Consider the following 57,779-nt stretch of genomic DNA (forward strand, 5'->3'; position numbering starts at 1 on the left):
GCTATTCTGGGTTTCTTATTCTTCCAGATGAATTTCATAATTGCTTGCTCTATTTCTGTAAGGTAAGTCATTGGGATTTTAATTGGAATTGCATTGAATTTGTATAGCACTTTAGGTAGTATGACCATTTTGACAATATTAATTCTTCCTATCCAAGAACATGGAAGATCTTTCCATCTTCTAAGGTGTTCTTTAATTTCTTTCTTTAGTGTTGTATAGTTCTCATTGTAGAGGGCTTTCACCTCTTTTGTGAGATTGATTCCCAAGTATTTTATTTTTTTCGAGGCTATTGTGAATGGGGTAGTTTTCCTAATTTCTCTTTCTGAAGATTCATCACTTATGTATAAAAATGCATTGGATTTATGAGCATTGATCTTGTAACCTGCTACTTTACTAAATTCACTTATGAGTTCTAAGAGTTTTCTGGTGGAATTTCCAGGTTCCTCTCAATATATAATCATGTCATCAGCGAACAGGGATAGTTTGAGTTCTTCTTTTCCAATTCATATCCCTTTAATTTCTTTGGTTTGTCTAATTGCTCTGGCCAGAGTCTCAAGAACGATGTCAAATAGAAGTGGTGAAAGAGGGCATCCCTGCCTTGTTCCAGTTTTTAGGGGGAATGCTTTCAGTTTTTCACCATTTAGAATGATATTAGCCATGGGCTTAGCATAAATGGCCTTTACAATGTTAAGGAATGTTCCCACAATCCCTATTTTTTCTAGTGTTTTGAGTGTGAAGGGGTGCTGTATTTTATCAAATGCTTTTTCTGCATCTATTGAAATAATCATGTGATTCTTGACTTTGTCTATTGATATGGTGAATTACATTTATTGATTTCCTGATGTTGAACCAACCTTGCATCCCTGGGATGAAACCCACTTGATCATGGTGCACTATCTTTTGAATATGTTTTTGTATGCGATTTGCTAAAATTTTGTTGAGAATTTTTGCGTCGATGTTCATTAAGGATATTGGTCTGAAATTTTCTTTCCTTGATGAGTCTCTGTCTGGTTTAGGTATCAGTGTGATATTGGCTTCATAGAATGAGTTTGGGAGGGTTCCCTCCTCTTCTATTTTATGGTTTAGGCATCAGTGTGATATTGGCTTCATAGAATGAGTTTGGGAGGGTACCCTCCTCTTCTATTTTATGGAATACTTTGAGAAGTATTGGAATGAGCTCTTCTTTAAAGGTTTTGTAGAACTCGGCTGAGAACCCATCTGGTCCTGGACTTTTCTTTGTTGGTAGGCTTTTGATGACTTCTTCTATTTCAGTACTTGAAATTGGTCTATTTAAATTGTGTATGTCCTCCTCATTCAGTTTAGGCAATTCAAATGTCTCTAGAAACCTGTTGATGTCCTCGAAATTTTCTATTTTGTTGGAATGTAGATTTTCAAAATAGCTTCTAATTATGTTTTGTATTTCAATCCTGTCTGTTGTGATATTTCCTTGTTCATTCCGAATTTTAGTGATTTGGGTTTTCTCTCGTCTTCTCCTTGTTAGTATGGCTAAAGGTTTATCAATTTTGTTTATTTTTTCGAAGAACCAACTATTTATTTTGTCAATTTTTTGTATTGTTTCTTTTGTTTCAATTTCATTGATTTCAGCTCTGAGTTTAACTATTTCCTGTCTTCTACTACTTTTGGTGCTGGTCTGTTCTTCTTTTTGTAGGGCTTTGAGCTGTAGTGTTAGGTCGTTTATTTGTTGAGTTTTACTTCTTTTATTAAATGCGCGCCATGAAATAAATTTCCCTCTAAGTACTGCTTTCATAGTGTCCCAGAGATTTTGATATGATGTTTCTTTGTTCTCATTTACCTCTAAGAATTTTTTAATTTCCTTCCTAATATCTTCTGTTATCCATTCATCATATAATAGCATATTGTTTAATCTCTAGATGTTGGAATAGTTTGTGTTTTATTCTTTCATTTATTTCTAACTTCAATCCATTATGATCTGATAGAATACATGCTAGTGTCTCTATCTTCTTGTATTTGCTAACATTAGCTTTGTGGCATAATATATGGTCTATTTTAGAGAAGGATCCATGTGCTGCTGAGAAGAAAGTGTATTCGCTCTTGGTTGGATGGTATATTCTATAAATGTCCATAAGTCTAAATTATTGATTGTGTTATTGAGATCTATGGTTTCTTTGTTCAATTTTTGTCTGGAAGATCTGTCCAGTGGTGAGAGAGGCGTGTTAAAATCACCTAGTATTATTGTGTTATGGTCTATTTGGTTTCTGAAATTGAGAAGGATTTGTTTGACATACATGGATGAGCCACTGTTTGGGGCATAGATGTTTATGATTGTTATATCTTGCTGATTTATGCTTCCCTTAAGCAGTATGAAATGACCTTTATCCCTTCTGACTAACTTTGGCTTGAAGTCCACATTGTCTGAAATGAGGATGGATACTCCAGCTTTTTTGCTGAGTCCATGTGCATGGTATGTTTTTCCCCATCCTTTCACCTTTAGTCTATGGGTATCTTTTTCTATGAGGCGAGTCTCTTGTAGGCAACATATTGTTGGATCTTTCTTTTTAATCCAATCTGCCAGTCTATGTCTTTTGATTGATGAATTCAGGCCATTAACGTTCAGGGTTATTATTGAGATTTGTTTGGTTTTCCGGTCATTTGGTTCATTTTTTAAATTTTATTTATTTATTTGTTTGACACAACTTGGTTCCTCCTTTATTTGACAATTCCTTTAGGATAATTCCTCCCTTTGCTGATTTGCTTCTTTGTTTTTCATCTCTTCCTCATGGAATATTTTGTTGAGAATGTTCTGTAATGCTGGCTTTCTTTTTGTAAATTCTTTTAGCTTTTGTTTATCATGGAAGGATTTTATTTCATCGTCAAATTTGAAGGTAAGTTTTGCTGGGTATAAGATTCTTGGTTGGCATCCATTTTCTTTCAGAGCTTGAAAAATGTTGTCCCAGGCCCTTCTAGCTTTTAGGGTCTGGATTGAAAAATCTGCTGATATCCGTATTGGTTTCCCCCTGAACGTAATTTGGTTCTTTTCTCTCACAGCCTTTAAAATTCTGTCTTTATTTTGTATGTTAGGCATTTTCATTATAATGTGCCTTGGTGTGGGTCTGTTGTAATTTTGTGTATTTGGAGTCCTATAAGCCTCTTGAACTTGATTTTCCATTTCATTCTTCAGATTTGGGAAATTTTCTGATAGTATTTCATTGAATAGATTGTTCCTTCCTTTGGTTTGTTTCTCTAACCCTTCCTCAATCTCAATAATTCTTAAATTTGGCCTTTTCATGATATCCCATAGTTCTTGTAGATTCTGTTCATGATTTCTTACCATCTTCTCTGTTTGGTCAACTTTTTTTCAAGGTTAAATATTTTGTCTTCAATGTCTGAGCTTCTGTCTTCCAGGTGTTCTATCCTACTGGATATGCTTTCTAAGGAGTTCTTAATTTGGTTTATTGTTTCCTTCATTTCAAGGATTTCTGTTTGGTTTTTTTTCATTATCTCTAACTCTTTATTGAAATGATCTTTTGCTTCCTGTATTTGCTCTTTTAACTGTCTATTGGTGTGATCATTCAATGCCTGCATTTGCTCTTTCATCTCATCATTCAGTGCGTGCATTTGCTCTTTCATCTCATCGTTTGCTTCCCTGATCATTTTAATTATGTACATTCTGAACTCCTTTTCTGTCATTTCTTCTGCCATGCTGTCATTGGGTTTTATTGATGTAATATCTAGATTTGTTTGCAGCATTTTCTTTCCTTGTTTTCTCATATTGTTCAGGTATCAGTGGACCGCTGAGATATTGTAGGTTTCCTCTATTGACTTACAATGTCCCTGAAGATTTCTATATATATCCCCTCTTAGCCTTCAGTAGGCTGAAGTCTTAGAGGAAGTTGATAATGCGGTGCTCCACAAGGAAGCTGCCTCTCTAGGAGTGGTGGCCTTCAGGTGGGGTATATTCCCTGCTAGTGGGCAGAGGTGCCTCCACTTGTTGACCAATGGTCATCCAAAGGGGAACTAGACTGTGGGCTGAGGCAAGGCCTGTTTGGGCCTGAGTCTCTGGTTTTACCGTCCTTGTGGGGAAACCTCACCCGGCAGGGAAGACTCACCTGGTGGGGAGGTCTCGTTGGTCAGTTCCCTCCTAGAGGTTCCCCTCAATTTACATCCCCGCCTGGGCTGGGCTGCCTTCCTCTGCAAAGTTCCCAGGGGCCCGGCCCTACCTCCTGGGCCTGGGAGCCTCACCCTTTGCAGATGAATCTCCTTAGGCTGCCCCTCCTCAGAGAATCTGCCCGCAGTCCTGGAACCTTCGCTGCTCCCCTAAGCATGTCTCTGTGCGGCTCTTCCACCAAGAAGCCTCCTAGATCCTGGGACCCTGCTCTGCACCTAATCGCCTGGCTATGTGGCCCCTCTTCTGAGCAGCCGCCTGGGGCCCCGTACAATCGCTCTGAGTCCCAGAGACCCGCCACACGCCTCTTCCTCCAGACAGCCACCCAGTATTCCGGTGCGGTCACTAGGAGTCCAAGCAACTCACTGCGTGCCTCCACCTCCCACCGACCACCCGTAGCCCGGGGCAATCAATCACTCCGAGTCAAAATGACCCTCCCTGTTCCTCCTCCTCCTCCAGGTAACACCCCCGGGTGTTCAGGAGTGGTCGCTCTGAGTGGCTCTGAATCCACGTGACCCACTGCACGCGTCCTCTGGGCAGCCGCCCGGAGCTCTAGTGTGGCCACCCGAGACCAGGCGACCCACCGCGCTCCTCCTCCAGGCAGCCCCCCTGTGTTCAGGAGCGGTCGCTTTAAGTCCAAACAACTCACCACTCGCCTTCTCCTCTGAGCAGCCGCCTGGAGCTCTAATGCAGTCACTGCGAGTCCAAACGCCCTGCCGCACTCCTCCTCCTCCTCCTCCTACTCCTCCGGGCAGGCCCCGGTGTTCAGAAGTGGTCTGAGTCCAAACAGCTCGCCACGCAGCTTCTCCTCTGGTAACCGCTTGCAGCTCCGCTATAGCCACTCCGAATCCAAGCGGCCATGCTCCTCCTCCTCCTCCTCAGGGCAGGCCCCGTGCTCTGAGTCCACACAGCTCTCCTCGCTGCTCCCCTGGGCAGCCACCAGAGCCCCAGTGGTTGCTCCAAGTCCCAGTGCTGCGCTGAGCGGCCTTCTCTACGATGCTCCCAGTTGTCCGAGTTCACTGCTCCAGCGGGGGGAGGGGCGTCTCACCGGCAGCTCTACTTCACAAAGTTCCCTGCGTTCCGGGACCACCGTCCCATCTGGGACGCCTCCCCAATGGGAGAGATTCACCTGGCTGCTTTGAGTTGGTCCCAGGTCTCTCAATATCTCCTCTTTTGAATCCTGAGTCCTGGAGCAACATGAAATGCAGCCACCCTCTAGGCCGCCATCTTGAAACCTCCAATCCAGTTTATAAATGGGCACACAAATTAAACATACTTCTCAAAAAGAAGAAATACAAATGGTCAGCAAAAATACATGAAGAAATGTTCATCATCATTAGCAATTAGGGAAATGCAAATCAAAACTATACTGAGATTTCATCTCACACCAGTCAGGATAGCAGTCAAGAATACAAATAATAAATGCTGGAGAGGATGCAGAGAAAAAGGAACACTTTTACACTGTTGATATGACTGTAAATTAAGTACGACTACTATGGAAATCAGTAATGGAGGCTCCAAAAGACTAGGCATGGAGCCATCATATCACTCCTTGGTATTTATCCAGAAAAATTAAAGCCATCATCCTACAATGATACATGCATACCCATGTTTGTAATAGCACTATTCTCAATAGCCAAACTGTGGAACCAGCCTAGGTGGTCATCAAGGGATATAAGGGATAAAGAAAATGTGGTATATGTAAACAATGGAATTTTATTCAGTCATTTAAAAAAAAAAAGGTAATTATGTCATTTGTAGGAAAAATGGATTGAACTAGAGACCATCATGTTAAGTGAAATAAACTCAGAAGGTTAAGGTAGATAGGGGTGGCTCTCCTTAAAAATCAAAGGGAAATCAGAGAAAAAGGACCAAGAAATGGGATGCTGGGAGGAGGGAGAGAAGAAGTGCTGGGGAGTGATATTGGCCAAGTTATATTGTTATATCGTATATATGTATGAATATGTAAAAAAAATATTGTTATATTGTATATATGCATGAATATGTAAAAAAATGAGTTATTTTCTATGGGGCTTTTCAGATATTTGAGAAAGAAACTAAAATGATTCATTTTGTTTATAAAGTATCAGGTTTTCAGACTAGTGATCATGTAGATAGTTATTTCTTCACATGACTAAAAGCAAACTCTAAGCTGAAAATGAAGCCAAAACACTAGGATTCAGTCGACAATTGTAAAGCCTAGATTCTCATAGTTTTGTTAATACACTCCAGACACCCCCCACCCCCCAACCCCCCGGGGGTGCTGGGGATCAAACCCAGGGCCTCTCTCCTGTCAGGCAAGGTGCTCTGTCACTCACCTACATCCCCAGCCCACACTCCTGGACTGTAAAGTCACTTAAAGAAAAAACACCACTGGGAGACCTGAGTGTCCCCAGAACCACTCTTCGGCCACAAGTAGATCTCAGGATCTTATGATCTAATACTGCTGAGTATAAACAGAATGTGCTGCAAACAGTGACCACAATGCACCAGCACTGGGATGGCTTCATCTAGGACCTTTGCCGTACTCGCAGATTTATGAATCTGAGAGCCAGGGAGGGAAGCTGGGCCTCAGGTCCCGAGTCCTGCCTAACACCACCTAGGGCAACACACGCTTGATTGTTGGGAAAGGTGACCCTGTCAAACCACCTGGGTCCTTTACACACCCTCCTGAATCTCCCGAGAGACCAGGTTTACAGAGACTGGCTTAGGGGTGTGGCTAGGACCTTGGCACCAGCTCTTGGGTGGAGAGTCTGGCCCTGAGATTCACAAGCGCGGCTCCCGAGGGCTGCTCCTGCTCCTGCAGGCATCTCCCAGCTCCCCAGCGGTGGCATCCACTTTAAGTGTTCTCTCTCTCTCCGGCCATCCCTCAGACAGGCCCTCCCACTGCCTCACCTTTGCCCTCTAATTGCCCTGATCTCATCCCGGCTCCATAGCTGTGTTTAAAGTCCACCTCTGGGGAACACAGATTGAGTGTGCCCGATAATCCCGTTCCTGTCCTGCCTCACATCCGGCCCCGGGGGCTGAGTACCTGGGACTTCCTGGGACACCGGCTGGGGTCTGAGGACAGGGCTCCGTACCTACCTGTCTGCAAGATGAAGCTAGCCACCAGCTTCTTGGTGTTGTGGCTCGGCCTGGGAGGGGGCCTGGCTCAGAGCGACCCCAGCCCCAAAGCAGAGGAGTCCTACTCTGACTGGGGCCTGCGGCACCTCCGGGGCAGCTTCGAATCCGTCAACAGCTACTTTGATTCCTTCCTGGAGCTGCTGGGAGGGAAGAACGGAGTCTGTCAATACAGGTGCCGATACGGTGAGTGGGCGGTTTCGCTTCTGGTAAAAACCTGTCAGGGGGATCCATCAGCAGCCCCCACGGGCCACAATCTGTCACACACTCTGTCTCATGTAACCTACCTCTTAGGTGGTGCGGCCAGGTTGAGCAAACAAAAATACTGGACACCCAGAGAAATCCGAAATTCAAATAAACAACTAACTTGTTAGGACAAGTATGTCCAATGAAATATTTGGGATCTACTTATCCTGAGAAATTATCCGTGGTTTATGGGGAACTCGCATTTCACTGAGCTTCCTGTGTTTTATCAGTGAAGCTTTCCCAGGGTCGGTTTGACTTGGCTTGTTGGGAGGCAGAGGAAAGGTCGCAGGGAGTGGGGAGAAAAGAGCTGAGGGTCTCTGAGGGGTTCTTAGGGAAGAAAATCCAAGCTGCACCTTGGGTGGAAATTCTGCCAGGGAGTGATTCCTGTTCCGTGACTCTGAAAGCCTGGGAAAGATTCTGCCTTCCCCTACTGCTGTTCACCCCTTCCTCTGGGCTCTGCCAGCTGGGGATGGGCATCAATTTGCTCAACTCTCCGGAAGCAGGGGTCCCTGCACTGCTGCCCCAGTCAGCCATGGTAGCAGGGGTTGGGGACAGCCTGCTGCTCCTCAGTCCATACACCAGAGGCAGAATCGTGAGCCAGTGGGAGCACCTACCCCTTTCTCATCTGAGTTGCAAAGAGGGTGAATGAAAAGCCAGGGTGCATATCAAGCTTCCCAAGAGAAGCCCCTGGGGCCGGTTCCCCCTTCACTCTGTTCAGAAGTCAGTTAAGGGAAACAGAATGCAGAGCCCTGGGTCTCACCCAGGTGACATGGTATGATTTCCCTAGTGGATGAAAATGTTTTTAAACATGGTGTGGGGGATTGAACCCAGGCCTTTCGCTTGCTAAACACAGCTCTACCACTGAGCTGTACTCTCAGCCTGAGAATGCTTTCGGAGTGTACAGTCTCATTAGTTTGATGGTTTCATTTATCCAGTGTTCCCTCATGGGATTCGAGTTGAAAATGGCAAGCCAATAATTTAGCCTAGCAGCAAAACACACTTGAGAAATATTCTCTCCAAACATTCAACGGATAAAACTCGGCTTTCCAGAAACAAACAAAAAGCTACACACTTGGATTCACCACTAGCAGGAGAGATAGCTTCTGTACACACTTAAAAGAGACTGAGAGATAATGGTTAGCCATAGCTTCAGAACCCAGAGTTCTGTAGTAGAGACGTTTTAACCATATAGGGACACAACTGAAAAATGAACACTGCATTTCAGTGAAAACTTCACAGGCTAGCAGCCTGGTCTGCACATGCACCCACCTGGACCCTGAGTCACAAACTCATCCAAGGTGGGTTGAAGAAATGCAGAAGCCAGGTGGCAGGTTTGTTTAGACCAGCCCAGTTTGTATTGATGAGCAGGAAAGGGTTAACTCACTTCAGGGGTTTGAATCAACACAGGTGTTTTCACTAATATCTGTGCTAGCAAAGAGCTAACAGCATCCCCACCTCCCTTTAGGATATCTAGAACCAAACCCTCTTCTTCTCTAGCAAAATGGTATCAAAGATTTTATCACATTTTGGTTGCAGAGTCTGTAGCCTGCCTAGGCCCAGGTCAGCAGCAAGTGGTGGGGGATGGGAACAGTCAACAGAGAGAGAACAGGAAGGCAAATAACTGCGCTCTCTCTGTGCAAAACAGAACCCGCTCAAGGAGGGGCCTGAAAGCCACTTAGGAAAACAGGGGTGTAAGCCTTGTTACCTTTGGAACCCGGGGGGAGCCGAGAACCGGGAGATTGCCCAAACAGGACAAAACATCTCCTCAAGCTGATTGTGAATCAAGCAATCTATCAAACAGAAATCACTGTGTCCCAGTTCCCTTCTGGTTTGCTTTGTGACATACCCCGTGCACAAGGCTTCTCACTTTGAAGCAGTAATTCTCAAGCTCTTGGTTGCCTCCACACGTCCCACACCTCAGCCCCTGGCTTATTTAAACAGTTGCTGGCTCCACCCGCTCACATTTCTGATGGGTGGGTGTGGTCAGATAATTCGCGTTTCTAAGGATTTGCAGATGGTCCTGATGCCACAGGTCCTGGGTCCACACTGCAAAAAAATCTGCTTTCATAACCAAGTTCACCAGAAGGAGCATTTTAGCAACAGTGTACCACAAAAAAAAAAAAAAAAAAAAAAAAAGGTTACATTCGATAGGTGCTTATTTTGTGAAGCATAGGTTCTCTACCAGGCTTCACATTAGAATCAGCGGGGGAGGGTTTTTTTTTTTTCAATCAAAACATTATTACATTTTTTTATTTAATAAACATATAAGTCACACAAATTAAGTACAACAGGAAGAGGCCCTCCCAAATTAATGGCTTCTGGAAAATATATTTTCTTTCATGGAATACAAAATGTTTAAGGGAAAAGTAAATGCCAATTAAAATTCTGACTCGTGTCACCTAAAAACAGGGTCTTAGTAGAAACCTTTTTCTAGTGGGAGAAGATGTGTTAGATACTAAGACCACGTGATTTTAAGTTTTACATGGTAGGGTGGTGAGCACCCATGTCCAGTTAGGGCTGGAGTTTTAGAATGTGTATTAATTTCAAAGGAAGATTCTGTTCCAAATTACTGAAAATTTTCAGTGTTGGTACGGTTTTCCTCCAACTCTTATCATTCATTTGGCTGACCTAGCACATCTGCTCCTCACAGCCTCGCATCAGACTCAGATTCCAGATAATCCACTTGCCTACTTCTAATATGCCTCAGTCCACCAACATTTCCAGACACATTTCTGTTCCTTCCTCCCTGATTCAAGTTACTCTATCTTGTCATTCACCATTCTTTCCCTGAATATTCCCCCCTTTCTCTCCTGCAATTAAAGGTGAAAATGGCTAAGTTAACTAAAATTTCATCCCTGGCTGGCACAAAACCTGACACAGGTGTTCCTGTTCAGCAGGGATCTGCAGCACCACGCGCAGCAGCCAGCCTCCTGTCTCTCCTAGGGCCTGGAGTGCTCTGGTGGATCTTCTACCAGCTTAATTTGTGGTCTAGATCGTGGAGTGCTTCTTTTCCTTTCCACTGGATAACTCATGTTCTTACACGACCCGAGTCCAAGGACAGCTGTGTCACAGAAGCTGAGAGCTGTGATGTCACTCTTAGGCAACTTCCTGACAGTGGGGGCTGAGGACTGAGCTGAGGCTGAGAACAAACACTCTTCGGACATCTCTTGTAGATATTTTCAGAGGTCCTAGTCCAGCGAAGCCTGGCTCCGATCCTCGGGGCTCAAGGTGAGGCTGAACATCATGGCAGGAGAGTGTGGCAGTGGGAAGCAGCTCACATTACAATCAGGAAGTAGAGAGCAGCTGGGGAGTTTTTTAAAGTCCTGACACCAACCATTTAAATCAGAACTTCTGTGGGCTGAACCCAGACATCAGCATTTTAACTGGTGGTTAGTTGCCCAGGTGACTACCGAGTACAGACAAGGTAAAGGAGCACTACCCCAAGATGTCACTCTCAGACAATTTCAGCCCCTACTTTAAATCATTCTGGCTGGCAGAGGTGGGTTTGTATCCTGGCAGCCCGGTTGCAGCTTGTCCAGACAGCTTTCCACACTTCATATAGTTAAAGCAATTCATTTTTCATGTCAACACAAAAATTGTGCTTAAAGGATTGGGCTATAAATATGATGAGATTCAGTAACTACACAGCTGGTATTAAGGGAGCTATTGCCAGGAGACAAAATCTCCTTGAGAATCATTTTTGGAAATACACATTTCTTTTCTCATACCAGAGATTCTGATTCTGTGGGTCTGTGGTATGACCCTGTAGCCCCTCTTTTTTGGGGGGTGTTGGTGTTTGGGATGGAACCCAGCACCTCACACAGGCTAGGCATGTAGTCTACCACTGAGCTACCCCTAACCTCATGGAGCTGCACTTGTAACAGTGGTCCTTGAATCAAACTTTGAGAAATCCTAATAATAAACAATCTATAAGTTTGAAATTTGGGGGCAAAATCCCATTGCTTGTTACCTTGGGTGAGTTGCCTGACTCTGTTAACCTCAGTTGCTCATATGTATTAAAAGAACATTGAGAGTATCACCTATCTCACATGGTTATTGTGAGAATTAAAGGCAATATGTAAGGAATTAGTGGTATGTATGGAGAATGGTAGGTATCCAAAACATTTTATAAATGTCACCACAAAGACAATAGCGAACAGGTTCACTGCAGTCAGGTTCTTCCCCAAGTCCCAGTGGCTGGACAGCATCCTCTCAGCTTCTGGAAGAGGTATCTAAGTGTTCTCTGCTCTACAAAGTTCTCTGGAGAAGGGTCTTTGGAGTAGAGTCTCTGTGCCTTGTAAATACTGTCTGCACTGTCCCACTTTTGAAAAAGAACCTTGAGATGAATTCTTCTTGGATTTAGTTCTAAGGGGAAAAAAAATCTTTAAAGTATCTTAAAGTATCAATCTTTAAAAAAAATTTAGTTGACAAATAATAATAGTGTCTACTTATGAAATACAATATGATGTTTCCAATTTCCATTCTATTTGATCTATTTCTATTTCTTTTAGCTTGTAATCAAGCTAATTAACATAACCCATCACCTCTCCAACTTATTTTTTATGGTGAGAGTATTAGCAATCTGTTCTTTTCACAATTTTGAGATATGCAGTACATTGTCATTAGCCATGGTCATCCAGCAGTATCATAGATCACTAAAAGATCCCTCCTGTGTAACGGGAACTTGTACTCTTTTATCAACATCTCCTTTTTTCTCCATTCCTCCCCCTCTCCCCATTCCTGCAACCTCTGGTCATCTCCTTTCTACTCTGCTTCTTGAGATCAATTTTTTTTTAGGTTTCATATATAAGTAAGATCATATAGTATTTATCTTTCTAGCTTATTCAATGTAATGTCCTCCAGTTTAATATATGTTGTAAATAATGACAGGATTTCCTTGTATAAAGCCGAATAATATTTATTATGCATATGCACCATTTTTTTTTATCCCGGCATCTGTTGATGGACACTTTGTTTGCTTTCACATCTTGGCTATAGTGAATAAAGCTGTAGTGAGCATGATAATTTCAATTCCTTTGGATATATACTAGTAGTATATGATAGTTCTACTTTTAGTTTTCTGAGGAAACTCCATGCTGTTTTCCAAAATGGCTGCACTAATTTACATTCTCACTGATGGTGTATATACTCATCAACACTTGTTATCAATTGTCTTTTCTATAATAGCCATTTTAGCTACTGCATTGTGATTGTAATTTGTATTTCCCTGATGACTGGAGAGGCTGAGAATCTTTTCATGTACTCGTTGGCCATCCTTTTGAGAAATGTCTGTTCAGATCTTTTCCCATTCTCAAGTCAGGTTATTTGTTTTCCCATTCTTGTGTTGTTTGGATTCCTTTATATATTTTGGATATTAGCCCCTTATCAGATGTATGGCTTGCAAATATTTTCTCCCAATTTACAGATTGTCTCTCCATTCTGTTAATTGTTCCCTTTGCTGTCCAGAAGCTTTTTGGTTTGTTGTAAATCCGTCTTTTTGTTTTGTCTTGCTTTTTTCAGAGACAGTTTTATATGTCTGAAACCTTAGAGCAAATTTTTATGAAATTCAAGTTCGTATATTTTAGGAGGAGTGAATTCACAGCCTCTAAAAGATTCTCCAGGGGATTCATAGCCTGGATAAAGAATATTGCCACTGGTTTGGAAGCACATACATTGCCCCAGGCTAGGATGACCAACCTCCCAGTTTGCTGAGGATGGAGGTAGACGAAAGCTCCTGGGATGTGGGGCTTTCAGTACTAAGCAGGGACGGTTCCAGGCAAACCAGGACAAGTGGGTCACCCCACCGCATGCAGTGGCTTAATCCATTTTAGCAACTGAAACAGTCCACGTGTCTGCTCTGACCCATCACTGGCTCAGGTATTTAAGCGCTTCTGGAGGCAGGCGGCGCATGAGGTGCGCATGCGTTTCATATAAAGAAACCTGCGTCCTCGCCAGCACCTCTGGGGGAACCAGCTGGGTGGGGAGAATGGATCCACCCTCCTGGAAGGTCACGGTCCCTACCCTTGACCTAGGACATAAAGCCCTACAAGTTTTTACTGTTCATTTCAGTGATGAAACTGGAGAAAGGCTGGCCCAGGAGGTAGTGTGCGCAGCTAGGAGGAGGGCCCGGGTTTCATGGCTAACTCTGCTCCCCTCTCTCCCTCCTAGTTGTCTTTCAAGTCTTTTATGGTGTTTCACTTAATTCAGAAGGTTTTCAACTTTATGAGATCAAATCTGTTAGTCTCTTTCTTTACGGCCTCTGAATTTTATGTCTTGATTACAAAACCATCCTCACTTCAAGATCATAACAACACTGCAATTTTTTTCTGCGCCATAGCTGATACATAAGAGATGAGTGTGGCTGCGTTCCAATACAATTGCTTTATGGGCACTAAAGTTTGAATTTCATATAATTTTCACATGTCATAAAATATTATCCTTGTTTTGACTTTACCCCCCCAACCATTTAAAAATATAAAAACCACTTTGAGTTGGCAGGTTACCCAAAATAGCCACCATTTGCCAGCCCCAAAAGTAGAACTGCAAGTTGCCAGCCTGCTGCTCCTGCAAACAGTCCAAGTCAGAAAATAAAAGCAGTTTGTGGACATAGCACATTATTGATGCCTAGACTTAAAGCACCAAGCTGTAAACAACTCAAACTATAATTTGAGGATCTGGTATATTATTTCTGCCTAGACTCAAAACATCACTTCTTTTTTTTACCCTACAAGCATCTCTCTTAAGCAGAATTTCTATAGTTAATGTAAAATATTAAATATAATAAAAATAACCTTCACCACCTGCAGGTCAGATAGGAATTTCATTCCATTATCTTTCAAACTGTGATATCAGAGTTTTATCTGTGAGTTCTCAGGTGCAGAAAGGCAGAGGGTAACCCAGGAAGCCGCAGGAGTCTGCTGCAAATGCCCTTTACCAGCAAAGCTATTAAATAAAAAAGATGTCACATCATCAAATTTAGAAGTTTGTTTCTCTGTTTAAATTTTTCTTCCTGCCAAGTGTGGCAGTATACTTCTGAATTCCCAGGTACCTGGGAGGCTGAGGCAGGAGGATCACTTAAGCCCAGGAGTTAGGGGCCAGCCTGAACAATATAGCGAAACCCTGTCTTAAAAACAAAAGAAAAAACTTAGAATTTTCTTCCTGATATCTATAAACATAGTATATGTAGACTATTTATAAAATAATAATCTGAAGAAAAATTTAAAAATTAAAATCACTGTAGTCTCACTTCCAAGAAATAATCACATTAATTGTATGGTAATGGTGTGATTGTTTTCATGTGTGCAATTTGATTATGAATGTTGCTTAATACACTCTACCTGTGACACACACACACACACACACACACACACAGCAGGTTAATAGCAAAACGACAGTTCTCAACTTTAAAAAGTACCACTGGGATGGCTGGAGGGCTGGCAGACTCCATCATTAAATTCATTACCAATAACAAGAAATGCTGGGTGGAAATTAAACATCAAAAAAAAAAAAAAAAAAAAAAAAAAAAAAAAAAAAAAAAAAAAAAAAAAAAACCACACTCAAACTAGTATGAAATAAAGGGAAATCTTCAAGTTCCCCAAACAAAGAGGAAAAGAAAAGCCGAGCTGGTGAGCAGCTAGGCAGCTGCAGCACCCCTCAGGTTTTTCATTGGGGAACACGGGAGACTCCACGAGATTGTATTGCTCAGTGGAAATGGAACCTTCACCCATGGGAACGGAAGAGCCGGCAGGAAGCTGAGCAACTGAGGCACAGCCTAGCCTGCTGAAAAGCTCCGCCCTGCTCCAAGCAACGCCTTCCACCCCCTTAGGGCCGCAGGTAGAATAAAAAGCACCAATAAAAAGTCACTCCCCCAAGCATATGGGGGCACGTGAGGAGTCTGAATCCATACGGAATGGAAAAGTGTCCTGGTGTGAGCATGCCCAGCCAAGCAATGAACATAAATACAGGCGTCACAACTACCTTGGACATCCTGGAGCCACAGAAGCCTTTGAGGAATACTCCCTAGGTGACCCAGGGCACAGCAGTTCCCTGGAAAACCAAGCCGACTGAAAATGAACTCTCACTAAAATATTACACCCATGCGAACAAATAATCCACCATGAGACAGAGAATCTATAGACACTAAAAATGAGAATTAGCTACCCAAGGATTGGAGATGACGACATAACAAGAATATTTGAAATTATTAAATAAGAGGAGTAGAAATTAGATTTTAACAATTCAATGAAAATGAGTACACATATTTAAAAGAACCAAATAGAACTCTAAGAAAAGAAAGTTATAACTTTTAAAAGAAAAATCTCAGTGGATGGACCAACTAGCAGGATCAGCCAACTTAAAACTAGTAAAATGGAAAAAGGATTTCATGAAGATTGCCAGTACACAGAGAAAAAATGAAAGTACACATATGAAAAAGATGAAAATTATGAAACGGAGATTAAGACACATGAAGGACAGGATAAAAAAAGATTGAACATTCTGAAAGAGGAAAAACTAAGTACAAAGAGGAAAAGAAATATTTATATTTATGCAGTGACTGCAAATTTTCCAGAATTAAAAGAAAATCAAGTCCTCAGATTGTTCCAAGCAGGATAAGGAGAAATACTCCACATCTAGGTTCACTGTAATGAAATTATGAGGACGTAGAAAACTTGCAATCATTGTGCATTGCTGGTAAGAATAAAAAACAGTACTGCTATTATGGAAAACAGTCTAGTGGCTCCTAAAAAGTTAAACATAGAATTACCTCACAAGTCAGGAATTCTGTTCTGTAGATATGTACCTCCAACGAATTGAAAACCAAGATTTAAACAAAACTTTTGCACAGTTTTTCATAGTAGCACTGTTCACAATGACCAAGAGGCAGAAACAATCCAAATGTCCTTTAATGAATAAATAAACTGTGGTAAATGCTATGAAATGGAATATTAGTCAACCGTACTAATACATACTACAATACAGATGAACTCTGAAAATATTATGGTAAGTGAAAGAAGGCAGTCACAGAGTATACACTGTACCATTTCATTTATTTGAAATATCAAGATAGATAAATCTGCAGGGCACGGTGGCACATGCCTGTAATCCCTGTGGCTCAGGAGGCTGAGGCAGGAGGATCGAGAGTTCAAAGCCAGTCTCAGCAATTTAGCAAATCCCTTAGCAACTGAGCAATAATCCAACTGTAAAATAAAATAATTTAAAAAAATAGGGCTGGGGAATGTGATTCAGTGGTTACCCCCACCCCGACCCTGACCCCTGTTCAAACCCTGATACCAAAAAAAAAAAAAAAAAATCCGCAGAGACAGACAGCAGATTAGTGGTTTCCAGGGGTTGGGGGCAGAAACAAATGAGGCTTGTTATGAAGTGCATATGTGTCCCTGACAAATTCATATGTTGAAACTTTAATCCCCAGTGGGGTTTTATTTTGAGGCACAGCCTTTGGAAGTTAAGACCCCCAAGATGGGGTTAGTGTCCTTAGAAGAGAGAGAGACCCTGGCTCTCTCTTTACTACATGAGGATACAACAAGAGGACCACGGCCATCCTCAAACCAGGAAGAGGCTCCATCAGACACAGAGTCCGCTGGCACTGACCTTGAAATTCCCAGCCTCCAGAATTTTGAGGAATAAATTTCTGTTGTTTAGGCCATCCGGTTTAAACTTTTATTTTTTATGTCATTTTTATTATAGCAGCCCGAATCGACTGAGATGGGGAATAACTGCTTCATGGTACAATGTCTCCTTTGGGAATGCTGGAAATGTTTGGAATTAGAGGAAACGGTTGTACAACATTGTGAATGTATTGAATTGTATTCCTTAAAATGATATTTTTATTCTATGTGAATTTCAGCTCAATAAAAATAGATTTCATCAAGAAAGTTTAAAAAAAAACCATAGAGAATAGGAGAAAATATTTGCAAACCATATATCTGAAAAGCACTTGTTTCCAGTGTTCATAAAGAACTCTGAGAATTCAACAGTTTAAAAAAAATAGAATAATTATAGATTGGGTAGAGGATTTGAATAAACATTTTTCCAAAGAAGATATATTAATGGTCAACATAATCATTAGGGAGAAGCAAATCATAACTACCATGAAATACCACTTCACACCCACTAGGGTGGCTATTATCAAAAAGACAGATAATAAATGGGTGTTAGCATGTGAACAAATTGAAACCCACATATGTGGCTGATGGAAATGTGGAATGTAGTCACTGTGAAAAACAGTCTGTTAGTAACTCAGAATGTTAAACAGTGACCATATGACCCAGCAATCCCACACCTGTAGAAAAAAAGAAGTGTATGTCCCCTAAAAACTGTACCTAAATATTTGTAGCAGTATTTTTTTATGTTTTTTCCCTACACTTTTATTGGTGCATTATAGTTGTACATAATGATGGGATCTGTTGTTACATATTTGTACATGCACACAATATAACAGTGTAACTTGGCCTATATCACATCCCAATACTGTAATTTCTTTGAATTTTGAAAGCAATCAGTTATAAAGGTTGATGTTGAAAGTATACCAGATGACATAAGGGAAAGGTCAAGCTTCCTGAACTGGGGTTATTCCTGTCTTTTCTAAAGATAACTAAAAATATTTTGGTACATCAAAATTCTATCCAGCAAACATTTGTGAACGACTTTCTATACCCCAAGCTTTGTAGCAGTATTGATCATTATAGCCCAAAGTGAAAACAACCTGATGAATGAATAAACAAAATATGGTCTCTTTATATACTGGAATATTTTTTGGCAATAAAAAGAAATGAAGTACTGATACTATCATGTGGATGAACCCTGAAAACATTATGCTAAGGGAAAGAAGCTAGAGACGAAAGGCCACGTACTGTGTGGTCTAGTCTATGCGAGATGGCCAGATTATTTATTGAGGCACAAAGTTCATTTAGTGATTGCCCAGGGCTAGAGCAGTGGGATGAAGAGAAATTGCTAATGGATACCGGGTTTCTTTTTTGAGGTGATAAACATGTTCTAATAGGTTGTGGTAACCCTCGCACAACACTGAATATACCCAAACCATTGAATTATACACGTTAAATGAATGAATGTATGATATGTGAATTATATTTCAATCAAGCCATCATAGAAAAAATGTAATAAAAAAGTCCAAATCATAATGACCACTGCAATAGTTATGTGTTATTGAGTAACAAATTACCCACAACCTAGCAGCTTAAAATAGCAAATGTGATATCACACAGTTTCTGAGGGTCGGGTAATTGCAGTGACTTTACTGGGTAGCTGTGGCTGAGTTTCTCCTAAGGTCGTAGCCAGTGTTGCCAGAGACACCGCCATCTCTGAGGATTTGACTGGGGCTGAGAATCTCCTTTCAATTCACATACTAGTGGCAGGAGGTTTGAGTTCTTTGCCACATGGCCTTTCCATATGGCTGTTCATGACTCATCGTCCCCCAGAGTGGATGATGACAGAGAGAGAGAGAGAGAGAGAGAGAGAGGGAGGGAGGGAGGGAGGGAGAGAGAGAGAGAGAGAGAGAGAGAGAGGAACTACCTGAGCCTAGGACAGAAGCCACAGTCTTTTATAACCTATCTTAGAAGCAACATACCTCCAACTCTGCCATACTCTCTTGGTCACACAGACCAATTCTGTGACAAGACACAGGTATGAACACCAGAACATGGGGATCGTTGGGTTGTCTTGGTCCATAATCTTACACCACATGTTGTACCACGGCAACAAATACCCCAGCATACCGTGGCAGGAACTGCTTGTTGCTCCTAATATCCATTCTTCCCTTTTCTGTAGTGATAAGATCCTCCTCTCACTTTTCTGCCAGGTTCCTGGCTGTTCACATTGAATAAAGACTTCATTTCTTAGCCCACCTGCCAACTAGGAGATGACACTGGATGAAGCTCTAGCCAAAGGGAAGGAAGAGGAAGTGATGTATGTAATGTTCTAGTGTCTTTACTAAAGAGAAGAACTGGACCCTTGTAACTCCTTCCATCCTGTTGCTGGTCATATGGATAGGGGAGGAGGGGGGCAAGGCACCATTTTGGACCAGAGAGCCAGGGCTACATACTAAGTCTGGTAGACCAGAAATCTAGATGCATCTTGGGTTCCAGAAAAGTGCAAACTTCCCATCTTAGCCTTATGAGCCTTACTCCTGGATGAGTAAGGCCCTAAATAATACAAGTATATAGGAGATAAAATAGATATGTGGAGAAAATCGTAATACTCTATTGAAGGACTAAAGGATGAACTAAGTAAATACAGGGCAGGACTATGCCCACGTTTAGGAAGACTGAATAGCCTAAAAAGTCTGTTGTCTCCAAATTAATCTATAAATTCAATGGATTTTTTTAATCAAAATCTTGACACTTATTTCTTATATAACTTATTAAGTTGACTTCAAACTTCATATACTAGAGTGAAGGTCCAAGAATAATGCAATTTTGAGGACTATTAAGGAGGGAGGACTTTAAAGCACAGACATATTATTTAAAATTAAAATAGGAAGGTGGATGCAAGGGGCTTCAACTGTACCCAGACCCGCACCCAAACTGTAATTGAAACAAATTCGGCAAATGTTAATGTGCATTATGTTTGTAATACTGAGCAAATGAGTGTTTATTTCTCTGATTTTTATTCAGTTTTGAAACATTTCATAAATATGTTTATGAATAATTAAAAATAAAATCCCTGGTGGGAGAAGATTAAAGAAAACCAACCAACCTGCCCTGTGCCTCACTCTGAGGTTGGTTCTTGTGGTGTTTCCTCAGTCTTGTGCTTAATCTTGCATCTCCTAAAAAGAGGCAGAGACGCGGAAGTAGAATGTGGGCTTTGGAGACAGGAAATCTAAATTTATACCTATTTCCCCTCCCTACTACATGACCTTAGATAGCTAGGCAACGTCTTACTCTTCCTTTTCCTTATTGGAATAATGGGATAAAATGCCCACTGCAGATGGTTGTCCTGAGGTCACCTCAGGTCAAGGTTATCTTTCCCTGTGATGATCACCACTGACACAAGCGACAAAGCTTCTCTGTACACATTTACAAGATCATAGAACAACTCAAAGCCATGTAGGGGAAGCCAAGAAAGAGCTTTCAGATTGTTTCTGCTTAGTCCAATGATTCGGATGCCTAAAATATCGCACCAGGTGTTTTCTTTGCTCTTTGATTAGTAATGTTTTGTATATATCTATGAAATTTTGCTAAACTTCCTTCTAGTTAGTGTTGTTTGTTTGTTTGTTTTGTTTGTTTGTTTGGGACTGAGGATTGAACCCAGAGGTGCTTAACCACTGAGTCACATCCCCAGCCCATTTTTATACTTTATTTAGAGACAGGGTCTTGCTGAGTTGCTGAGGGCCTCTCTAAGCAGCTGAGGCTGATTTTGAACTCACGATCCTTTTGCCTCAGCCTCCAGAGCTTCTGGGATTATAAGCATGTGTCACCCTGCCTAGTCTCAAGTCAGTCTTAAATGCCTTTGCAATACTGTTAAAATTCTGATTCTGGGGATATATCTCAGTTGGCAGAGTGCTTGCCTTACAAGCACAAGGCCCTGGGTTCAATCCCCAGTACCGAAAAAAAAAAAAAAAAAAAAAAAAGATTCTGATTCCATGAGTGTGTGACAAATTGGTGTTCCACTCACTATGGCTTTTTTTTTTCTTTTTATTTATTTGTTTTTAGTTGTAGAGGGACACAATATCTTTATTTTCTTTATTTATTTTTATGCAGTGCTGAGAATCCAACCCAGTGCCTCACACACACTAGACAAACGCTCTGTCACTGAACCACGATCCCAGCCCCATGGCCTACGGGTTTACAGCAGCCTGAGGAATATAAAGCCATGAGTTTAGCTTGCTTTTGCCATAAGCCTTTCAAGGTCATGCACAGGAGACACATTAGAACTAAAAATTGTTATTAAATAAGTGCTCATAAAATTCTTTGAGATTAGGAGAAAATTTGTCTGAAGGTTATTGTTCTTTTATGACATCATCCTTGTCACCACCTATTTAATGTGAATATCTGGTGAGGAATGATGATTTTTAAAGGGAAAATAGAATATGCTTTTAGAAAATCTTTGCCTGAGGAATGTTCCCGAATGCTTGATTTCTAAATATTTCTTCCTGCTTCTTTCCTCTCTTCCCTCTGCTAGGAAAGGCACCAATGCCCAGACCTGGCTACAAACCCCAGGAGCCCAACGGCTGCAGCTCCTATTTCCTGGGTCTCAAGGTACCAGAAAGTGTATGTACTGCGAGCATTACATTCTTGGTTAATTGGTTTTAACTAAGAGTAATCCAAGAGTTATCACTGGTGGAAGTGATCATTTATGAAGTCTTACTGAGCAACATAATTAGGTATTTTAAATTAGATCTGGGGGAAGGGAGAAAATTCTCATAGAAGATATCTGATTTCCTTTTCTCAGAGATCGATGTCCCTCAGGTAAGCCCCTGGTAGTGGATTAGAACTTTGAAGTCACCACTGCAAACATCTGCCAACACTTGGGGTATCAAAACATCATTTAAAATAAGTCTGACAAGTTTCACTTATTTAAATTAATGAGCCGTTTCAGTGACGTGCTGGTACTGCCACTGAAAGCTGGTTATTTTAATTATATCAGTCTGACTTTTGCAAACCACAAATTTCACTTTGATAGTGTCAACTCAGCTATGTTTGGAGGATTGACATCAAAGATATTCGCAGTCACACCCCCAGCTGCTTGCTAAATGTTTATTAGCACATCGCTGATTCTTTCACGAACTGTCGGACTCCCTACATTTCCTTTAAGATTTGGGAGCCCTTTTACCCTTTTACCTTCTTCACTGTAAAACAGAAACTTCATGTAAAATGTAGCTGGAGGGATTTCCTTGTAAACTATGATTTTGAATAGTGTCTCACTTGATTTTTCTACTGATTCAAAGATTTTACTTTGCAATTTTTTTTTTTTTTTTTTTTTTTTTTTTTTTTTTGGTATTGGGGATTGAACTCAGGGGCATTTAACCACTGAGCCACATCCCCAGACCTTTTTTGTATTTAGACAGGGTCTCACTGAGTTGCTTAGGACTTCAATAAGTTGCTGAGGCTGGCTTTGAACTTGTGATCCTCCTGCCTCAGCCTCCTGAGCCACTGGGATTACAGGTGTGCACCACTGTGCTTGGCTACTTTGCAGTAATTTTCTAAGCAGCATAATGTTTATTCTTTTAACTAAAATGCCGCTCACATGTGGGACATTTCATGCAAATTATAAGAGGATTCCTTTCCCTCAAGATGATTTTCATCTATATGTCAGAAGTGTGTCTTAATATACTTATTTTGTTACAAAAAGAATTTTGACTGCCATTGGCTAGATTTCCTTTCTTTCTTTATAATACCTTTATTTTATTTATTTATTTATTTATTTATTTATTTATTTATGGTGCTAGGCAAGTGCTCTACCACTAAGCCACAAACCCAGCCCGTATTTTCTTTTTTAAAAAATATCTTTATTTAATTTATTTTTATGTGGTGCTGAGGATCAAATCCAGTGACTCATGCATGTCACCCCAGCGCCCCAGATTTTCTTAATAAACGTATAAATCCATATGTCTTGGGGAGGGTATCCTCTTAGAGATGTGTACCCTGTATCCTGTACAACCTGGGTGCTCAGTCTTGTCTACAATCCTTAGAAAGTTATGGACACCAATGTTCTTAGAAATTTTCTTTGAAAATTCTTTCAAATATAAATTTATATTAGAGAAACCATGCATTTTTGGCTATCAATCTAATAGGTAGAAAATGGGTCACAATTATTTATAGAACTGATGACTAAAAAACAAGCAGTCCGACTCCTGGGTATTTATCCTAATGAATTAGTCTCTGAACTATAGTGACACACGCATTCCCATGTTTACAGCAGCACAATGCATAATAGCCAAACTGTGGAACCAGCCCAGGTGTCAACGGATGAACAGATAAAAGAGTTTTATTCAGCCATAAAGAAAAATGAAAATGTCATTAACAGGAAAATGTATGGAATTAGAGATCGTTATGTTAAACAAAATAAGCCAAACTCAGAAGGTCAAGGGTCCTATGTTTTCTGTCATGTGTGGAAGCTAGAGAGGAAAAGGGAAAGAAAGGTGGGGAGTGGGGCATTCATGAAAATCAAAGGGAGATCAGTAGAGGAAAGGGACCAGGGAATGGGAGGTGGGGAGGGAGCGGGAAGTGCTAGGGAGTGACATCCGCCCAACTGATACTGTTACATTGTGCTCAGTAGGAATGTGAAACAACGACCCCAACATTATGTACAACTATAATGCACCAATTTTAAAAGTAGCAAAAAACTCAAGTGATATGCACTCTGTTATTTAGAACTAGTTCAAGAATTTCCAATTAACTCAAATTGAATGATGGTTACTATACTCATCTAATCCCAGCTGCCTCTATCTTATGTATTTTTAGTTCGGGGGACGGGGACAGCAAAATCTTTTACCTTAGGTATCAGATAATGAGAATTTTTCCAGAATTATAGCATCCAGGTCTTTGCCTCATCTCTCTTAATGTGACATTTTTTTAAATGAAATTTTAAAAAATATTTTTTAGATGTTGATGGACCTTTATTTTATCCATTTATTTATATGAGGTACTGAGAATTGAACCCAGTGCCTAACATATGATAGGTAAGTGATCTACCACTGAGCCACAACCCCAGACCCTAAAAGGACAATTTTTTTTTTCTATGCTGGGGATCTGTGCTTGCAAGGAATGCTCTCTGCCAACTGAGCTATATCCCCAGCCCTAAAAGGGCATTTTTAATAATTAAAGTCCTTATGCTGTTTAGATATGGAAAATGGAATAAAAAAATCAAATAAGAGAACATTTGGGCTGGTGTTGTGACTCAGTGGTACAGCACTTGCCTAGCACATGTGAGGTGCTGGGTTTGATTCTCAGCACTGTATAAAAAAATCAATAAAATAAAGGTATTGTAACCATCTAAACCTAAAAATATTTTTAAAAATTTTTAAATAAGAGAACATTTAAAGACACCTAAAGGAAAGGATCTGTCATCACTGGATATTCACTCCTCACCCATACTCTGGAGCCAGATTTGCCCAGCCCCATCCAACTCTAAGTTATCAGGAAAACTGCAAAAGATTCTAAGATGCTCTACTTACATCCAGACCCACTCTTTCCAATCTTTTATATACAACACAGTGATTACTCTTCTTGGGTTACTGTTGTAATCATGGCTCTTCCTTGCTCAAGATTCCTTACCAAATCTAACTAGTTACTTTGGAAGTCAAGGCCATTTATCAACTTGCCCTTCTCCCTAATTAAAAAGCAAAAAAACCCAAAAAAGTACTTTTGTTTTGTGGTGCTGGGGATTGAACCCAGGACCTTACACATGCTAGGCAAGTTCTCTAGTACTGAGCTACCCCATCCCTAAGCCTGAAAAATTTGTCTAAGTACACACATGCACCTGTACACCTGCGCACGTTCTCTCCCTGCTAAGATGTTTGAAACACTAAGTTGATTTGCTCACATAGGATCTGCTCATTTATCTGTCTGTTGTATTCTAAGTCAGTCCTCATCTCTAAAAAATCCTTTCTATCTTCTCTTAAAACCATCTAAAAATAAATTCCTGTTTCATAACTGTCAGTGTGGTATTCTGTGATCTTAGTTACTCAGTTTATGCCACAACATTTACAGTTATTTATAGAACTGTGTGTGTGTGTGTGTGATGTTGTGGTTTGGTCAACAGTTGTGTGTTCTGCACCCCACTCTGTTTCCCGACGCACATATGGAACAACACTTTTGAGACGGTGCTATATGGGATGGGTCCCTGAGAAATGCTGGTGATCTCTTTGGTTTTTTTTTTTTCTTCTGATTCTCGAAGTTCCTTTATTGTTTTTCAATTTATTCTTTTTAGATATACATGACAGTCGAGTGTATTTTGACATATTATGCATACATGGAGTATAACTTTTTCTAACTAGGTTGTACGTAATGTGGAGTTCCCCTGGCTGCGGATCTCTTGAAGGATGAATCTTTTTCTACTTTCTGAGTCTTTGATTCCTTTCCTCATACACAATCTCGGATGGAAATGTTAGCCTAAGTGTTCGTGGAATTTGGAGGTCCTGCAGCTCTGTGCTCTTGGCCTCCCTCTGGCCTCTATTTTCATCCCCGGAGCTGCCTGCAGGTTTGAAAATGACTGACATCTCAGTGAAAACTGGGCAGGCGTCATTTGTTAGACTAATAAGCGACTAATAATCAAAACCTAGCAGCCAGGGCCCCTCAGCCTACCCTGCCCAGCGGTGGTGCCTCTGAATCATCTGAATCCACAACAGCATTTGAGAACTGGATAAATACCAAGCTGGGTGAGGTTTTCTAAGGTCTTCAGTCTAAACGTGGCACTTTTCTCCTTCTCTCTTTCTCTTCCCTTTTACAGATGGACTTGGGCATTCCGGCGATGACCAAGTGCTGCAACCAGCTGGACGTCTGCTATGACACTTGCGGTGCCAACAAATATCGCTGCGATGCTAAATTCCGATGGTGTCTCCACTCGATCTGCTCCGACCTTAAGCGGAGCCTGGGCTTTGTCTCCAACGTGGAAGGTAGGTATCCTAAGGACACTGGCTGGTGACAGGGTTCGGTCTTGTTTTCACACAGTGAGGTCGCCAGAGCCCCCTTTACTCAAAGAGATTGCCAGAACTCAGGGAGCTTTCTCTCTGGAACACTAGGACCACGCAGGAAAGGCTGAGGGAAGATTCTGGGCTCCTCTTCAGGAAAGTTCTGGGTCCTGCCCATGGGCTGCTGGCAGTGCTCCTGGTGGAAAGGACCACACCAAAGTCTTCCCAGAGAAATAAAAAACTGTCCTTGAAGACAGAAGAAAGAGTTGCCCAACTGGCCTGAGTTATCCATTCCACCACTAAATAATTTTCCATATCAAGAGTTACGCTACGTAACAGGACCACTTGATTGGCTTTAAGCCCATGTATGTATAAACATATATATATATATACACATACACACACACACACACACACACATATATATATACACACACACATATATATGTATGTATATGTATGTATTTTGTTGACAGGGCAGGAATTTTTTGAAAACTTTTTTTTGTCTAAAGGCTTCTCTGTACTTCAGAATAATTATTTTAAAACACTACTTAGCTACTCAGTTTCCAGCACTGACTCTGTACTTTTATTTCCCTAGTTTTAATCTCTTAGCCTCTGAAGCCAGGACATTACATCCGGGCATTATTATTTTATAGTTTTAGATGGTAAAGTTTGAAATGCAGGCTTATAAAGAGCTGGCCTCACGCCACAGAGAACACCAGCTGGAGAAAGACTCTCGGATCAATGTCTGGAGTGTAGTCCCAGATTGGAAGTGTAAGGGCCTGAAACCGTGAATAATTAATTGACCCCTATAAAAGGGACAGTCACTCTATCCTGTAGCTACAAAGGGTGAAAAAAAAACCTGCTGTTAATCTAAGGTCGGGTCAAGTGACTGTCTCCAAGTCATGTCCTATTGATTTTTTCTCCTAAAAATATCTCCTTGATATCCCACTCACCTGGTTGCTGCAGATTAGCCCAGTCTCTGTGTCCGCCAATCTATTTTATCCACTGGGACCAGCTATGTTTTTAATACCACGTGAATCTAATCATCTCTATCCCCCATTGAAGTCATTCAGTAGTCTTCTCTTCCTTAATGCAAGGCGCTTTCCTGTTCGACCCTGGCTTACTTCCTCCACCATCACCTTGGATATTTAGGATTTCTCTCCTGACAGTTGCCCCTGCAAACCACTTGGACTAGTTACCCAAACCTTTCTGCCCCTCTGCTTGGAACACCCTGCCCATCTATCTGTGGGTGTTGTTAAAACAGTTTTATTAAGCTGTAGTTCATATACAATTCACTCACCTAAGTGTTTGTTAATATGTTCACAGAATTACACAATCAGCCCTACAATACATTTCAGAACATAGTCATCATCCCCAAAAGGCACTTCATAGCTATTAGTGGTCACTCCCCAAACTGCCTGCTCAGCTCAAGGCAACCAAGAATCTACTCAATAGATTTGTCTATTTGACATTTCACATAAGTGGAAAAATGCAATGTGCAGTCTTCTATGATTGATTTCTTTCATTTGGCAATTTTATCCACGTTGTAGAAAGTATCTATCTCATTCCTTTTTAATTGCTGAATAATATTCCACTGTATGACTTTAACATTTTTTTAAAAATCCATGTATCCATTGAATGATATTTGGGTTATTTCCATCTTTTGGCTAAACTACTGCTGCCATGAACATTCATGTATGAGTTTTTATGGGAACTATGTTTTCATTTCTCTTAGGTATAAAGTAGGAGAGAAATTGCTTGGTAATATGGTAATTCTATGTTTAATTGTTTGAAGAATTGCCAAACTGTTTTACCAAATAACTGCACCATTTTATACTCTTACCAGCAATGTACAAAGGTTCCAATTTCTTTGCATCTTCACCAACATTTGTTATTATCTGTTTTCTTTTTTAAATTATAGACCCTAGTGCTTGTGAAGTAGTATCTCACTGTGGATTTGATTTGCATATCTGTGGAAATGAATGATATTGAGCAACTTTTTCTGTGCTTATTGGCCACTGCATATATGTTTAGGAGAACTATCTATTCAAATTCTTTGATCCTTTTTAAATTGAGTTATTAATCTTTTTATTTTTGAGTTGTAAAAGTTCTCCTGGTTCTTTGACAGATATGATCTGCAAATATTTCCTTTTTTTCTCATTTTCTTTTTTTAAACTTTTTTATTTAATTTTTTATTTTTTACAGACTGCATTTTGATTCATTGTACACAAATGGGGTACAACTTTTCATTTTTATGGTTGTACACGATGTAGATTCACACCATTCATGTAATCATACATGTATATAGGGTGATAATGTCTGTCTCAGTCCACTATCTTTCCTTCCCCTATCCCCTCCTGCCCCATTTCCCTCTACACCATTCAAAGTTCCTCCATTCTTCTCTTGCCCCCTCTGCCACCCCCCACCCCCATTATGTATCATCATCCACTTATCAGAGAAAACATTTGACCTTTGGCTTTTTGGGCTTGGCTTATTTTACTTAGCATGATATTCTCCAACTACATCCATTTACCAGCCAATGCCATAATTTTATTCTTCTTTAAGGCTGAATAATATTCCATTGTGTATATATACCACAGTTTTTTTATCCATTCATCAGTTGAAGGGCATCTCAGTTGATTCCACAATCTAGCTATTGTGAATTGAGCTGCTATGAACATTGATGTGGCTCCATTACTGTAGTATGCTGATTTTAAGTCCTTTGGGTATAAACCAAGGAGTGGGATAGCTGGGTCAAATGGTGGGTCCATTCCAAGTTTTTTGAGGAATCTCCATACTGCTTTCCAGAGTGCACCAATTTGCAACTCCACCAGCAATGTACAAGTGTGCCTTTTTCCCCACATCCACGCCAACATTTATTTTTACTTGTGTTCTTGATCATAGCCATTCTAATTGGAGTTAGATGAAATCTTAGGGTGGTTTTAATTTGCATTTCTCTAATTACCATGGATGATGAATACTTTTTCATATATTTGTTGATCACCTGTATATCTTCTTCTGTGAAGTGTCTGCCCATTTCCTTAGCCCATTTATTGATTGGGTTCTTTGTATTTTTGTGTAAAGTTTTTTAAGTTCTTTATAAACTTTGGAGATGAGTGCTCTGTCTGAAGTGTGTGTGGAAAAGATTTTCTCCCACTCTGTAGGCTCTCTTTTCACATTCTTTTTTTTTTTTTTTTTTTGGTCCTGGGGATTGAATCCAGGGCCTTGTGCTTATAAGGCAAGCACTCTAATCTTTTCACATTCTTGATTGTTTCCTGAGCTGAGAAAAAACTTTTTAGTTTGAGTCCATCCCATTTATTGATTTGCTTTTATTTCTTATGCTCTGGGGGTCTTGTTAAGGAAGTTTGGTCCCAAGCCAACGTGATGGAAATTTGGGCCTACTTTTTCTTCTGTTTGGTGAAGGGTCAGGTCTAATTCATTAGATCCATTTTGAGTTGAGTTTCGTGTGGGGTGAGAGATAGGGATTTAGTTTCATTTTACTGGAAATATGGATTTCCAGTTTTCCCAGCACCATTTGTTGAAGAGGCTATCTTTTCTCCATTGTAAGTTTTTGGGACCCTTGTCTATTATGAGGTTACTGTACTTATGTGGGTATGTCTCCGTGTCTCCTATCCTGTACCATTGGTCTACCTGTCTATTTTGGTGCCAGTACCATGCCATTTTTGTTACTATTGCTCTATAGTAGAGTTTAAGTTCTGGTATAGTGATACCCCCTACGTCACTCTTCCTGTCCAGGATTGCTTTGCTATTCTGGGTCTTTTGTTCTTCCAGATGAAGTTCATGATTACTTTCTCTATTTCTATGAGGAATGTCATTGGGAATTGTGTTAAATCTGTATAGTGCCTTTGGAAGTATGGCCATTTTGCCAATATTAATTCTGCGTATCCAAGAACATGGGAGATCTTTCCATCTTCTAAGGTTTTCTTTCTTTCTTTTTTGTTCCGTAGTTTTCATTGTAGAGGTCTTTCACCTTTTTTGTTAGATTGATTCCCAAGTATTTTATTTTTTTTGAGGCTACTGTAAATGGAGTAGTTTTCCTAATTTCTCTTTCAGAGGATTCATCACTTATGAATAGAAATGCATTAGATTTATGCGTGTTGATTTTATATCCTGCTATTTTGCTGAATTCATTTATTAGTTCTAGAAGTTTTCTGGTGGAGTTTTCTGGATCCTCTAAATGTAGAATCATGTCATCTGCAAATAGTGGTAGCTTGAGTTCTTCTTTTCTGATTCTTATCCCTTTAATTTCTTTGGTATTTTTCTCATTTTCTTATGGTATTATTTGCAGCACAGAAGTTTTAATTTTGATTGAGTTCTATTTATTTATTTATTTTTCTTTTGTCACTTGTACTTTGGTGTCCTGTATAGTAATAAGTGTGCCTACCCCATGTCCAGAAGATTTACTGGGTTTTTTGTTTTTGTTTTTTTTTTTAGAGAGATTTATTGTTTTAGCTGTGGTCTATAATCCATTTCAAGGGTCTGGCTTCATTCTTTTTTAAAAAAGGATAAACTCACTGGTTTATTAAAATTTGAATCCAAGTATTCATGATTTTAAAACCTCAACAAATTAAAGGGGAATTTCATCTAACAAAACATCTACAGTATATAAATATATATCTACCACTGAGATACATTCCAAGTCCTTTTAATTTTTTTATAGTTTTTATTTTGATTTTTCTCTTTCAAAATCTTTACTTGTTCTTTTTAGTTATACATGACAGTCGAATCTATTTTGATATATTATGCAAACATGGCTTCACTCTTTTCTATGTGGATATTCAGCTGTTTAAGCATCATGTTTTGAAAAGACTGTTCTTTCCCACACTCTGACAAAAATCAAATGATAATGAATGCAAGGACTTATTTCTAGACTTTTAATTCTATTCCATTGATCCATGTCAGTGCCACTCTGTCTTTATTAATATAAATTTATAATAAATCCTGAAATCAAGAAGCATCCTTAAATCTCAATTTTTGTCAAGATTATTTTGCACACTCTGGGTCCCTTGCATTTCCATTGAATTTTAGGAGCAATTTGTTAATTTCTATGAGAAATGGATAACTGTATGGATAGAGCTTTTGTTGACTCAATTTGAGGAATATTGCCACCTTTACAAAATTATGTTTTCTGATCAGGGAATGTGAATGTCTTTCTATTTATTTAGGTCTCCCTTAATTTCTTTCAATAACATGTTACAGTTTTTGTGGCCAAGTCTTGCACGTCTTTTATTAAATTCATTCCTGTTTTCTTCTCTTTTTTTGGTACTGGGGATTGAACTCAAGGGTGCTTAACCACTGAGCCACATCACCAGCTTTTTCTATTTTTTATTTTTAGATAGGATCTTACTGCATTGCTTAGACCCTTGCTAAGTTGCTGAGGCTGGCTTTGAACTCACAATCCTCCTTCCTCAGCCTCCCGAGTCCTTGGATTATGAGTGTGCATCACCACACCCGGCCTATTTTATTCTTTTTGATGCTATTATAAATGGAATTGTCATTTTAATTTTAACGTCAGAGCACTTACTAAAAATGCATAGGAATAAAATTGATTGATTTTTACAAATTAATTTTATATCCCGCAACCTAGCTGAACTCATTTATTAGTTCTAATAGATTTTTAATAGATTCCTTAGGCTTTTCCTGCATATATATACACACACAGTCATCTACATGTTATTTTCCCTTCTAATTTGAGTGCCTTTTACTTCTCTCTCTTGCCTAGTCTAACTGGTTAGGAGGACGTGTTGAGAGTGGACATTCTAGTATTCTTCCTGACCTCAGGGTAAAAGCATTCAGTCTTTTCCCATGGAGTGGGATTTTAGCTGTGTCTTTTCTTTGGAAGTTCTTTCCTAGTTTGTTGAGTGTTTTCATCATGAAAATGTGTTGAATTTTTTCCCACATTTTTCTGCATCATGTGCTATTTGTCCCTTATTCTACTGACTTGTAGTCTGTATTAACTGACTTTGGTATGTTAAACCAACCTTGCATTCTTAAGATAAACCCCGCTTGGTCATGCTGTAATGCTCTTTTATATTATACTGGATTCAGTTTATTAGTTGGAGATTGTTGACTGAAATTTATTGACTGAAGATTTTCACCTATATTCCTAAGAGATATTGCAGGATAGTTTGTTATTCTTGTGATGTCTTTGTCTGGTTTTGGTATTACAGTAATATTGACCTCACTGGGCAACAGTTCCTCTTTTAGTAATTTTTGGAAGAGTTTGGAAAAGATTGTTATTAATGTCTGGCAAAATTCCCTAGTGATATATTTGTGGGAATTTTTAAATGACTGATTCAAGAACTTGAATTAGTAATTGTATGTATATATACTAGAAATCTATTCACATTTTCTTCTTTTTTTTTTTTTTTTTTTGGGGGGGGGATGGGGGTGCTGGGGATCGAACCCAGGGCCTTGAGCTTACAAGGCAAGCACTCTACCGACTGAGCTATCTCCCCAGCCCCACTCTTCACATTTTCTAAGTTTCTCCTTGAGTCAGCTTCTACAATGTATGTCTTTTCAGGACTTCATCCATTTCCTTTAAGTCACGTATTTTGGGGCATACAATTATTCATAGTATTCCCTTACAATCCTCTTTATTTCTGTAAGATTAGCAGTGATATTCCTCTTTAATTCCTGAATATAGAAATTTGAGTCTGTTCTCTCTCTGTCAGTCTAGCTAAAAGTTTGTCAACACTTTTTGTCTTTTCAATAAACTAATTTTTATTAGTATATCATTCCCATGCCATGAAATTCATCCTTTTAAAGTGTATGATTCAGTGGATTTTAATGTATTCATTAAAGAGTTGTGCGTGATCACCATCACCACAGTCTAATTCCAAAACGTTTTCATTAGCCTCCAAAGAAATTAGCAATCACTCCTCACGTCCCTTTTCCACAGCCCCGGCAATTGCTCTCTGCCTCTCTGCATGACCTACCTTGGACATTTCATGTAAGTGGGATCACACCCTTTGTGTCTGGCCTCTTTGACTTCCCATAACGTTTTCAAGATTCATCCAAGTTGTAGCATGTCTCAGGACTTCATTTTCCTGATCATTCTTGAAGTTGAAACAGATATCTTACTTCCTCTGAGATGCCTTTCCTAAGAATCCTTGCCCCAAAGGATCAGAGACCTTTTCCGGGGGCTCCCCCACCTCCTTGGGGTTACTGTCGTCATGGTGCAGTGGAACTCCCTGTGGACCTGCCCATCCTGTCCACCGCCTGGTGGGGTCCCTGAGTTGGGGATGATGCCTTTTGTCTCTGCACCCCTGGCACCTAAGAGAATGGCTGACCGGCGTGTCACACTCAAGTGTTTTTCGATCAGGGAATGACTGAGTGTACCTGAACAGGGAAAGCTGCAGGGAACGGTGGTAGTGTCATGGGGGAGTATCCTGTGAGACGGTGAACTGAGCAGGAACGGAGATTCTGATTACTCGCCACTATTTAGATCAGGGGGTCCCACAAATGAAAGGCACCTCAAAGTGTTTTCTACTTTATTGGATTGGATGGTAGTTTTTCTGTAAAAAGTCTGTCTTAAATGCGTGCTTTTCCTTTTAATTCTGTATTCGGATGACTGGCCCCACTCCTGCTTGCTCTGGGTATCATGTCATCCTTGAAAACCTGCTGTCTCCTCACAATGATACCACTAGGGAGAGTCCTCTGTGTTCACCTTTATATATCTCTTCTTCTTTTTCAAGTAGCCTGTGATTCTCTGGCTGACACCGTGTTCAATACCGTATGGACCTTGGGCTGCCGACCCTTTATGAATAGCCAACGGGCAGCGTGCATCTGTGCAGAAGAGGAGAAGGAAGAATTATGAGGATGAGGCGATTCCTTCCTGGTTCTGAGTGACATCACAGCCGTCAGTCTCAGAGATGCTGACGCGGCAGATGTGTGTCAGCCTTTCTTCCACCAGTTTGGATACCATAAAGCAGGAGAAAGGAAACAGCAAGTTGAATCACTTGAGGGAAGTTGAGAAAGCGATGTGGAGAGACTGAAGGCTGTACTTCACTTGAACTCTGGTCTCGCAGCCGAGGCACGTGTGCCTGGAAATTCAGTTCTCAGCTTAAAGATGAAACTACAAGCAAGCTCTCCTATCTCTGGACCTGATCATGACTTTCATATGTGAAATTCTGGGGAGTCCAACCAGTTGCAAAGCAATGACTTTCCTCTGGCCCATGTTTCAGTTGCCAGCAAGCACCTCATGTTTAATAAAGTGTACTTTTTAGAAAATTTGAATAGAGATGAATGAATTCCATTGTCGCTTATCTTTCCATTTCACTTAGAAGAGAACAGATCAGGTAAGTTCCTCTATGACAACAGTGATTTCCACTAGTGCTGAAGAGATTGAAACAGGGGACAGGGCCAGAGGCTTACCTGATCAAGGCCCGCTGGAAGTAGAGCTTTGAGGTGCCAGTCTGTCCTAGTGGCCTGCCCCTGTGGTATCCCCGGATGTTAAGTGCGGTTAGGTCTGAGTTGCACCTGGTAAGAACTGAGGGAAGTCCCTGCCACCTGTAGTCGGGAGCTCCCAGCTGTGACTGGATTAAAATCAAGCCAAAAAGCCTGGGGTGCGGATGCCCCCACACTGGCAGGTTACAAGGGCTCCCCAGGTGATTTTGATGCCCGAGGAGGACCACTAATCTAGATCAGGAATTGGTCAACAAAGTAAGTCCCACAGGCCAAATCCAGTCCATCCCTGTTTTTTGTTATTGTTGTTTTGTTTTTGTGTGTGTTTGTTTGTCCAGTGATGAGGATCAAACCCAGGGCCTTTTGCATGCTAGGCAAGTGCTCTAGCTCTGAGCAACATTCCCATCCCTTAATTAAATTTTTTTATTTTGGGACAGGATCTCAGTGGCCCAGGCTGGCCTTGAACTTAGGATCCTCCTGCCTCAGCCTCCCGATAGCTGGGGTTTATGGGAGTGTGCTACCACACTGTACTCAAAGCCTGCTTTTTTACAGCCTTTCAGAACACAGCACACTCACCTGGCTTAAGCCTGTGTTGTATTTGTCTATTGCTGCTCTTGCAATGTAACCACAGAACCCAGTATTTGTGACAAAGAACCCAGAGCACCTAAAACATTTATTTACCAAGTGTCCCCTGAGAGGAAAGGTTGCCTGCCTCTGTTACAAGTCATTTTACTCCTTTTGTTATTTCTACCAGCTCCATTAAGAATTGTCAACTGTACCTAATTTAAAAAAATTTTTTTAGTTGCAGACAGACACCATACCTTTAATTTATTTATTTGTGGTGCTGAGGATGTAACTCAGTGCCTCACACATACTAGGCAAGCAGTCTACCACTGAGCCACAACCCCAGCCCAATTGTAGCTTCTTTTAAAAAGAAAAAGAACAAACACTTTTCTTGATCTTAACATAAAAAGTCATAATATTAGGTGACATATCAAGAAAGTGGATTTGATGTAGATAACATTTATCTTTGTAGTTTATGATGTTTATTTCAATAAAATTGATTAAGCACCTATGAAATAGAGTATGATATAATTTTATACCTTTTTCTATTGCCTTACTGACCTAAGGGCATAGAATACCAATTCTCAGGACATTTGATACTAAACTAATTTTGTTTATAGTTCAGTTACCAAACCACTTCAATGCCTGTTGGTGAATTTATTAATATCTATTAAGTAAAAATATTTCACTTAAGGCAATATAAAACATCAAAAAGAAAATATTATGCAAGAGAAAAACCAAATAGCATGTTCTTATTACACATTGTTTTATTGATGAGCTTCCAAATCCTCTATTCTATTTGAAGTCTATTTGAATTGAGTTTTCAGGGTATAATTATTTTTACATATTTAGGGAGTCTCAGTATTTAGGACATACTTTTAGTAACGATTTAGTTTCTTTTAGGCTTCTAACTCCAAACATCATACCCAGGTTCTGATTTTAGTGCCCTATTGCGTCATACATGAGTTATTTAATTGTGGGAAAGAAACGGAAGGGATGGGAGGAGCCTTCCGTGTGACTGCTGAGCCTTCTACATTAGGAAGCTGAAGCCCCACCCAGGCAGCTGGTCAGCAGCACTGTGACCTCTTCCGACCCAATGAACCAGAATTAGCGAGTCCTTCTGGGAGTCTGTGTAAACCCACAGTACCCGGTTTAAAGCAGGCAGGTGTTCTAGGAGGTTCTGGGATGTTCTTAGAGGTTGTGGGGAGAAGTTCCAGAAAGGAGAGTAGCCCAAGGCAGGGACTCAGGTATTGCAACCAACTAGTCCTCCCAGTCGATGCGGATAGGGCCACCGGAAAGCATGTGGCTCTGCAGGCCCGCAGCGTCCTCTCCTTCCTCTGTCGAGCGCCGCACTCGCCGGTGGCAACCCTGGGCACAACGGGAACGCTGGTCCAGCATCCCGCAGACCAGAACCCGGCAGTGCAGGAACACCTCCTGAAAAGGTGATAATGAGCCTCATTAAAAACAGATTCCAGTGCTAGGACTGGGGATGTAGCTCAGGTGGTAGGGCGCTTGCCTTGTGAGCCACAAGGCCCTGGGTTCAATCCCCTGCACCCCGCCCCCCAAAAGAAGAACAGATGTCCCTGTGGGCACCCAGGGGAGCCTGACACAGCACTCGATGTCCCCAGCGTCGTCTCGGTCCTAACAGCACACTCTGAGCTGGACGTGACCGTCCCTGTTTTACTGATCCTTAGGATAAGGAACTTTTCCAGTTCACACATTTAATAATGTGGTGCAGCTGGAGTTTGAGTCACGTGGGTGATTTAAAGCCCACACCTGTAACTTCTGTGTTTGGCCAGGGCACGTTGAGGTCTGGGAAGAACACTGGCCCTGCGCCTCTGTAGTGACCTGTCTTCTCTATGAGAAGCTGCTGAGGCTCACTGCCTAGAGGAGGTGGCGAGGAGGGTCTGCCGTCAGTTCAGCAGCCCTTCAGGAAGACGGATGCCGGATGCCGCAGGAAAGCACAGGGACTCGCATACAGGCAGCCCGAGAAAGGTCACCCTCTGACGTCCCTTACTTACTTACTTAATTAATTAATTTACATTGTGGATTAAACCCAGGGCAAAAGGGTCCCCCTAAATTGCTTAGGGCCTCACTAAGTTACTGAGGCTGGCCTTGAACTTGTGATCCTCCTGCCTCAGCCTCCAGAGCTGCTGGGGTTACAGGCATGCATCACCTTGCCTGGCCCTCTGTCTTAAACACTTCAATAACTGTAGATGACAAAAACACTTCCACTTTGTTACACTGTATAATCTTTTTGGTATAAACTCTTATAAAGTTTATCCGTGTGTGTGTGTATTTAATATGCACATAAATATTTCACATTTATCATTTTAATAACTGTTTAATATTGAATTAAATTTATATACCACAGCCCTTAGCTTAGTTTGTGGACTTCCTTCTTTCCTTAAAATGATGCTCTCCAAACACAATAAACCTGTTTGTTTGGTTTTGTCTTTGAGGAAACTGCCAGAATTAGAATTTTTAGATAAAAGAATATGACGGTTTAATTATTATAATTACATATTATCAGATAACTTTCCAGAAAGTGTGCCGATTTGTAGGACCACTGTATACTTCTCCTTATAACTGTCCAAGTGTTTTAATTTGTAATTTTTATAATTTCAGCTGGGTGCAGTGGTGTACACCTGTAATTCCAGCAGCTGGGGAGGCTGAGGCAGGAGGATCTCGAGTTCAAAGCCAGCCTCAGCAAAAGCAAGGTGCTAAGCAACTCAGTGAAACCCTGTCTCTAAATAAGATACAAAATAGGGCTGGGGATGACTTAGTGGTAGAGCACTTTCCTAGCAAGTGTGAGGCACTGGGTTTGATCCTCAGTACCATAAATAAATAAATAAATAAAGGTATTGTGTCCATCTACAACTAAAAAAAATTTTTTTTAATTACATGGTGTCTTACAATTGGCATCTTAGGTACGATTTTCACTTCCCATTTCACTGTCTTTTCTGTGAGTTTCCTGTCCATATCACTTGCCTGCAGTTGAACCCTACAATGGCTTCTTCATCCACACCTGCCCACACAGATTTCAAATTCCAGTCCTATGATATATTCTCTTTGAACAGCACAGTTTTTGGGAGCAAGGCACCTGTGACATGCATGGAGATGTTAAGCTTCTTGGTGGCCAGTTTCACTATATTTTCTCAGGGTTCATGCAGATCCTATTCATGGGCTCCTAGAATGTCAACACACTGGGACACATGAAGGAGGCTCAGGTCTGGGGTGACAGGATAAAAAAAAGTGTTCAGCTCACCTTGTGGTCTTTGCCCACAAACTTGAAGACCGGAACCTGGAAGTGCTTGGCTAGGTGATCCCGGGATGAGTACTGCTTCACGGAGTCATCTGAGACGCAGCTGAAAGTAGGACGACAGCACATAAGACTTGATCGTTTCCACAGAGGTGGAAAAACTACCCTGTCCAACTCATCTGGCCCAAAGAGAGGCAAAGTGGGTGGGGCGGGCTGGGCTGCACTCAAGCTTTTTAAGGAAGGAAAATGTAATTCCCTCCCTGTGGAGGCGTCTGCAGGCACAGCTGCTGGCTGAGGGAGTCTGACCGTACCTTTGTCTGATGAGCCTACAAACTGGCCCCAGCATTTCCTGCGGGTTAATGTGTTTAAGTATTAGCAACGTCAATAACATTTGTGTCAAAAAGATCTTTGACTGGTAAGGCTGACTTTTCATTTGTAATATATTGCAGGAATTCTGACTTTTTGTAGTATTCTTAGATTTAATAACTATTTACAGATCACCTAATAGACACCAAGGGGATACAAAAGTGGACATATCACAATCCAAGCATTGAAGAACGGGCACATATTTAACTTTCTTAGGGAATAACTGGGGAGAAGTCATTCACCTCCAGTTGTTTCAATTCCTCTTCTGAATGTAATGATAAGCTGTAATGGGGCAGGGTCTGGGGTTCACGTCCGGTTTAGCTGGGGAAAGACACATCACTGATGCTCCACCGTCATGGTTTTAGTTTCAGATGAACATTTTCTCCTACAGGTCAAGGGTCACCCTTGTGTTATTTGTACTCTTCTAAATGCTAAAGGGACTCTTTTTTTCCTGGGTGTAATTGCCTTTTTATGGGTGTCTAATAATTTGATACTAGGCCCATAAAAAAGTGGGGCTCAGAAACAAAAGTCTCTGAAATGAGGTTTTTGTATCTATTTATTCATTTTTACTTTCTTGAGGTAAAAGTAATTTCTATGATCTTCCAGTTATGTTATAAGTATTGTTTGCACACCTAATCCATGCAAGACCCTCTGCTGGGTGCTGCAGAGGATATAAAAATGAGCAATACTGGGGCTGGGGTTGTAGTTCAGTGGCAGAGTGCTTGTCTAGCATGTGCAAAGAACTGGGTTTGATTCCCAGCACCACAAAAAATAAAAATAAAAAAGAGTAATATTGCCAGGCATAGTGGCACAGGCCTATAATCCCAAAGACTTGGGAGGCTGAGGCAGGAGGATCACGTTTGTGGCCAGCCTCAACAATTTAGTGAGGCCCTGAGCAACTTAGCAAGACGCTGTCTCAAAATAAAAATAAAAATAAGTAAATAAAAAGGTTTGGGGATGTAGCTTAGTGGTAAAGAGCCCCTGTGTTCATTTCCCAGTACTTAAAAAAAAAAAAAAAGAAATCCATGCTAGCCTAGTATCTGGGTATCTAGGCTAACAATAGTAACAATATTAAAATCATGATTTTCATGTAATGCCCTCAGCATTTTCCATTTGTCTATCTAAAATACTATTATTCTTCTTTAAAAGAGAAAATGAGGCAAAAAAGGTTATTATAAGATAACATCACAGAATAGAATCCAGGACAAATTTGGACTCTTATGTTTGCTGTGATTAGACAATGCTAGTTCTGACGATTCCAAGTTCATATCCTAAAAGAAAATGATATAGGAGAAGCCAAAATAATTATTTACCAAAATGTTGTTCAACACTTGTCTTTAGAATCCAATGCTTCTTTTTCTGAAATTCACTTTCTAATTATATTTTTCTTAGACTAGCGTTAAATTGTTTTGCATTCCAGAGGGTATACCAACTGAAACCAGTGGGAAGCGCATTGGATGTGTTCCAGCCTGATTTAAATTTAAGCTAAAGGCAATGAATAATTTTTTAAATGAATAATCAAATAATTTATGGATACAAGTAAAGTGTATTATGTTTATTTTAAGATTGCAGCCTAGTCCCAATTACTGGTATGCTCATTTATAATTCTCTTAACGAATATTTAATGATGCCCCCCCCCACCCCAATTCTGCTAAGCACTGAGGAAGAAGGAAAAGGAAAGAGGGCTTTTAGATCACCGTGGGACAGATCAGGGAAGGCTTCAAGGAGGAAGTAAACCTGGCTCAACCTTGAAGGGCCAGAAAGAATGAGATAGAAAAAAAGGTGGGAAGAAGATTTCAGGCATAGGAAACAGTACATGCCACATCAGGACGCGACAAGGAACTCCAGTTTGAATTGCTAGTAACTCCATCTGGCAGGAGCAGAAATTGGAGAAGGCCCAGGTCAGAGCTGAGGGCCGCAGCCCTGCTGAGTAGGGTTATCTCCCTGTCTATCCCTCTCATCCCTGTGCTGGTGCTATTCACCTGCCCACAAAACAGGCCCGCACACCTGTGGTTTTCAGTTCTTGCATATGCCTTTTTCTTTTGCTATATATATTTATTTATTTTTCCTCCCTTATATGTTCTAATGGCTAGAAAAATAAATAGGGCAGAGTCTTAGAACTATATAAAACAAAAAGTCTGAATAACAAATATACAAGCAAATTTCACAGGCATTGTTGAGACTGCAGGGTACTCGTTTCCAGTACATGAGTTATGATTATATACTTTCTTAAAAAGTACATATGAGGGGCAGGAGAAAACATTTAGGGTGAGAGAATTGTTCATGATCTTAATTACAGGGCTGATTTTGCAGTGTTTATGCTGGAACCAGCAAACCGCACACTTCAAGTGTCTTCACTTACTATAGTTGAAGAATACTCCATTAAGGCAGTAAAAAAAAAATTAAAAAGGAGCAAAAGTCATCCTTAATCAGCACTAAGTATGTGACAGAGAGAGGGAGGGAGGGAGAGAGAGAGAAAGAAAATGATGCTTCTGCTTTTCATTTTTAAAATTCTGGAAATTACTTCACTGTGACTAAAAATCCAAAGGGCTACGGAGCCCCTCCATTACAGCCCCCGCTGTGACTGACCTCCCAAAGCTGCTCAGAATGATGGATTTTCCCTACTGTGAAAATGAGTCGATGACAATCTGAGGCTGAAAGCCCTCCTGGAAAACAGCTGAATTTACCCACCAAGGGTAAGAAGGAGCCATTGAAAGGTTTTCAGGAGGGCTGTGATGAGATCATATTTTCCTGTCCAGTGGATTCCCAGGGGGCTTCCTGGAGCCGAGGTTTGTGAGGAGGGTTTAGGAAGCCATTTTCCTGGTCCACAACTGAGCTATATCCCCAGCCCTGGGCATTGCTTTTTTTAAAAAAGTTTCCCAGTTGATCCTAAACAGCATCAAGGGTTGAAAAATCACTGTGTAAGGGATTGACAGCAGAAGGTGAAGGCTGTGGTGAGCGTTTGCTAAAGCAAACTAGAAATTTCCAAGGGTCTGCAGGCCCATCAGCAAAGGGAAAAACCCAAGGCACACTGGAGTGGCTCTCACTGGACCCTTCCCAGGCTGGGCCGCAGCAGCTCCTGACCTTGTGTGGGACTTGTCCCGACTGACATTTAGAAAGAGGAAGAAACTCAAGAGACAACACTCTGAGTTTGGGGTGTGATTGTAATTTTCTGGGGAATGTAAGCAATTGGAATTTTCAATGATACCTTAACGCACCTACAGAACTCAGTCAGGGGATCCTCAGGAGATTCCATGGAAATCTTTTCTTCTCCTAAAACCTACCAAGTACTTCTTCTCTCTTCTTCAGTATCAAACTTATTAAAAGAGTAGTCTAACTTGCTGCTTTGAGACAGGCAAGGACCAGAACGGGGGCAAAATGGCGGATGCACTGGCAGGCCTGAATTCATAACCTGTTCCACTCCCCGCCTTACAGTGTATGGAATATGTCTTTTCTCACCCTCCTATTCTTAAACTAACCATAGGGACCAGGTGTAGGGTGGCACCAAGCTGGCTCCAAGGAGCTTTCAGCTCAGCTATTTCACAAAAGGCCAGTCCCTTCCTTTGTTAACAGGTGGCCTGAATTTTCCCTCCCTTAGTGCTGTTTCCCCTCTCCTGGAGTGAAAACTCCTCAAATTCTTGGGTCTCATTTAATTTCTTTTGTCATTGGGTCAAAACTTCCCGGTTCCTGTGTCAGCCTCACTTCCCCTTGTCCACGTGACCTCAGGTGCCTGAACAGGCTCAGCCCCACCTCACACACCCGGGCCTTCTCTGATCCCGCAGTTCCAGCTATAAACGGAGCTGCTTCCTGTCTTACTTCTAGTCTTGACCTTGTTCCTGAGCCTGATACACATATCCAACTGCCCACTGACCTTCCCTTCCTAGGTATCCTGCAAGTATTCAAAATGTAATATTATTCAGTATACTATTTTGTTTGATCAAATTCAATATTTATATCTCAAATCTGCTTTTCTGAGTATGTCTTTTGTCTTGATTTAATGGTACCAGTTAGTCACTTTGGACTCTTTTTTTTTTTTTTTTTTTTTTTGTACTTGGCATTGAACTTGAGGTACTTTACCACTGAGCCACATCCCCAGCCCTCTTTATTTTCAATTTTGAGACAGGGCCTTGCTAAGTACTGAGGCTGGCCTTGAACCTGTGAACCTCCTGCCTCAGCCTCCCAAGTCGCTAGGAATACAGGCGTGAGACCCTGTGCCCAATATCATTTTTAACTCTCCTCTCCCTCACATGTCTTTACCTCCCAGATATTAATAAACAGCTCCTGAACTAATAAAAGGCAGGTAAGAGCCCCGTGCGGCCTTAAGAACTGACTGTGCATGCCCTCGATCTCGGGGCGGGTGATGTGCTGGGACTAAGGAAGCGGCAGGAGCAGCACAGTTACCCGTCCTGGATCAGGTAGTACTTGAGGATCTCGTCGACCTTGGCAGTGGGGGTGGCAAAGCAGCTCTCCACCAGGCTCTCCAGGCCGCTCACGTGCACCAGGGGCTCAATGCCAAAGTAGAGGGAGTCGCGAAGTTTGAGGGTGGGCAAAGCTTCCCGGTATGACTCTACAAACTCATTGTCCTTGAAGATCTCCAGGGTGAACGGGAAGATGCCATGATTCCGACCCATGATTTCCAGCGGGGCGTTTCGAAGGTTGGGAACGTATCCTTCAGAAATGGTGTACAGGCGCGGGAACTCGCAGGTCACCGGGATCAGCAGTTTGCTGGTCCGTATGATGATGTCCCCACTACTGCCTGGGGTCTGCTTGGGTAGACCTGTCACCAGGTTGCTGGCCACGATTTTGTCATTCACCACCTGAGCCAGGCCAGGGCAAGGAGAGGAAGAGATTTTGTTTATTTCTGCAGAGCTTACCCCCTCCTCACATAACTTTCTCCAAACATCTGTTTACATCAAAACAGTTTGGTGGCCTAAGCTGGAGGATCGATTTTTTGTTGCCGTATTAGTGAGACAACCTGACGGTAAGAATTTCACGTACTACTGCTTGGTCAACCCAACGTTCTTTTGGAGCATTGCTCATAAAACCTGATCCGTGTGCATTCAGCAAATTCCAAGCTCTGGTATTTTAGAAAAGGATGGCGTCTGTGAGTTATTTTTTCAGGAGTTCTGGACCTGGCAATCCAGCTGCAAGCACAACCTGGGTCAGCACTCACTCGGTGCAGATGATTTCCAGCTTTTTATCTCCAATGCTGTCTGCTCTGCTGTGCACCAGAGTGGGGCCAGCCTATCATGTGGCATCTCCTTTATTATCCACAGAAAGAATCCACACAACCTGCCTAAAGTGGGACCACCAGCATGAACGCCTTGCCAGGCAGGCAGCACGCCCATTCACCTCGGCACAGGCCTGAATACTCCCCTCTCTGACTCTCCTCGTTTGTTCCCATCTAAAAGCCTCCTGCTTGTCCTCTGCTTATGTGCGAGTCCTGCACACATTTCCACCCTGATCCAAGTCCCACTTGTTCCTTTACTGAGCTCCTAGAGGCCCTGTCTTCTGTCTCATGGTTCATCTCTTATTTATATTTTATGTGTTGTCATCTCAGGGTCGTGGTGCAAGTTCCTACCAGACAGGCATCTTATCTCAATACCCCTCAGACTGTCCGGCAGGGGGCTGTGTGAAATTTTTGGATGAAAGTATAAACCTTTTTTTAAAAAAATTGTAGTTGTAATATGGACAGAATGCCTTTGGTTTATTTGTTTATTTTTGTGTGGTGCTGAGGATCGAACCCAGTGCCTCACATGTGCTAGGCAAGCGCTCTACCACTGAGCTATAGCCTCAGCCCGGTAGAAACCTTTTTACCTCCACCTGCTTCAATATTTGAACTCATTCACTTCATCACAAATACACCATCATCTCAATTAGTCACTTTCTTCAAATAAAATGACTGCTCAGAGGGGACAGAGCCAGGCCCCTAGTACCACTGGTGCTGGTGCATGCAGGGAAATATCTGCATGGATGGGAGACAGAGGGCTGTGTGAGAACAGGAAGGGCAGAATTCCTAATTCCAATCCTCAGCATGACAGCTCCACAGCACGTTTGATAATGTGTTTATGAACTGAACAACATCGATGTTTAGAGCTCGGTTCTTTTTTGTGGAGATAGCTCATCTATGACAAGTCGTACTGCATAGCTCTGACAACCACCTCCCAAGAAACTGGCTTTTGATATTTTCCCAAATGCCCACAGGGGGAACCTACATCGACCACCGTGCCACACGTCTTGAGGGAGAAGACGATGTTGACGTGGGTGCCGTTGGACACTCCTCGGCAGGAGGTGTTGGTCAGGAAGAGCTCCAGGCCACCAACCAGCTCCCTGGGGACACTCACTTCAATAGCACTTGACTTGCACAACACAGGGACTGCATGAAAGAGGGCTACTGTTAAAACTGCGACCCAGTGGGGCGAGGTGATGCACGTCTGTAATACCAGAAGCTTGGGAGGGTGAGACAGGAGGATCGAGAGTTCAAAGTCAGCCTCAGCAGCTTAGCAAGGATCTAAGCAACTTAGCAAGACCGTGTCTCAAAAAAATAAAACATAGAAGGGCTGGAGATGTGGCTCAGTAGTTAAGTACCTCTGGGTTCAATTCCTAGTACAACAAAACAAAAAACTGAAACTTGAATTGGGAGAAAAGATAAGGAAGGTTTCTGGGGAAAACAATTTCTCCCTCATATAAACTGCTCTGAAATTAATGAGGTTCAAAACAAGTTGGTGAATAAAACCAGAATTCTTAATTCCCAAGATTATGGACAAATAATGCTTTTCAAATATACTGCTCTTCAAAATAGAAACTATCATATTTGAGTGTCAGCTCAGCAAACATTTGGTTCAAAATGTGGCTAGCATAACTCCATAAAGTGAAACATCTAGAGTGTTAACTTTTAGCACCAACACAATTTATTGGCAATACAGAAAAGCACTGCTTTGATACAGGCTTAAATGACACAATGACACTGCTTTGATTTTACTGTAAATTATTGCCCCATAAAGCAGAGGTAATAAACACAGTGTACTTGGGAAAGGCTTCCAAATTGTCCCTGCATTGCTCAGTAAACCATAAACTCTGACTGTAAATTCCACTTTAACTTAATATTAAAAAGATTGCTTTTCCTTAACATTTCCATGTTCATTTTTCCAAACTCTACAGATACTTAATGGGTACTATCAGAATCCAGTATGTGAGGACACACCAGAACAATGGGAAATATATAAAGAAATAAGAAATAGATACTCATTAAATATTTGCTAGATTAGTGAATTAATATTGTGGACATGAAGAAGTAGATTTTCAGATAGTGGTTCTCAGAGAACAGTGGATGGGAGAAGAACCCACTCTCTGGGGCTTCAACGTAGCTTTGCCTATGTTATCTGTTAGAAAAGAGAACTGCTTAATGTCTTACACTTCAAATGTGTAGTTGTATTATTAGCCACAGAAATAAGAGAAAATCAAAGAGAAACAGCACAGGACAGTTTGCTTTGGGGAAATCTTTTCCTAGAGATCTCCTCTTGTGAAATATTCCGGAATGATGACTCAGGAACACACAATTGCTCAAAGGATGTTGTTCTGAAAGATGAGGATCTGACACACTGTGGGGGAGGGAGGGGGTCCAGGGCAGGAGGAAGTATAGCTCAGAGCAGAGGCCCGCGTACTACCTTGGCAAGTGTGGTTGTCCTCAGACAGCACCAAGCCCCGAGGACATTCGCACTGGTAGCCCTTCTCTGACCCAAGGCAAGAATGGCTGCAGCCACCATTGTTATTATGGCATCCTTCAATGTCTGCAGTAGAAACAGAGAAAGGAATCATTAGTGATCCTCTTCCCTAAGAAGTCTGGCACTGAGACATGTAGGCAAGCCCACACAAAAATGTTTATTAAATGTTATAACTACAAAGAGCGATCTTCCAATATCCACAGCTCTACTCTCTCAAGCTGGTCAGGAATTTTGTAGAATAGCCTTCAGTTTGGTTTTGTCTATGGGCTGGGAAAGTAGTTCAGTAGTAGAGCACTTGCCTAGCATGTGTGAGGGTTAGGGTTAGGGTTAGGGTTAGGCTCAATCCTGAGTATTGAACTACAGTGGCTCAGGAGGCTGAGGCAGGAGGATCTGGTGTTCAAAGCCAGCTTCAGCAAAAGTGAGTCACTAAGCAACTCAGTGAGACCCTGTCTCTAAATAAAATATGAAATATGGCTGGGAATGTGGGTCAAGTGCCCCTGAGTTCAATCTCCATTACCAAAAAAGAAAAAAAAAATTAGTTCCTTGGAACATCAGTAAATTAACTTGGGATAACTCAATTTTTGTGAAACTGTATAGAGAGAATAAATTTGCAATGAATTAATCTTTACAAAACTTAAAAGGTAGGGCTGGGGTTGTGGCTCAGTGGTAGAGCACTTGCCTAGCATGTGTGAGGCACTGGGTTTGATCCTTAGCACCACATTAAAAATAAATAAATTAAATAGAGGTATTGTGTCCATCTACAACTAAAAAATAATTTTAAAAATTTAAAAGGGGGGCTGGAGAGATAGCTCAGTTGGTAGAGTGCTTGCCTTGTAAGCACAAGGCCCTGGGTTCTATCCCCAGCACCCCAAAAAAAAAATCTAAAAGGTATTAGTTATCACCTATTTATAAATCTGCATATTTTAAAAGAACATAAGCACCATTTATGGGCTTTTGAAATAACTGAAACTACATGTAATAGTGCAGAAGAAAGCATAAAATGTTATATTAAAATCAAAATTTATAGGAATTTTTCCTAAAAAATGACCTTTTTTCTATTTTTAAACAATTTTTAATATTTTACTTATTTATTTTTGCAGTACTGGGGATTGAACTCAAGGCCTCACACATGCTAGGCAAGTACTCTACCACTGACCAAATGACCTCTCTCAAATCATTTTATTTCTCTGAATTGTTTCAATATTTGTAATAGTCACTTGGGATTCTTTCAGGTCTAAAAATACAAAGCCAAAATAAACTGAAAATCTGAATTGCCTTAAAGAATTTAAGTTTCTCAGGAGGATATACCAAAATGTTGAAAATGGACATATCTAGCAAGGGGAATTGTAGGTCATTTTAATTATCTTCCTTTTACTCCTCTACATTTTTCCTACACTCTTATTATAAAATAAAACAATAAAAATTACTTTAAAACTTAAAAAGGTTGTTCATTTTTTAAAAGAGAAAGTTATTTAGTAGTCCCACTAGACTATCACTAAAATGTAAGGGTTACAAATAGGCATATTAATTCTGAAGTGTCACTCATATATAATTTTTATCTTTCCCTAAAATATTTTTTAGTTATGGTTATTAGCTTTTAAGATTATAGAGGATTAACTGTAATAGTTCCAATAAAGTGCTCATGAATAATTACAAATGTTCCTCATGGTCCATTTCATTAATATTCAAATATGCAAAAATATTGCATAAAATAATTAAGATTTAGGGAGAATTTAGGACATTATCCTCATTCAACAAAATTTTAAATACATTTAGTCTTGTTATAAGGGATAGCAGTTTAATATTTCAGTTAATGTTCCCTTAGTTAATAAGTAAACCTTGTTGCAAAAAATAAATTGTGGGCACCAGTCATAATTTTTCCTTCTGGGTTAGTATTTTATCATTTTGAATGTAACAAGAATGAAATGAATTCATGTAAGCAGTACCACAGCTCTATTAATCTACAAATTTGATTATTCTGTGGGACAAATCATATATCCTCTGTAAATAATAGCAACTCAGTCATTTATCTCTCCACATCAACGTCACACACTCTGCTAAGAGTGTCTGGAGAATTCAGATTTACAGAAGCAGAAGTGATGAGATTTCAGCTGTGATCATATACAAAGGTAAACGTGCCTTAGAGAAGGGAAGTCTCTAAGGTTCACAAAGCAGATTATCAAAATATCACATGGCATCCCATCAATATGTATAATCATTTTCAATTTAAAAAACAAAAATAATAATAGATAATTTTCATTTCGATTATTTGATATACATTAGGATTTTTTGTTACTTTGTCATATAAACTGTACATCTCAGCTGTTAAAATTAAACAAAATTTTTATTTCCAAAAATCATATTCATCTTCAGTAAAAACAAAGCACACAGGGGGAAATGGCTTCATGTAAACCAATTTTCTAAATTCCTGGACGGTAAGGATCACCTGTGGAAGTTAAATACGTGGACGCGAAGACCCCATCCTAGCCTGCGGCAGAGCCTCCGCAGGGACGAGCGTAGAGACCCGGGGTTCTCATCAGCCGGGAGGCTGAGAAGCAGCCTAGGAGCCCCTGGTGCTGCCTGCCTGGTTGCTTTGCTGCTCCAGGTGTGCTCTTTGGAGGGAGCACAGGTGTCACCTAGAAGTTATTTAGAAATGCAGTATCCCAGACTTTCCGAATCACACTTGAACAAAACCCTACGCAATTCATGGACACGTTCAAGTGTGAGAAACACGAAATACCCTATTTTAGGTTCCCTGGTAAAAACGTAGCTTTCTTGCACAATCCCCTCCTGTCGGATCCTGGAGATCAAATCGTCACTGAATTCCGTCCACATCGTGGGCACCCTGGGGGTAAGCGGCCTAGCTCGCCCGCCCTGCGGCCTCGCCCGCTCTCACCTTCACAGGTCTTGCGGTCCTTGGCGAGCACGCGGCCAGCCCCGCACTCACAGCGGTAGGCGTGTTTGAGGTTCACGCAGATCTCACTGCAGCCACCGTTGTCGCGCTCACATTCATTTTCATCTGCGGAAGAGAAGCGCACCGTTTCCATGCTGCCGAGCCATTGATCTGGTCCCCAGCCCCCGAGCCGAATCTCCAGGACCATCACCTCAGGGCATGACACCCACTGTGGTCCTCCATCATCACTTCTGTCAACACGGTCTCCCCCACCAAGTCGTGGGTTCACCTGTCCTCTGTTGAGTGGAAGGTGTCTAATTACTTGCCAACTACTTCCTCTTAATGGAAAAACTGTGGGAAATGAAGTGGCGTTTGGTTCTGAATACACCTACTAATTGGTGTTGATGGATCTCGCTTTTTCTCATGAGTTCCTGAAAAGCTGCTAAATAAATACAGACTTATAAGTCTAGTTGTTGTAAATCACGAAATTGTGTTTTAATTCAGTGCAGAAGAAAATACCCAATAAAATATTTTGTGAGAGTCTTTTGTTAGAACATGATCAGAATTGCCCTCTAACTGGGTATGGTGGTACGCACCTGTCATCCCAGCTGCTGGGGAGGCTGAGGCAGGAGGATCCTGAGCTCAAAGCCAGCCTCAGCAAAAGTGAGTCACTAAGCAATTCAGTGAGACCCTGTCTCTAAATAAAATACAAAATAGGGCTGGGGATGTGGCTCAGTGGAAAAGTGCCCCTGAGTTCAATACCTGCTACCCACTCCCCTCCAAAAAATAAAAATAAAAAATAACAGAAGACTTTGAACCAGAGATAACAGAATAATTCAGAAATCTATGATACAAGTATTTTATTTAATTACCAAAGATAAAATAAAAGAATACTAACCAAAATAAGTGTCTAAAAAGAGAAGGCAGAATCAAAACCAAACCAACACATAAAGCTTGTAGATGTGAAACATACAATCAGAAGAGGAGAATCTTAACAAGGCCCCATCTTTCTTCCTACGACCTGTAAAGTGTGTGGGCAGAGGCCAGCATCTTCCCTGGGTATAGTATGTGACCACACCTGGGCTTCGGCTCCTTAGAACCTTCTGTTCCAAACCTGGACTACTTAACTTGGGACTGATTTTTTTAATGTGCGGAAGAACTAAATTTCTACTTATGTAGGCCATTGTCACTTGGGGTTGATTGTTACAGCCAGTTACTCTACACAATGAATTCACTTCTTAAGGTGTACCCCAGAGAAAATCTCCCCTAAGGCACAAGGCAGCATTCTCATGTGAATTCTAGGGACACACCAAGCAATGCTATACAGTCCAGACAAGCATAAACGATGAAAACCTAAAACACAGGGGCCAGAAGAACGTATGCTAACTTCAAAACCGTGATTTCCCCTGGAGGGCGAGAGAGAAAACTGGGATGGAGAGCAATGACTTCTATTTGCAAAACTGTACTTAGATTTTAAAAAGGAAGCAAAATTTAAATCTGGGTATGGGTGTATCTGTTATATTATTTTCTTACAGTCTTCTCTCTGCCTGAAAAAATTATGTAATTTTTTTGAGGGGTGGGTACTGGGGATTGAAACCAGGGGCACTTAACCACTGAGCCATACCCGCAGCCCTTTTTATATTTTATTTAGAGACAGGGTCTCACTGAGTTGCTTAGGACCTTGCTAAATTGCTGAGGCTGGCTCTGAACCCTCAATCCTCCTGTCTTAGCCTCCTGAGTTGCACTACCACACCCAGCTATAATTTAAAATAAGTAATTTAAATTGATATGTTTAACTGGAAACTAAATAATAACTAAAATTGACATATGCACATAAGCATGAAAATCTGCCTATAATTTAGATGATCCATGATCTCTCTGCAGCCCACAGGCCCCAGGCAGGAACTTAGGGCTTCAATTGGCAGAGATGTCCAAGACACACTGCTAAGGATGAGATGGGTATATGCTAGGCCATCTTTGATGTAAAAATAAAAGGTCAATAAACAAACATATATTTATTTATATGTTTATATCTGCCTGAAGAAACCCTGGAAGCATACTTAAGAAAATAATACAAGTTTTTTGGAACACACTTTGAGATGAATTTATAGCACATCTCAAATTGGATGCTGGATTTTCATCAGAAATATTCAATCTGTACTGATAGTTAGTAAATACAGATAAAATTTATAGTTACTCAGGTTGTTCCAGACATTTTTGGTTTTCCAATGACTAAATCAAGCATAAGTTTTAAATTAAAATTAAATAAAACTAAAATTTAGATCCTTAGTCCTGGGTCACGCCAGCCACATTTCAAGTCCCACTTAGCCACATGAGCTAGGCCTACATGCAGAGAGCCCAGTTCTATTGCTTAGTTCTAGACTGTTGCTATCACAGCATCAATTTGGTTTGAGCTTTAAAACTAAAAAGGCAAATGCTGTCGCAAGTGTTCAGAGACTACCTGGGAAACGCTGGCGCTCTGAGGCAGGAAGAGACTTTGACTGACCCCTTCAGTCCTAGTAGCCATGTCTCCCTCCTGTCCAGTTTCTTACCAAAGCACGTCTGGCCGTCAGGGCCCAGCATGGTTCCGGGAGAGCACGTGCACTCGCTGGTATCCAAGCAGCTGCCGTTGCAGTCCTCATCACAGATGTCGTAAAAATCTATGGAAGGATAAAATCACTCTTGTGAGAGGTGAAGACTGGAACACACACTCTTCCTCTCTCTCTAGATCTTTCTCTCTCTCTCTCTCTTTGATGCAAGGAATTGAACCCACAGGTGCTTTACCACTGAGCCACATCCCCAGCCCTTTTTAATATTTTATTTAGAGACAGGGTCTTTCTAAGTTGCTTTAGGTCCTCTCTAAGTTGCTGAGACTGGCTTTGAACTTTTGATCCTCCTGCCTCAGCCTCCCGAGCTGCTGGGATAACAGGCGTGCGCCACCACCAGAGCACACTCACTCTTGAAGGAGTCTCTTGAGTGCAGTCACCCGGCACAAGTGCCCAGCCACCATCAAGGAAGTTCTCCTGGCTCGGGGTTCTCATAACCCAAAGGAAAGGTGCTCAGGGCATCTTCCGTCATTTAGATCGACTCCCAATTTTAGACAGGCCCGTGGGTGGCCATAGGTTTTCTGTAAATCCGAAATGCCACCGAACATGAGTTATAGGCCAAGTAAATATTAAGTCCTACTCTGTACTTTTAAAAACCTATATGGGGCTGGGGTGTAGTGGTAGAGTGCTTGCCTAGTATGTGCAAGGCCCCTGGTCCATCCCCCAGCACAACAAACTTGTAAAAAGTACACAGATTTGATAGTATTAATACAGAAATTCACCTAAAAATATTACTGACCTTAAGTGGCTTCTTCCCACTAAAACATTACTGACCTCAAGAGGCTTCTTTCTATTATTTATCATTTTAACAAATCAATGGATGCTCACTAAGTACAATGCTGCCAATTGGAGGTCTGAACATCTATCTGTCTACTGATCAGTTGATCTATACAGACACCTTTAAAAGGGTCCTCCAGGGCTGGGGAGATAGCTCAGTTGGTAGAGTGCTTGCCTTGGAAGCACAAGGTCCTGAGTTTGATCCCCAGCACAGCAAAAAAAAAAAAAGGGTCCTCCATACTCACAAAGGACCTAACTCAACATTTCATTTTCTAACGTCTTTTTTGAATGGAATAAAAGACAAACCAGAACAGTTCAAAGTCATGGTTCCTTTCCCTTCCTATTTCTTTCAGGAATTTTTCAAAGATTCTAGGACTAGATCTCAAAAATCGCAGTCTGGCCAGGCTCTGTGGCAGATTCCTATAATCCCAGCAACTCAGGAGGCTGAGGCAGGAGGACTGTAAATTTGGGACCAGTCTGGATACTTAGAGAGGCTTTGTCTCTAAAGGAAGGGAAGGGAGGAGGAAGGAAAGTCACAGTCTGGGGGGATCCTGGATCTCAGATCAGTATTGTTCAGTTTTAGACACTGCTGTCACCATAACTGGGCTTCCTGTGGCACCTTTCTCTTTGACTCTACCGTGGCCTTGTTGGGGAGGAAGGCGCACAGGCAGTACTCACGCCCGCAGTAGACATGGAAGCAGACGCTGGGCTTGGCCAGACGATACACATAGTAGCCCCCAGAGCAAGCCTTGACCTCCACAGTGGTGTTCCAGAGGCAGCAGTTTCCTTTGAAGCTGGCACAGGCCTGGCGTTGCACGATGCCATCGCCTGGTAGCGGGTGGCTCCCATTGAGCCAGACGGGTGCGTGTGTCCCACAGTGGTTCTCTGGTATGCAGAAGGTGGGCATGGCATCCCCTGCCATGCCTGTGAAGCGGTACCACTCCCCATCCACGTGGTTGTCACACAGAGGTGGACCTTGAGACTCATCAAGCTCATGGTCTGTGTTCCTCCAGGGCTCATTCAGACTGATGTAAGCAGAACAAGGATCGAGGGCTGGAAAGGGAGAGGGCACTCAGAGCCACCTGCTGATGTTTCAGGTCACCTCGACAGCCCGAGTCCACCTTCCTAGACTCACATTTTGACTTTTTTAATTTCAAGAAAAAAATGGTCTGAAGTCCCTGAAAGTAGCTGTTTAAGATTCCTCCACTGGAGTTAAACACGCTTCATACATTTATAGATTTGTAACATTATTTCAAACCCAGGTAAGGCTAAGTGTTAGATCAAACTCTGCTTTTTATCCAGTCATCATTTGAGGGAAGGATAGTCACTCCCATGGGGCAGGGTGGGATTCTACTCAGTGAACTTTGCCCTGGGAAGACCACATTTTGAGAACTGTGTTCACATCTGGAGGTCGTTTTCTTTCTTTCTTTTTTAAATGAAAGTAATTGACTAATTTGTCCAGAGGAAGTAGAACAGTTCTAGAAGAGGGCCTAAACATTAGTCACTGGAGAAGAAGCTGAGGACTACAGTGTGGGGAAAAAAGAAGACTGAAGAAGACATCAGTTTTTTAAAATCTGGAACTGCCTTATGGAAGAGGAATTAGGTGTTTTATTACAATAACAAACAGTTATGGGAAAGCACATTTCAGTTCTGCTATTCAGTCATGGGAGAGGCCGTATCACAGTGTTCTTTGGAAATTAAAACAAACAAACCAAAAATTTGGATGGCCATGTGTAAAGAAGATTATAGATAGAATTTTGCATTAGTGGAGATTTGACTTGATAAAGAATGTGTTAAGCTTATTCCACTGAAAAGGAAAAGGCCTCAGGCACATATCAGCTGCTCTAAAATACACAGTGTACTGGCAAGTGATTCCCAGAGATAATATGACAGTTTGGGACAAAAAATAAGTGGGATATTGCATTTTTTGGAAATAACACATTCACAGAGTGGCAGATGGCAGGAACAACCTTCTTTTAAAATGTCCCTGAGGTATTTCGACAGAGCCCTAGACTGTAGTTTAATGTCCCTGGAGGGGAAGAATTGTCCTCAGACTCTCTTCTTTAAAAAAAAAAAAAAAAAAAAAAAAAAAAAAAGACAATACACGTGAAAAAACAGTGGGGCTAAGAGTGTAGCTTGGTGGTGGAGCCCTTTGCCTAGCATGCAGAAGGTCCTGGGTTCAATTCAATCCTCTTCCCTTCTTTTGGCCTGCTCTCTTGCCAAGCAAGATTTCCAGAGCAATTTCACAGGTGATTACAAATTCATAGAAATATCTCGCTCACTTCCCTCGCTGTAATTTTATAAGAAATGGTTAGACACTCAACTTTTAATGGCTTCTACAGAAGTTCTCATAATGACTATTCCATGATTTATAAAGTTTTCCCTTAAAGTTAGCTGTGAGTTCCTGCGCTGTTAAAAGTTCACTTCCTCGCCAGTTGCAGGGAATTGGGGCATGAAGAGAAATTTACCCACAACCCCTGCAAAATAACATCTATTTATCTATCTTGCTCGGTTTGGGTGTTTTGTTTTCAAACTGGGGATTGAACCCAGGGGCGCTCTACCACTGCGCTGCATCTCCAGCCCTCTCCTTTCTTATTTTTTATTTTAAGACACGGCCTCGCTAACTTGCGGAGGCTGGCCTCGAACCTGCCGTCGGGCGAGCGCCGCCGCGCCCAGATCACTGCGCACATGCTGACGTCGAACGCTTCCATCCCCCTCGAAGGCCATAATTCAGTCCTTTAATAATCTGGCCGCTGGTGTTAAACCCCGTTTTCAGCCTCAATTCGGGGCCAGAATCAGTATTTTGCACACTGATCCTCGATGGGGTGAAGACTCCTCGACGGGAATGCCTCCCGAAGGGCAGCCGGGCTGCCTCCCGCCAGGGGGTTGAGGCCCGGGGTCGCGACCCCGCGCTTCTCCCGGACGCAGGAGGCGCCGCGGCGCGGAGGGCACCGAGGGGCCAGAAACCGTCCCCCAGCGCCGTCGGGAAGCCCTTGCCCTCCGTCCCTCTCCCTCCCTCCCTCCCAGGCCCCACTGGTCCCTGCGGCTTCTCCTTCCCCTCCCCTCTCCTTCCAGCCTCTCCTCTCTCGCCCTGTCGTCTGTCGCTTCCCCTCTCCTGCAGGGCAAGCGCCCACCGCAGCCCCAAAGGTCCCCCCTACCCCTGGCTTCTGGCATTGAGTCCAACATCCTAGAAGCGCTGGGGGTGGGGGTCGGGGATCTGGAAAGGGTGTGGGGATAACGGGAGGACGTGGGAGCTGCCCGAGGAGAGTAAACCCGAAGAGTGGAAGGAAAGGCCCGAGGGAGGCGCTGGGAGGGCGCCCCTCAGGCCTGAGCAACTCTTGGTTAGTTACTGACAGAATATACAGGTGTTGAACGACAGGTGGCTCAAGTCTATTTTGGGGGACAGTTTTGGATTTACAGAATAATTGAGAAGAGTTCCCCCACACACCGCAACCAGTTTCCCCTCACACATACATTATACACACACGTGGTGTGGTGTCTTTGCCATTGTAAAAGAATCACTGAGAAGTTATTAACTCAAGTCCACATTTTTTTTCATATTTTCTTAGTTTCTACCTACATCTTTGCCTGCCCCAGGATCCCACCCAGGATACTGCACTACATTCAATTTCCATGCCTCCTTAAGGTCTCAAACCTAATCTCTCTCTCTCTTTTTTTTTTTTTTTTTTTTTTTGTACTGGGGATTGAACCCAGGGTTGCTTTACCACTGAGCCACATCCCCAGCCTTTTTTATTTTTTATTTTTAGACAGGGTCCACTAAGTTGCTTAGGGACTTGCTAACTTGCTCAAACCTAGTTTTTAATGTGTATCCTTAAAGATGCCAGAGCACAGCCCAAGTGACCTCAAAGAAATCAGTGTGGAATTCTGAGCTACACAAGAGTGCCAAGGTTGCTTCTCTCTATCCCAACTCCTGCACTCTCTTCCAGTTAGAACTCATGTGTTGGAGAAAGAAATAAGGGAGAAATCTGTTAGTAGCTGGAACTGAGACCTTCCCTTGCCTAGTTGGCTAATTTGGAGCCAAGTCTGAGGACAGAGGGAGTTTAAAAGGTGCTTGGTCTGTGCAAAAAGTCACAAGTATTTTCCAAGGTCAAAACTAATGAGTTTGCTTTATCCAGACCTGTGCCCTTTAAAGCACAGAGCATTTAGTGTCTTGCATTCGTTAAAGGAAAATTTTATCCTTAAATCTAAAAATCTTTTTTTTTTTTTTTTTTTACTCTTAAAGTTCGAACTGGAAAAGTGCCTAGAATACAAAAAGGTTACAATTTCTCTTTCATATACTCCAGTAAATAATTAGTTCATGGAAAGGTGTTGGAGACCGCAGGCTCATGGGAATTCTGGGTACCCAGGCAAGAGGCTAAAGGAACATGTAAAGTTTCATAAATTATGAGTGACTTTTCTGACATGAATCTAGAAACAGTATTTAAACTGCTGGAACCTATTTCTTAACAATCCTTACAAAATAGCAAATTGTAACAACGACAAGTACATTGTGCCAAGTTCTTGACACCAGACTCACCCAGGGATGATAGTGGGGTGACCGTAATGAAGAGGCAGGTGAACAGCGGAACCTGAGGCATCTTTCTGGACTCACCGCCAGAAACAGACTGGAAAGTCCTCTTAGTACCAGTTTTCCTTTGTCCCCTTTTCAATTGCTTTTTTTTTTTAAAGACTTCTAGGCTCTCATGAAGAAAGGCTCAGTATGGGCTGGGCCCTTATCGGAGGAAGAGGATGAGGATGAGTGGGATAAGGTGTCCATTGCTCTGGCCTTGACCCCAGATTGGAGCACTGCTTTGCACTGTCAACAGGGTCACTTTATTGATATTTTTCTTTGGGGGTGGGGGATCCTCGCAGTCCTTCATCCTCCTATTGTTTTCTCTCAAGAATTCCCTGAATGAAACCTCCAGTATCTTATCTAGAGGGAACTCTAAATGGGGGACATCCCCTCACGTCAAAATCTTGTTTTGTGACTTTTAGGAATTGACTTCACGATGTGGCAGCAGTAGCCTGGGAAGGGGAGAA

The 57,779-nt window shown here is 41.5% G+C and overlaps 2 protein-coding genes across 4 annotated transcripts; one reads left to right on the top strand and one right to left on the bottom strand.

Moving 5' to 3' along the window:
- The first annotated feature begins 7,092 nt into the window (after positions 1–7,092).
- On the top strand, positions 7,093–36,425 carry PLA2G12B (phospholipase A2 group XIIB). 3 transcript variants are annotated; one of them, XM_079137133.1, is made up of 4 exons: positions 7,093–7,450; positions 21,668–21,756; positions 25,937–26,102; positions 33,839–36,425. In XM_079137133.1, exons 1-4 carry the CDS (start codon positions 7,240–7,242, stop codon positions 33,958–33,960), a joined length of 588 nt encoding a protein of 195 aa, XP_078993259.1. In that variant the 5' UTR covers positions 7,093–7,239; the 3' UTR covers positions 33,961–36,425. The 3 variants fall into 3 exon arrangements, with proteins under 3 accessions (XP_078993259.1, XP_078993260.1, XP_078993261.1); XM_079137134.1 differs by having other exon boundaries at positions 33,842–36,425; XM_079137135.1 differs by having other exon boundaries at positions 21,668–21,744.
- Positions 36,371–57,417, bottom strand: OIT3 (oncoprotein induced transcript 3). Its single transcript, XM_079137108.1, has 9 exons — positions 57,277–57,417; positions 53,418–53,792; positions 51,909–52,016; positions 49,360–49,482; positions 46,407–46,529; positions 44,955–45,115; positions 43,141–43,556; positions 38,380–38,479; positions 36,371–36,545 (listed from the first exon to the last, which is right to left on the bottom strand). Exons 1-9 carry the CDS (start codon positions 57,335–57,337, stop codon positions 36,372–36,374), a joined length of 1,641 nt encoding a protein of 546 aa, XP_078993234.1. The 5' UTR covers positions 57,338–57,417; the 3' UTR covers position 36,371.
- Positions 57,418–57,779: the final 362 nt, after the last annotated feature.

The sequence above is a fragment of the Sciurus vulgaris genome (genome assembly GCF_902686455.1).
Source record: "Sciurus vulgaris genome assembly, chromosome: 4".
Taxonomy (NCBI): Eukaryota; Metazoa; Chordata; class Mammalia; order Rodentia; family Sciuridae; genus Sciurus; species Sciurus vulgaris.

Bases quoted from the DNA above. Each gene is read 5' to 3' on its own strand.
- OIT3 (XM_079137108.1), bottom strand. From the start codon at position 57,337: ATGCCTCAGGTTCCGCTGTTCACCTGCCTCTTCATTACGGTCACCCCA. The intron at 53,793-57,276 runs GTGAGTCTGGTG...CTCCCTTTCCAG, and splicing joins CACCCCACTATCATCCCTGG to CCCTCGATCCTTGTTCTGCT. The intron at 43,557-44,954 runs GTAGGTTCCCCC...GGCCTGGCTCAG, and splicing joins CGTGTGGCACGGTGGTCGAT to GTGGTGAATGACAAAATCGT.
- PLA2G12B (XM_079137133.1), top strand. From the start codon at position 7,240: ATGAAGCTAGCCACCAGCTTCTTGGTGTTGTGGCTCGGCCTGGGAGGG. The intron at 7,451-21,667 runs GTGAGTGGGCGG...TCCCTCTGCTAG, and splicing joins TCAATACAGGTGCCGATACG to GAAAGGCACCAATGCCCAGA. The intron at 21,757-25,936 runs GTATGTACTGCG...TCCCTTTTACAG, and splicing joins GTCTCAAGGTACCAGAAAGT to ATGGACTTGGGCATTCCGGC.